This window comes from Helicoverpa zea, chromosome 29, assembly GCF_022581195.2.
Source record: "Helicoverpa zea isolate HzStark_Cry1AcR chromosome 29, ilHelZeax1.1, whole genome shotgun sequence".
In the NCBI taxonomy this organism is placed as follows: Eukaryota; Metazoa; Arthropoda; class Insecta; order Lepidoptera; family Noctuidae; genus Helicoverpa; species Helicoverpa zea.
The window spans coordinates 7,029,459-7,101,209 of NC_061480.1; the positions used below are offsets into that span (position 1 = coordinate 7,029,459).

The 71,751-nt window shown below is 37.0% G+C and overlaps 7 protein-coding genes, 1 long non-coding RNA gene and 1 pseudogene across 9 annotated transcripts; 1 reads left to right on the top strand and 8 right to left on the bottom strand.

Moving 5' to 3' along the window:
* Nucleotides 1-1,602: 1,602 nt before the first annotated feature.
* Nucleotides 1,603-2,766, bottom strand: LOC124644024. The gene is made up of 3 exons (XM_047183199.1): nt 2,424-2,766; nt 2,167-2,292; nt 1,603-1,960 (listed from the first exon to the last, which is right to left on the bottom strand). Coding segments are annotated over exons 1-3 (474 nt in total). The 5' UTR covers nt 2,426-2,766; the 3' UTR covers nt 1,603-1,614.
* A 17,176-nt stretch (nt 2,767-19,942) lies between these two features.
* LOC124644150 (myb/SANT-like DNA-binding domain-containing protein 3) lies at nt 19,943-22,305 on the top strand. 2 transcript variants are annotated; one of them, XM_047183387.1, is made up of 7 exons: nt 19,943-20,265; nt 20,580-20,805; nt 20,911-21,084; nt 21,157-21,210; nt 21,445-21,507; nt 21,583-21,718; nt 21,930-22,305. In XM_047183387.1, exons 1-7 carry the CDS (start codon nt 20,246-20,248, stop codon nt 22,169-22,171), a joined length of 915 nt encoding a protein of 304 aa, XP_047039343.1. In that variant the 5' UTR covers nt 19,943-20,245; the 3' UTR covers nt 22,172-22,305. The 2 variants fall into 2 exon arrangements, with proteins under 2 accessions (XP_047039343.1, XP_047039344.1); XM_047183388.1 differs by lacking the exon at nt 21,157-21,210.
* Nucleotides 22,292-23,790, bottom strand: LOC124644148 (putative nuclease HARBI1). The gene is made up of 2 exons (XM_047183384.1): nt 23,313-23,790; nt 22,292-23,205 (listed from the first exon to the last, which is right to left on the bottom strand). The coding sequence occupies exons 1-2, from the start codon at nt 23,531-23,533 to the stop codon at nt 22,341-22,343; spliced, it is 1,086 nt and encodes a 361-aa protein (XP_047039340.1). The 5' UTR covers nt 23,534-23,790; the 3' UTR covers nt 22,292-22,340.
* Nucleotides 23,791-26,672: 2,882 nt separating this feature from the next.
* Nucleotides 26,673-28,006, bottom strand: LOC124643940 (annotated as a pseudogene).
* A 4,523-nt stretch (nt 28,007-32,529) lies between these two features.
* Nucleotides 32,530-33,032, bottom strand: LOC124643941 (the record flags this gene model as incomplete). The annotated part of the gene is made up of 3 exons (XM_047183059.1): nt 32,530-32,564; nt 32,644-32,772; nt 32,846-33,032. Coding segments are annotated over 3 exons (351 nt in total), but the record flags the coding sequence as incomplete, so codon positions are not given.
* Nucleotides 33,033-38,676: 5,644 nt separating this feature from the next.
* LOC124644151 lies at nt 38,677-40,437 on the bottom strand. Its single transcript, XR_006986013.1, has 3 exons — nt 39,993-40,437; nt 39,718-39,828; nt 38,677-39,346 (listed from the first exon to the last, which is right to left on the bottom strand). It is a non-coding gene; the product is annotated as an uncharacterized LOC124644151 (long non-coding RNA).
* A 1,936-nt stretch (nt 40,438-42,373) lies between these two features.
* Nucleotides 42,374-46,622, bottom strand: LOC124644146. Its single transcript, XM_047183382.1, has 2 exons — nt 46,444-46,622; nt 42,374-45,283 (listed from the first exon to the last, which is right to left on the bottom strand). Exons 1-2 carry the CDS (start codon nt 46,586-46,588, stop codon nt 42,522-42,524), a joined length of 2,907 nt encoding a protein of 968 aa, XP_047039338.1. The 5' UTR covers nt 46,589-46,622; the 3' UTR covers nt 42,374-42,521.
* Nucleotides 46,623-50,643: 4,021 nt separating this feature from the next.
* LOC124644147 lies at nt 50,644-53,359 on the bottom strand. The gene has a single exon (XM_047183383.1). The coding sequence runs from the start codon at nt 52,780-52,782 to the stop codon at nt 50,932-50,934; it is 1,851 nt and encodes a 616-aa protein (XP_047039339.1). The 5' UTR covers nt 52,783-53,359; the 3' UTR covers nt 50,644-50,931.
* A 6,731-nt stretch (nt 53,360-60,090) lies between these two features.
* On the bottom strand, nt 60,091-61,144 carry LOC124643943. Its single transcript, XM_047183060.1, has one exon. It carries the CDS (start codon nt 61,060-61,062, stop codon nt 60,091-60,093), a length of 972 nt encoding a protein of 323 aa, XP_047039016.1. The 5' UTR covers nt 61,063-61,144.
* Between the last annotated feature and the right edge of the window lie 10,607 nt (nt 61,145-71,751).

Below are 71,751 nucleotides of genomic sequence, written 5' to 3' on the forward strand. Positions count from 1 at the left end.
GTGGCCTAGTGGGTAAAGAACCAACCTCTCGAGTATGAGTGGGTTCGATTCCACGTCAGACAAGTACCAATGCAACTTTTCAAAGTTTGTATGTACTTTCTAAGCATATTTTGGACACCAACGACTGTTTCTGATGGCACGTTAAACTGTAGGTTCTGGATGTCATTGAACATCCTTGGCAGTCGTAATGGGTAGTTAGAAGCCAGTAAGTCTAACACCAGTCTAACCAAGCGGTATTGGGTTGCCCGGGTAACTGGGTTGAAGGGGTCAGATAGGGCAGTCGCTCCTTGTAAAGGACTGGTACTTAGCTACATCCGGTTAAACTAGAAGCCGACTCCAACATAGTTGGGAAAAGGGCTCGGAGGACGATTTGATACTACAATATTTTTTGCAATTGCAAAAAATTATGTCAGGAGTTTTCCTGGAGCAGGTGGGAGTAAAGTTTTAATAGGTTCCAGATATTATGTATCAATTTCCAACCCCAGTCTTCTGGATAAAAATGGAAATGTCGAAGGAAAATAAGCGTGCGATAATTTTCTACAACTTTAAAAGCGGATTGTCGCGACTTCAGCGCTTTAAAAAAAATTGTTCTGTGTTTAGTGATCCAGAACATGCCTTAGGACTGCAGTACGCTGATATTTAGGATTTAAAAGTGGGCAATCTAGCCTGAGAGACAAGCCACGTGAAGGTAGTTCAAAACCCGATATGACCCAAGATAATATCGAGGCTATGCGGCAGTTAATTGTCGCAGACCAACATGTAACATACCGTGACATAGATCCGTGGGCATAACGATTGTTTTACATTCCACAAAATTAAGTAGTCTTCATGGTAAACGTTTCAGCACACCTGAAAAAGCTGTTGACTCATACAAATCGGCCAATTTGACTACCCCCACTTTAGAATGGAATAAATGTTTCAAGAACTGGGTTTAATGCGTGCAAAAGTGCATTAAATATCGCAGAGAATTCTTTGAAAAACAATAAATGGTATTAACCTATTAGATTGCCTGTACTTATTGCAAACGATACAACTTAAAGGCAGCCCTCGTATGTACGTGGCTTATATGTGCATATCATGTACAGTGTGACTCTTTGAATCGCGATATCTCAGGAATGGTAAGATTTAGGAGAAAACTGTTCATGCCATTTTTGTAGAAAATTTAAAGATCTACAATTTTGGTCGATGTCTTTTTTTGATAAAACTTACCGTTTTCGAAAAAAAATCAAAAAACCTAAAATTTTGACATTTGACCTCGAATAACTTTTGACGCACACATGGGATCGATGGGGACTTTTAGTATTTTATTTATAATGATCAAATCTAGCTCTCCACCAAAAATCAGCTCTGTGGGAATTTTTGTTATTTGACCACTACTTTTATGTCTATTTTGACCGGGCTAATAAGAGCAACCTTTAAACTAATCGCAAAGATACGAACTGTATCAAAGTGGAAAAAAGTGGAAAAAAGAAAAAGTTTTCTGACGTACCTATAGACTGCTTTAACTTATGATGAAAGAAATATATAAAGAAAAACATTTAATAGGGGTACTCCAATATAAAAAAATATAAAAAATAATAAATCTTAAAATAAAAAATTAAATTAAATATAATCTTATTTTATATTGTCACTATAAAATACGGGCTCCGAGCTATCGAATAGCTCATGAGCCCGGTGCATAAATGTTTGCAAAGCCTCCCACGGCGGAGAATCTTTATTAAGTTGCACTTTAAGAGCAACGGCCGCCTTCTTCCACCGCTCCTCTCTCCGCGTCGAGGCTGCTTCTCCCTTGTGGTAGACTTTTACGTCTACGTAAAAGTCTCCTGTTAAGTCAGCCGTCCGCCGCACTTTCCCGTTGGCGACTCGACTGACAAGGGACGATCCAAGGTCCCCGCACGATGTTGGGAGAAGCTCGCCGTCCTCTAACCCGAAGAGGTCTGAGATGCGCTGCTTGTAGTTACTGAAACAAAATAAAACATATTATTTATAATATTTACGATAATAATACCTTGAAAGGAAACATAGGCTAGGTAACAGTAAACTTCCCTAAATATAACCAACTAAACGTGTTATATGAAAAACATATCGTATACAAACTCTAATGGACATAGCATACACGACAAGTAGTAGTAGTAGTATAAAGACCAAGCAGTTTTAGTAAATTACCTTGATTTTGGTTCCGAAGGCGTGCAGCTCCCGGAAGCTTTGCGCTTCGATGTCTTCTTCTTAGGAGGCTGCACGTTTTTTTCGATTACAGCTGCTGGGCGCTGGTATTCAACTTCGGAGTCAGACCTGAAATCAAACATACAAAGATTAATTTTATATTAACACAATTACAATTAAGAAGGCTAGAGAAAAAAAAAAAAAAAAAAAAAAAAAAAAAAAAAAAATAGAAAAAAAATAAGTAGTAGGTAATTACTTACATTTTATGAAGAGAGATTCACGTAGATTCACGTAGAACAGAAGGTAAGCGATGATGATCACTTGAATACTGGAGCGAATGTGATTTTTTGATAAAATCTATTGGTTTATATACATAAAAAATGCCATTTCAGCAAGATTTTGTTAATCACAAAATAAAACCTTAAGTAATATGTATTACAGTTGTATGATCAATTTATGTCGCTTACGTGAAAATAAATCGTATTGGTTGCCCGATCAATACAGTCAAATTGCAATTTTATCGTGAGAAATGAAATATAAAACCAGCATCGTGTCGGTACCAACAAAGGTGAAACCGACAGGTATCTGCTTATGATTGATAAAATACGTATTATAATAAAAGTATGTAAGTTCGTTTGTTTATTAAACTCTAATATACAAATTAACATGAAAAAATATATGTTTATTTAAAGACACGAATTAAGGCATGGTAAAGAATCCTGAAACATTTTTGCGCATAACTAACCATGCAAACGAATTGAAATAAAATAAAAATACTTTAAAACAATGCAACAGTTATACTCAAAATTGATAGAACTTTTTTATAAAATATTTCATACAACGAAAGTCGCATCAAAAATTTAGTTTTCAACGATGCCTCATGCTGCTGGTGAACTCAAAATTAAAACTAAAAACCAAATGACTAGAACATTTTTTATAAAACATTTTATGTAACGGAAGTCGGATCAAAGAAAAAAAGACAATTAAATTCAGCACTTATATTAAGAATCGTCTTAAAGCAATTCTTAAACTAGAACTAACAACTGGTTATGAAAAAACATGATACCACAAACAAAGTAATGTCAGCAATGTAGGAGTATTTATCGCTAATAGAATCTTGTATCTATTTTAGCAGCATCCTTCTGTTTGAACTATAATACTCGTAGGGAATCATAATAAAAGTCAAATTTTAATTACAGACTGCAACATACAAGGCGGTCCTCTTTCTTGTAATCTGATTGCATTATATGTCCATGGGAATTACTCACACCCCCCAGCATGCAATAAAGTTCTAACACTGCAACTTATTGCATGATGCAATTCTGCAGTTTTGCAAATGTTTAGGGTTCATTTACACTTTCACATCGACTGCTTAGTAAGATCGTTTCCGACTTCATCGTCAGGCGATTTATGTAAGAGTACGCTGCACCGGTTTACCGTTGTCACGCCGGATGGTGCATGCACGGTTTTGACGACGGTAAGTGTAAAAGCACTATAACCTATTCCAACACATCATGTGATTTAATCTTATTTGTTAAAGTATAATGTTAGGTAGGGTCGTCTGTGTGAATAAATTAAGTTAAAATTTGGATGTCCTTGAGCTAATCTAGTCACAGAAAATAGAATGTGTGTGCTTTTGGGTATGCGCTATTTCTTATTCTTGTGGAGAGACATGAGACAATCTGTCCCAAATTTTAGCTTAATATTTATGGTATCCTAAAGTTCAGATATCCTCGAGCCAATCTGACCGCAGAAAACAGAGTAAGTGTGTAATCGTGGTAACACACAATCTCTAATTTTGTGGAGAGATATGAGACAATCTGTCCTGAATTTTAGGCTATCTGTTCCTACAGTGGCCGTCGTTGTTTGTCAATAAAGTATAATGTTAGGTAGGGTCGTCTGTGTGAATGAATTAAGTTAAAATTCGGATGTCCTCGAGCTAATCTGGTCACAGAAAATAGAATGTGTGTGCTTTTGGGTATGCGCTATTTCTTATTCTTGTGGAGAGACATGAGACAATCTGTCCCAAATTTTAGCTTAATATTTATGGTATCCTAAAGTTCAGATATCCTCGAGCCAATCTGGCCGCAGAAAACAGAGTAAGTGTGTAATCGTGGTAACGCACAATCTCTAATTTTGTGGAGAGATATGAGACAATCTGTCCTGAATTTTAGGCTATCTGTTCCTACAGTGACCGTCGTTGTTTGTCAATAAAGTATAATGTTAGGTAGGGTCGTCTGTGTGAATGAATTAAGTTAAAATTCGGATGTCTTCGAGCTAATCTGGTCACAGAAAATAGAATGTGTGTGCTTTTGGGTATGCGCTATTTCTTATTCTTGTGGAGAGACATGCGACAATCTGTCCCAAATTTTAGCTTAATATTTATGGTATCCTAAAGTTCAGATATCCTCGAGCCAATCTGGCCGCAGAAAACAGAGTAAGTGTGTAACCGTGGTAACGCACAATCTCTAATTTTGTGGAGAGATATGAGACAAACTGTCCTGAATTTTAGGCTATCTGTTCCTACAGTGACCGTCGTTGTTTGTTAACTTGCAAGTAAAGTGTATGTGAACTGAAACAGTGAAGTGGCGCCTAATCCGTTTGCTAATCGATAGCTGTTCAAACAGTGACATTTGTTGTTTGTTAACTTGTGTGTATGTGAACTGAAACAGTGGAGTGGCACCTAATCCGTTTGCTGATCGAAACAGGTAATCCATTTATATTATTGGGCATTCTACTCCACCGAGAGTGACTGAGGCGAACGGAGTGAGCCGGAGGAACGGCAGGTGGAGTAGAATGCCCAATAATACCCTACTTTTTATTTACGGTTGATCGTAAGGGCAACACGAAAATTTTGTGTAAAAATCTGTAACACTTAGGACTTTGTTTCATTATAGACAATTTTTTTTTCTTCCTCAGTAAAGCATCGCCCTTTTTTACTTTTTGAGCATAAATTAATTTGCATTTTCATAATTGTTTTTGCAAATGGATTCATTTCCTTGGTTAATTCTTCAAAGGGCTTGTCCTTGCTAAATTTTAAAGCTCTTCGAGCTCTCTTCAGGAAGTTAGCCTCATCTTTGGCTTTCTGGTACTATTTATATACAATTTTACCAGCTCGTGTCAAAACACTTAACACACTTAACACTTAGGATTTGCATAAAAATGCACATCGCCATCTATGTTGACATAATGGAACTAAAATACTTAAACTAACATAGAATATTGCACATACCTATATTAATGTGACGTGTCAAATGTTTCCGTTTTGCATATGTATGGTCAAGTGTCACTTTCGGCAGTAAGTATGATCGGTCTGTGGATTCACATCCTCTGAAAATAAAAGGTAAATATTCATTATGGTCAAAGCACTTGGTTCCAGCAACATTTTTGTTACTCATCAACAATGTTTATCAAATTTTTCTAAATAAAAGTTAAAAGAATAGCTATTTAACATTAAAGAATAAATATACCAACCATTTTGAGTGTTCCTTTTGAAATCTCTGCACTATACGGTAGGAAAAGTCGATCCTACGAGACGAGATTTCTGTGTGACAAACCGCTTTTCAAAGTGTTTTGAACACCGAACAACTTCGAAAGCTGCTCTTGCGTTAGTGTAGAATCTTTAAGCAATTTATCAATCAATTTCCATCGTTTCTTCAAGTTAACTTCTGGTTCTGCTTCGATGTTCTTGGAGCTGAAATTATGCACGACTTGTTATAGTCTCCTTCGTTTGACATATATCTTTGTACTCGTCATAGCGTTTAGGTGAATGTGAGAACCAGTTATATGTTTCTCTAATAAGAAACTATATTCCGCGGCAACGTGTGCTCTGATGCATGTGACACAGCTAGTTGAAGTGAATGGCAAACACATCTAACTAGAATTAAGTTGGGCAAGCCATACTCCGTTTTTCATATAGTATGTACGCTATTATGGATACCCGTCATGACAGAGGCATTATCCACCCCAACTCCAATTATTTTTTTTATAGGCAAACTTTGTTCTTCTAAACAGTTGACTAAGCATAAGCGTTGAACTCGAGCATCCGTGGCTTTATGTGGCTCGCGCGCAAAGTGGCGTGATACACGGCGGGCTAGGGAGCGCGTACCGCGCTTCGCCAGCATTTTGCCCCGCCGCTCGACTGTGTTGCCAGGCGGTGCAGGCCGTAACAAAATATATTTTTTACCTAGCAGATAATACTGTCCAATTCTAGACTCATGTAGCCTGCGCAGTTCGTCTTAAATGACAGAACTATTGAATATGAATTGATCGTGCACTCTACCAGGATAATTTGCATTCACATTTAGTATTTTGCACTCGGCATCTGCAATCTAAAACTGAAGTTATAACTAATTGTATATATTTTAAAAGTTAAATGATGGTTGAGTGTCACTATAAAAATTCAAAATTTGTCTCTTACTTTTTAATTTACTCTGCAGTAAGGAACCAATTTAATGGTAGTTTTTTTTTTACCAACTGAACATTGATGGATGTTATGCCATGTCTATTTTTGAATTGGGCTTGATGTGGCTTTGGAGGTGGAAATAGCTTCACATGGGTGCAGTCAATTGCTCCCAATACATCAGGAAGGCCAAACTTTGTAAGGTAGCCAGATGTTACCGTCTGCCTTCCTGTTTGGGAACACTATCCACTGTGGTTTCAATCTGGAATAAATAACACATTCAATATTCACTCAAATTGTTGACACACCCCTATTTATAACATGCCACTCAGACTATACATATATTATATTGGTATTATTACCTTGTATTTGCAACAACAAATTGTTTTAAAAATTTGCTGACGGTGGTTTGGCCAATCGAGAAATTTTGCTCGTTACCAGTGCCTCGTTGGTAATGTCCTGAAAGCAGGACTTTAACCTAACAAAGAACCTGCAATAATTGGGCATTGTTAATCTTTAATAATCTTAGAAGCATATCTTTCTATAATTTAACCTGAGGACGAAAGCTTTGTCATATTTTTAGTCGATAAAAATTGGAAAGCATAACGTAGTAGGTACTTACTTTGATCAGAACAGGCAGACTCTGAGATGTCCTAGCAGACAGATCCTCACCCAATTCCTGGCACAAATACTGCACCATCTCCTTCGACATTTTATAATTCTGAACAAACTCGTTGTCCGGAAGGTCGAGAGCCCCGCTTAACGCTCGTATAGCGTTTCTCTCTGCTTTACGCTCATTTTTATCAGCATAAAAGCTGATCATATGACGACGGTAGGACCCCGGCATACTTTTTACTTTTTACTCCCAAATGTCAAAAGTAGAAAAAATATAGTCGTCATGTTCAACGCGACAATTTCGTCTGTTTGTATTGGTGTCCATTAGTTTATTTTCCACAATGAGTGCGTACTCCTGCATTATTTCGAGGAACAGATGCTTAAAATGAGAAGCAGGTGTATTAATCTTCCCGGCATTATCCACCAAACATTTCGGCAACGAATTACGTATAATAGATGTTGTCGTGTCATTAGCCCGTAAACTGTGGCTCTTCGATGCCAAGGGAAAATGCACTATGCAGAGTTTTCCCGTCCATAAGCCGCGCTGCAACTCCTGTAGGTGCAGTGATTTCTACAAAACTTGCATGCAATCATTGTCGACTGTGATCCATTTTACAAGATCAATGTCCCATCGATCTTTAAACGATTTCATAACCGAAATGTCTAGCGTAATATATGGCTTGTATGTACCTGGAAATGCATCAGGGTAAGTCCATTCCTCCCACATATGAATTTTCCTTTGAAGACTGAGGGGAGGTTTTTTTCCTCCAATCGCACTTGCAATACGACGGTGTTCTAGTAACACCCTAGTGTTATCCGTCGTATTATCTCCCCGAGGTGTTGCTATAACTCTCATTGCTGCGTGCCCTTTAAGATCTACAATTTTGGTTTTCGAAGGGTCTTTTGAAAAACTGCTCTCATCTAAGTTCCAGATTACATTACGCTTGTCTGCTAAACCTAATTCCATTATAGTTGTTTTGAGTAAATCAAAGTACCTACTCATAAACCACAATTGGATCAACCGCTGTTAAAGAGCATAAACTGTAGAATTGATGTATGTGTGTCTGACGATGCGTATGCACATGCATCTTTCCATTGTATATGTTATAGGCAATGTGTATAATGTAGGCATTCTATGCATTTCCTAGGCATTGTATAGAATGTCGGGATCGCGGACGTCTATGCAATGTGTGAAATGATATTGAATGTTCAAACTATTTTACACTTTACCTAGGAAATGGTGGCACGGTTCATAAAGCTCAATATCATGTCGGGTTATATTCTTGTATATTAAAACATGAATAATATGAAATTTAACGCCAATGTTTTGATTAATTCCTCATTTTGAATCTTCAATTCTGAGAACTTAGGATAATCAGCTTGAAACATGCAATTAAACTCATTAAACTCATTCCAAGAGCGTCGTCTACAAAATGCATTTGACTTTTTATCAAAGGGTTTTCTAAGGTTTGGAGAGTGTGGCGGTTTGCATGTGTTGAATCTTCGAAGTTTAATAATCTCCAGTAGCTCTTCAATGGAAAATTTTGTCGGGACATTTTCTATTAAAACAGCTAGTTTTTCTTCTGGCACGTACGTCCGAGGTTTAGTAAGTGTATATTCACCACAACATCGACGTTCTTCAAGTGTAGATTATAGTAAAGACAAAGCATTTAAATATTTCTAAGTTCATGTTTGTGGTTGCTGTGAAATGTTGGTGGGGCAGAAGTAAGCGGCAAAAATATAGTTTGTGTTGTAGGTCCTTCAACAATCTGTGCACATGTATGTTGCCCAGTCGATATTATCTCTTGTTGGATGATCTGTGGCTTTTTTCTTGCTGAAGAAGTAGCCGGCACCAGTGTTGAAATTGGTGACTGCATCGGTAAGGTTGTAGATGAAGAAGAGGAATATGTATAATATGATTGCGGAGATGGCCTAGGCGTAAATGACATATTATGCGACCTTGATCCAGAATAATAAATTGGTGTTTCGGATGGACAAAAAGATTTGTCTTTCTGCAAAATATTCATAATTTCTATCCTAGCAAAATGTTTTTGATCATCATTAAGTTTGCGTAAAATGTTACCATGATGTACCAATGGGTACAATCATTTGTGAAGTTTGTCTTCATCATATTCGCATGTATTCTGATGTGTATTAAAAAAAAATTGTTCATAATCATCATTACATTTTGGGTTTTGGAAGCCTAACAGATGGGTCAAATTCGGGAATCATATTTTGATTAGAATTAGGTTTAACAACTGATTGTAACAATTGAGAAAAGTCTTTTAAAAGACATTGACCATCCATGTATGGGAGTTGGGCCAAGTGCTGCCCAGAATGAACACTTAGTGCATTATGTACTTTAGGCTAACACTAGTCTGTAAACGAAAGCTCATCAAAATCTATTCCAGGAGATATGAGAAAAAAATATTTTTGTTAAGATTTTTTATTGGTGAAGAATAACATCCAATGGTACGTACCGCAGAAATTATTTTAAACAATAACTCACATTATTATTAAAATCAAGTATTTCATGATTTCTGACATTCAGAATTGATTTACATTAATAATATTCACAGTTATCTACTTGACATTTGGTGGTGCAGTGCTGGTACACCACCGGTGGGCCACGAAAGACCGTAGCGGGTGCGGGAAAATAACTTGGGTCGGTGATTAGGGGAACCGAGGCACAGTATAAGTGAAGCTAAAAGGTTTTGGTGTAAGGAAAGGGGACTTACATGTGCTGGATGGCGGACGCGCACGTTGTCGCAGGTCTGCGATGCTGTTTCCTCTACGCGTAGGTTAGATACACTGTCACTCGTTCTTGAGTGCCGGCTACACTAACACTGATTTATGCGGTTTTGAGATGAAGCGGTGCGGTTAGAATTTTATTTTCACATAAAAATGCGGAGCGGTGTTGCGGTGATTTGAAAAGTTTTTGGAACACAACGGCGGGAGCGTTGCGGCGCTAGACGCGCCGAGAGTTGGTGCGCGCGGCGCATCTTCCTTCTCTTTCTGGTATATTGTAGCGGGATAGGAGGGAAAGGGAAGGAAAGCCAACTCATACTGTGCGGTTGCGGAAGTATAAAATGTTAGAAAAGATGCGTTCGGAAATTGATTCAGAAATAAAATAGTTCAGTGAGCCATGGCGATGGCAGATGCCTAACTCTAACAGCTCGTATGGGAGCGTGAACGTCATACAGCGCAATTAAATTTTGCGAAAACAGTTCCACTTTTTCATCCATAGACTCAGAAACAAAAAGCATACACCAGTCAATGTTAGCAGCATCCTCAAGGAGATTTTCAAGATCCATGCCACCAAAATTACACTGCAGAAGGACTCTTGACTTTGCCTTCGGGGGACGAATTTTATAAGAAAGGAAAATTAGATCATGATAAGAGAAGGCATCAGATGAACACTGCCCATGTTTGGTAACATGGTCAGGAGAAGAAACGAAAATTAGGTCAAGAAGTGAAGGAGTAGAATGTGGAAAGTGATGTGTTGCATTCAAAGGAAGTATAGAATCCAATCTTATTGCGCGAACGGGCCCTAGCCAGTCTAGTGCGAAGGGTGTAGAGATACCCAACCGAAACTAGGTGTAGCTGTGAAAGCAAACCAGATGCAAGGCACAACTAGGAGATCCCCCAAGGCCGTAATCTGAGCTCTCGTCCAATTGACTGCCTTGCCCTGAAGGGGTTCGGCGGGTGTGATTGGGTCAATACCCTCTCGGCTTCGTTGGCACCGTAAGGTTTCAACCGAGAACCACGAAACTGTGGCTTTTACCCAGAAGGGGTCAAGTGAATTTACTTGACACAAACGTTTAGAGAAACGGGATAATCGTCCGCCGCTTTGAAAAAAGCAGCTTTGGATTGGTATATTTGTAGTCGTAAACGAGCGAGCGCAGAGCGACACGTCCGTGCACCGCTGTAGGCTACGGTGTGTCCAGTCTATAGTATAAAGCGGGGTGATGCGGTGATCGCCGTCTAACACAGGCGGGCTCTTCACGCTTTTAGCGACTTTGTCGACAGCAACTATCTGGAGCCGGCTATCATTAGCGACTGTTTTGTTGCTCTCGACACTGACTGTTTCTTGAGTGAATGCTTGTTGTTGCACGACACGAACGAGCAGCTTCTCTGCTTTACAAAATGTATATAGCGTCCAGTGCTATATACTCGCGGGCGTCTTTCTGAGCGCGCGCGGTTATGCCAGGCGTGCGTGTTGCTCGCACCGCCTTCGACCAATCAGGATCGTTTTCTTGATTTTTCCTTGTTCGCTTGTAGAACGTTTTTTCTGTACGTTGTGTTCTACACCACGATATGAACTGTAGTACTCTCGCTGTGGCACGCAGTAATCGTTCCCATTTTGAAAATCGAACGGGGTCGGGGACGATGTCTATTATGTTTGCTGCGCCTGCGTGTATTAGCGTGACTGTTTTTTCTTCGCCTGTTTGTTGACTATCAGCTGGTAGCTCTGTCGGCCATGTTGCTGTACCACTCGTGCTTCGTGTGAAAGTGCGTTGGCACGTCGCGGGTTGCGGTGTCTGCTATGTTACTCTTGGTAGGCACGTAACGCCACTCTTCGACTTTACTATTCTTTTCTATGGCGGCCAGACGATGTGCGACGAATGGTTTGCACGATCGAGCTTTCAGAGCGGGATTCTTGTCTATTTTCTTCTATATAGATACAAGTCTATTCATCGCAGTCGCGTAGCTGTCTGTATCTGTATATCGTCGCTTTTCCATAACAACGCAGTCTGGAGACGTCCGTCTTGTAACTGTACTATGCTGCGTTGTAGTATGTCTTCTGCCCTCTTCTCTGGGTCAGAAGCTGGTCGACACGGGTTGATTATGAGCGACTCGAGTGCGAAGTATTCACGAAGCTGCTTGTCTATATTTTCCTCGCCGTTATTCAATTGGTTGACGTAGTGTTCTTGCTCTCCCAGCGTTCCAGTGCGAGCGCCGTGCAGCACCCCGCCCAGTGGAGTTAACGATACTATCGGCTGATGCTGTGGCCCTCTTCTTATGTCTGTAACTAGGAGCAGATGCCAGTTGTCTTGCCCGATGATAATCTTCGGCGTCCCTGCGTTGTACGTCAGCTGATCCGCCAGATCGAACAAGTGTTTGCAGTCGGCGATGTCATCTGTACTGATTGACTGCGGCGACAAATGCAGGCGTGGTGTAGTGCGCGCCCTGAACGGTATTTTCTTACTATGGCAGGTCGACAGTGTGAGGTCGACTCTCTTCGATGTGGGCGTTGACGAATGAACATGATGGTATGTTAATGGATGAAGTTGATGATAAATTCATAAATGAAGTTGATGGCACGTTATTAGATGAAGTCAGCGGCGTGACGATGAGCGAAGTCGAGGGTATGTTAATAGATGAAGTTGAAGGCGTGTTGATGGAGGCAGGAAATGCGTTTTCTGTGATAATGTTTGCATTCTTTAAAAAATAATGGCTCTTCCGAGTTACACAATCTAAGTGGTTCAGTAGACTCATTTGTCTTGAAATTAATAGGTTCGTTAGGCAAATCAAATATTTCTAAATTAGTTTGTTCAGAAATCTCAAGTAAGCTTGGAGAAATAGGACTGCGAGTAACTTCATCTTGACGAAGAGCTTGGCAGAAAATCTTCGTCTGAAAATACGTGCCTGTCAAAGGGATAAATTCCACACTTTGCAAAGGAATTTACAATATTTCTTGGCGTCATTGCTTTCTGAAATGCAGTTCCTACTATTTCACCTAAGTCATAAATAAGTGACTGGCCCTGCCAGGATTTCTCATCAGCCACGAATCAATAGCAGCATTATAAAATGTCTTAAAAGGACCGTATATGCCGACATCAAGAGGCTGTAGTTTTGTTGTTGTTGATGTATGGGGATGTAAGGTTAATACATTCACCCCTGCATTTTTTGCTAAGTCTAAAGCTTCCAGACACAAATGTGACTCGTGGTTATCCATAACTAAAATAGAAGGATTTTCCTTTGATGCATTTGTGTGTTTGATAAAATGCTTTATGACTTCTGGGAAAAACGAGGAATTCATCCATCCTGTCGGTAAGTGGTGATAAGCGAGCGATAGGTATCGTCCTCGCTGTCTCTGACCACCATTCTCAAACAAAGCCATTTCTACTCTTATAGTAGTGGTGTCGATGCCATTAGATGTCGATTCAAGAGCAGAAGAAGTAGCTGGACTTATTTCCTTATTCAGTTCTTCTTCATTTGTTAAAGAAGATACTTGTAAGTCATCATCATCATGTCTCCTGAAATCAGGCGTACAATCAAGAGGTACACTTTGTTTTGTGCGTTGAATGAGGTTTACATCATTCGTATCAATAGCGTTCTCTTTATTATTTATACAACTACTATTTGAACTGCTGATGGAACTCGAACTGCTGCTAGAACTCGAACTACTGGATGAAGATGACAGGGAGCGAGTTCGTGGCATTGATGACGATGATGGAGTAGGCAGCATAGGCAAAGGAGAGAAAATTATTTTTCTGTTACGTGTAAGTTTTAAGTAGTGTGGATCTGCATCGGAATCATCAAACTCGCTTTCATCTTTGCTTTGGGACGTTGCATCAGCAGATGAGACAACATGCTGACGTTTCCGAAATCTTCGTAGTCTGTCAGGAGTATGTTGTTCAGGTTGCATTGTAGACTGCAAATCAACATTTAGCGAAGATTTTAAAAGGTTTGGTGATAAATTTATTACCATACCCGGGGATAAACTTCTTACAGCCACTTCCGATGCTGCTGGCGAAATTTCTCCAATGCTGGCTGGATCCTCTTTTCCAGAGTTCAGCATCTCCAACATTAGTTTGAAGCATAATCGCAAAATGATTTAGTAGGCCTTTGTCAATTTTGGTTATTTCGGCAGATTTCTCATAATCTGTAAAAAACCTTCTGGCTGTGTTTCCGTCGTTTGTGGTTCCGAAGCCTTGCTTCACAAAATCCACAAGTATTCCCATTTGCTGTTTGAATTCTTCTTGTGTCAAATGTTTTTTCGCAGCTTTTAGTTGCTCGTTAGCACCTCGTGCAGTCCTCAACTCAAAGTCCATGTTGTAAGATATGTGTAGAATACACTCCATGCAACGAATCCACATATGAAGAGTAGAAAGTCCATATTTATAAACATCTTCTCGAACAAGTCTTGAAAATATTTCTGACAGCTTGTTCATCTCGGTCGGCTTAGCAAGGCAAATATTGCAGGCACTTTTCCGTCGATCATTGTCATATGAGGCTCGTGACTAATCTCTAGCCCTGCCCATTTTGTAGAATCGATGTTTTTTATTTCTTCCTTCAATGCAGCTTCTTCTTGCTTGATGTATTCTGCTGTCTCTTTACAAAACTTGTGTGTAAAACTTGAATTTAAGAGGGACAAGACATGAAAACCGATGAATCACTGAAGTCTACATCTTCACTCCTTTGCATGTAAGTTTGTTTGTAACCTTTGCAGCTTTGTGAAGAAGCTCCATCGAAACATCATTTGCTGATTAACTTCAATCCTTCAGTTGACGAATCAATCTGGATACCGGTAATTTGAAGAATCTTCTGGACTATCAGATCCAATAGGGCTTGAAGCTTCACTCTGGCTCCTCTCTCACTATTTTCTAAATCATGTTGATAGCATCTCTTTTTAGCTTGAAGGAGTTCGTGTTACGATGGTAACACTGGAACTTCACAATCTAACAGCACTTTCCTTAAACACAAGTTTTTCCATTTTGACAGTTCAATGATGTATAAAGACCAAGAGCATGATCTTCGTCAAAAGTTCTTTTCCTATTTTTCTTAAACAATGTGGCTTGAAAAATAGCAACACTATCAGGGTTCTTCGTTATATGGTCAATAACACAAGCTAAGTCATTCTTCTGGTCTATTGTAAGTCTTTCGACTAATGCAAAAGTAAGTTCTTCCGGCGAATAGTCAAAGTTTGTTGCTGAGGCCAACAAAAGGCTTCCTTATCTGAACTACGGCAGATGTGCCCACAGTAGTACTAGATGTCGACGAAATCGTAGCTGCAGTAGTATCGATGTCAACTGAAGTGTTGTCTGACGAAATGGTTTCGATAACTTTGTCTTGGGCTTGAAAAATCTTGGATAAATTAACAGTAGTGCAATTTGGCCAACTAATATTTGATTGTAACCACGCAGCATGTCTATTTATGAAAGTCTTCTGATTTCTAGAAGCGCTTGCCCATCTGCGATTGATATTGCTGATGTAGTTCTTCAAAAAAGTCTTGATTATTTCTAATCTTCTGAACATGTTTCAACTGGGATATGTAGAATAATAGCTTCATAGAGTCGTTCCCCATTTTTCAAGTCTCCTTCAACACGACCATGACGAAACTCACTAAAATTTCATGCACAGATATTTATAACAAACACACGCGCGCAAGTAGTGACTGACAAAATTAGTACCTCATCTTGTGTAGTTATTTCTGGAAGTATATGCCCAGTGAGCGGTAAGGTCAAGCTTAGGGCTTTTCCAATAGCTGCAATGTAGCTAGCCATTTGGTTTTGTTTGGGCTCGCCGTAGGTGTCCCTTTTAACATTTATATCGGAGATGGCAGATTTAATTTCCGGGTTCAACATTGGGACCTTCTTCTGCTCGCAATTTTCTGGTGGCAAATATATCTGCAACATGTCATTTTAAAGCGTATGGCGCCACCTAGTTGCCAAGTCGTTATGGAGGTTGTACCCATATACTTCGTTGTTTGACGGGTCTGAGCCGAGTTGGTTTAAGACTTCTACATCCATTGCTATTTTGGTTGTCATCTCTTCAGTAGAACCTTCGGTGCTTGAACAACAATGATCCCCTTACTGCATGGATTATGAAAGAGATGAAATAAAAATATTTTTTAGCAAACATGTGTCTATTTTGAGATCAAATTAACAAAAAAAAATTTTTACTTATAATTCAAAAGTTATTAATTAACGCCAAATTTGGCTTCGTATGCATTTAGGACCAAAGAAACTATGAAAATTTTTATTCTTGGTGAAATTCTTTGAAACAATTACGTTTATCATTATAACACAGATAAATATTACATTTTTCACTTAGTGTGAAAGAACGAAATTTAGATCAATTTTGACATATTTGACGGGCGTTCTTCATCCAAATTGGAAAATGGCCAATCCCATCGGTTCCCACGGACTTCAAAGGTAAGTCTTGATGTCGAGCAGGCTTTTTTCGTGCCTTTTTTGCGGGAACCGGAGATTCAGGAAAATAGGAGGGGGTACCACCCCGGCTGGATGTCGGAGTTCCAAGAATGCTCGATGGACGACCACGTTTCTTTTTCATAACAGTTTTTCCAGCCTTTCGCATATGTTCGGTAACGGCCAATTTGAAATCATATAGTGGCATATAAGAGTCAGAATTAATTCGGCGCCATAACAACCAAGCATTGACAAGTTGTCATGTCCACCATGTGAGAAAAAATCCTCTTGTACCATTGACGAGACCGCAAATGGATTCTATAATAACCCAGCATAGAATCAAGTAGGTCTATACCTCCCATATGCTGGTTATAAACATCCACAGCTTGAGGTGAAGGTATGAAAACATATTTTTTATCTTGGCGAACATAACGCCGCTTTGTTGTTGTGGGTTCACTTCCAACATAGGCCGAAAGAAGATTCACATTCTTGTTATCGAACCAGGAAACTATATGGTACTGTTAGCTGCCAGTAGTTACAAAGAGGGCAGCAGAGACGAGCGACCATAGACATCTCGCCATTCAGCCGTTCATCTATGCTTGGGGGATTCTTTTTTCGAACGTCATTGTGACAAGACATGTTATCGTTTGACAGAATAAGATTTTGCCGCGTTCTTGACTAATCTTAGTTGATTTTCATGTTTAAACTATTTCTTGTAATTTCCTCGTTAAACAAACCTGCTTCTGGTTTTTAAGATCAGAAGTGGGATAGTCTCACTCCCACTATAAAGTTTTTGATTTCAGTTTAGATTCATTGGCACTTTTACTAAGTACGACGCGGTGTAAGGATATCCGCCATTACCGAAGTTTTTGCCGTTCTATTTTAATTTTGTAATGGATTGCAGTGCGTTGCAATCTACGCAACGGTATATTCAAGATGCTATGCAGGCAGCGTAAGTAATACCAATAAATATGTCTTGTTGTGGAACAAGGACATTCAATTCTGGTCTATTCCATTCTGAAGAGTTCAGCGGCATCAAGTGCCCAAATAACTTTAAGAATACATCCTATTATCCTTCAGGATAGCATTAATGTGGATTGCATTATTGGAAAAATCGAAAAAGGAATATTGGTTTTTATTATTCTTATGGAAACGACAGGTCTGGTAACTATGATCATTGGTTAACAAAATTTATTGTCATAGTAACATGTTAAGGTAATATCAAAATGTTTGTGTTATAACCGAATTAACGATTGCTTTGGTTTTCATATGTATATGACGGTGTAATGAGTCGAGAATTGCTCGAGCTTAGTACGCTGATGCTGTTCTTGTGTGTTTCGGGTGGAATGAGTTTCTGCCTATGTACAGTCACGAGCAATAATATATATACATTGTCACATTTTCTAAAATATCTCAAATTCCACCATTCAAAAAGTATGTGTTCTATATTTTTTTCTAAATGTAATACTGTATCAAAACTGGGTATACATTGGTTTCATAGTAATATAAACGATACAAAATCACTAAAAAGTTTACACTTAAAATGTAATTTTGAATTATCCATGACAATTTCTATAACATATACACATGAAATGCCAGTTGCATACATATTATAGGAATTGTTATGGATACATTAAAATGATATTGAAAGTGTATACCTACTTTTTTCTGTAATAATTACAGTTTTATAAATAAATAAGGGTTGGTTACTACAATAAAACAAAGGTATACAAAATCAGTCTTGTAATTCGTTACCAAACGGAATGATTATTATTAATTAAGCCAATCAAATATAATCGGTGAAAATGGGCCTTAAATTAACTAAAATCTTGTGTAGCCCCCTTCAGCGTTTATAACATCTTGCAGCCTTTCCTGCATTGACGAAACCATATTGCAACATACATTATTGCCTCTAAAACTATCCCATATCTCATGGACGTGTCTGACCAAAGCTTCTCTGGTTCTCGCTTGGTTGCTGTCCCACTCTTGGACCATCAGCCCCCACAAATTCTCTATAGGGTTGAGGTCAGGGCTTTTAGGTGGCCACGGCAACGAATTCACGAAATTCCGGTTGCGACTGAACCAGGCTTGAGTGAATCGGGAATTATGGACACCTGAATTATCCTGCACAAAATCAATAGGCATCAGTTCAGGAAAGTAAACGTTCAGGCTAGGAAGTAAAACTTCGTCTAAAATACTGGTATAGTGCTCGCTATTCATTCGTCCACTAATCTCTGCCAATTCACCAGGTCCACTGGCTGACATCCAGCCCCAAACGCCGAAGCTTATCCGGCCACTTCTTCTAGATGGCAATATGTTCCTTTCTAAATAACGAGTGTTATTAGGCCGCCATAAAGATAAACGTCCATCAGCAGATGAAACAAACACTTTTTCATCAGAAAAAATGGCTCTGCTGAAGTCGTAGTTTAGGTATTCTCGAGCAAATTGTAGTCTCTGTTCCTTGTGTCGTGCAGATAATAGTGGTTTTCGCGCCGGAACTCTGTGACGTAGGCCAGCTGTGCGTAGGCGACGTCGAATTGTCGAAGTTGATACGCAATGCGAAGATGAAATGTCCTGAATTCTCACAAATCCGTTACTGACCACACTGTTGACGATCTGCCTGTCCTGCGCCGCGGAAGTTTTTCGTGGACGACCACTACTTTTAAAACTAACAACGTCGCCGTTATCTTCCCACCGCTTGATTCACAAATACACGGTTTTTCGCTGAAAAAAAAAGGCATCTAAGTAAATTGTTCTAATGGCTGCGCAACGCGTGGCACCCTATACATAGATGAATACATAGTTTAAATTTTAAGAGATATTATCACTAGCTTTCGCCAGCGGTATCACTTGCGTCTCGTGGGAACTACTTCCCGTACCGGGATAAAAAGCACCCTATAGATATCTTCGATGAATAAGCTAACAAACACATTTTTCAAATTTTTGCAGTAGTTCCTTAAATTAGCGCGTTAACGCAAACAAACAAACGCTTCAAATTTATAATGTTAAAATATCGATTTAAACTTTTGTTAATTAAAAATCGTTTAAAACACAACAACAATAAATGCAAACTCACCGTAATTCCCAATTCATTTGCAATGTCTGTTACCGAAAGTCCCTGTTCTTTAAGAACAATAATTTTGTGTTTGTCATATGTAGAAATACGATAAGGCACGTTGTTACTGTTCATTTTAAATTTATATATTACAATTAATATATCTAGCTGTACAGCCTCTTTCACACGGGGGCAGAACAGTGAGGCAGAACAGTGGACATACACTAATTATGCAATACATACTATTGAGAGAAATTTGACAAGTCAAGTGACATATGAAAATATTTGAAATATAAAAATAAATACTGTAACAGCCAGTACGATTAGATATTAGAACTCCTTCAACATCGAAGTCACTGGCAAACTGGTTTACTGTAAACATGTTATTGAAATTTCCTTGGGTTCATTATTTTGTAACTAAAACTTAATATTTTTTTTAGAAATCTGTTGTTAACGTAAATTTGATAAAAATGTGTAGTTAATTTTGATACAATTTAACGTTTACATATTTTTTGGACACAGTTAGAGTGAGTTGCACCACAGGCGTAGTTAATGCTATAGTTAAGATTAATTTTAGCAGTAACTATAACGATGACCACAGAACTTTACAAATGTTTGTTGCACCATGATTTTTTTGTTAACAGTTAACGCTAATGGGGTTGACAGTATAAAAAGATAAATTATCCCTAAAAACTGACGGGGAAAATTATTTGTTATGACAACACTGTGAGCCTTATGTCAAATTTATTTTCACGAATCTCGTTTCGTGAGGTTAGGTTTGTGTTATTATAATTGTTGTGTTTTTGTTGTGTCCGTCTGTTTGCCGAATCAAGCACGGATATTGTAATAGTAATAATGGATGACTTCAAGACAAAGTGAGTTTAATTTTATGTTAAATTTATTATACCTGATAAAAAGTGCGCCACTACATTAGTACATTATAACTTTTAGCCTATGCAAGTTAAATCAAGCGTGTTTTACTTAGGTCCTATATAAAATAATATCTCAGTCCACACTTTTTATTCATACAACATTGTTTAGAAAATGTTTTATTTAATTGTTCATACAATAAATAAAAAAAAACTATGTGAAATAACATAATTAAACATCCATATGAAAAATTCATGGTATATTCCTTACTGCCTATTGTTATTTACCACATTGAATAAAGTATTTGTTATTTTTACAGGGAAAGAAGTGTCAATTTTACTAAGGAAGAGATTAGTCGATTGCAGATACTTGTAGACAAATATAAAAATGTACTTATGTGTAAAAAAACTGATGGGAGTAGTACAAAACAAAAAGACCATGCATGGCACTGCATCGCAAAGGAATTTAATGCTGTTGGTCAAGTACCTAGAAACATGAAGCAGCTAAAATATAAATTTGAAAATATGAAAAGATCTGCAAAGAAGGTAATTCTACCTACTTTCCGCTGCTTGGAAGTGAACTAATCTCACCTTCTAAAAACATGAATCAATTTATGTCTAATGTTATAACAAAGAAATTATATTTTGCAGGTAGCAAGTAGAGAACGTCAGGAAATGAGACGCACAGGTGGAGGAAATCCTCCCTCACTTCCTCCAGATTCAGAAGATGCTACTGATTGGTTAAGATCCATTATGTCTGGATCTATTGATGGAAATGAGGCTATATATGATGATGACATTATTTCCCCAAATTCCATTGTTACAGTGAGTAAATTATTGCAGATTATAAATAAGGTGTAAAGGAGATACTATAAAATATATTCTTTTTTTTTTCAGATTCCCATAATTCACAAAGATAAGGATTTTGATGAAATTCCTCCTATACAAAAAGTAATGAGGGTTTGAATTGTTAAAGATAATTTGATTATTTTTAGACCCTGTTATCTACATATCATCACAAATATTTAGTGATTGTGATAAAACTTATAAGTACTAAGCTTGTAGGTTTAAAAATTTAAAAAATAAATAAATTGCACTATTTATTCAAAACTATTTGCCACCAATCTGCTGTTTAGATTTAGTAATAAATTGAAAAGATTAATAATAAAAGCAATGTTTTTACAGAAAGTGAAACTAGACACAAATACTGATAGTGAAATTCAACATGACATGCCCAATATACTCAAGGTATTTATGTATTCCAAATTATTTAATATGTATTTGGATTAGATGCATTAATTAATTATATTAACTTGTTTGCAGGATGTTGTAGTCAACACAATTATTACAGATCAAGACAAAAGTTTTGATAATGTTGAAAATATTGTCCCAGATGAAGTTTTTGATGCTAGTGCCCCACATTCATCACTAAAGAGACCAGTAGCACCACAACTAAGTCGTAAGTATTTTTAAATGACAATCTATAGCCAAACTTTGTACTTACATACATAGATAAATATATAACAAAAACACCAGAGTTCACCACAAGTGTTTTTCCTTGGTGGTGATCGAACCCACACCATCTAGTACATCAGCAGGGTTACCACCGACTGCGCTAATAGGCCATTTAATTATTGAGTGTGTAGCCTAATATTTTATTTCAATTTTAGGTATCATAAAGAAAAAACAAGGGAAGAGTGAAAATATCATAAAACAAGCACTAAGGGAAAAGAAACTGACAGTTTTAGATGGCCTTCATGAGTTGGAGATGGAAAAGATAAAGTTATCTATTAGTCACCAAAATGAATTACACAGCCAGTTACTGAGGCACAATGAAGAAAAACATAAGCTTGAAGTGGATAAACTTAAACTTGAAATAGATATTTTAAGGGAGAAAAAAATAAATTTTTAAGATACATTTTTACTTTTTGTATAGGAGAAATTTCATCAAAATCCTTATCTTTCTGAATTATGGGAATCTGAAAATGCCATGCACTTTTTGTTTTCTACTGAGAAAAAAAATAAAAATGCATTTTTATTTTTGAAGTTTTTTTATTTATTCATTTAAAACATAGTCTATCTTAATGTAATCTATCAAAATAAGTATTTATTAGCATATTCCTATTATGCTCGTCATGCTGGCTAACATATGCAGAGGTCAGGTCATTGTCATCAGAATCTGATGATTCATTATCAGAGTCGTAACATGTTGGCATCGGGTCTCTCAATTTCTTGCAAATATTATATAGGACAGCCATTGCCACTATAGCACATTGGGCTCTTGCTGTATTTGTTCTGAGTTTCCATGACACTGCAGGAAACCTTTTTTTCCAACAACCAAAACTGCGTTCTACAATATTTCTAGTACGAATATGACTTTCATTGTACAGTTTTTCAGCTTCTGTAACAGGATTACGTAGAGGTGTTAGCAAATATGGTTTATTGGCATAACCTTTGTCTCCTAGTAACCAAAAACCATCAAATTCTCCATCTTCTAGGCGTCCCTTAATGACACTGCTGTTGAAAATATGGCTGTCGTGACAGCTTCCAGGCCATCTAGCAACTATATTTGTAATGTACATCTCAGCATTTGTGATTACTTGCACATTAAGAGAAAATACCTGTTTTCTATTTCTATATGTTTCTGCATCTGCACCACCTGGCGATTTGATTGGTATATGTGTGCAGTCTATAGTTCCTATTACTTTAGGAAATGCACATATTTCATAAAATTTTTTGGCCTCAGTTTCCATTTCCTCAATATTTTTAGGCATTGCAATCCAGTCTGTTCTTAGTCCGGCTATAGCTCTGCTCACTCGATGAATTATTCGACAAACAGTAGATTTGTGAACACCTGCAGCATCCCCAATGCAGCGTTGAAAAGAACCACATGCGTAAAATTCCAATGCCATTATTATTTGCTGCTCTGGAGTAACTGCAAAGTTTCTGAAAAGAAAAACAATATTGTTTATGTAGTTATACCTTAGTCATACATAGGACGACTCAAATATTCCCACTATAGTTTTTAAAGCCTTTATTAAACAGGCACTTACTTCATGGTTCTGGTTTGGAGCAATGGTGCTAAATGAGAAGCCAGGGCTCGTGCTAAACCTTTGGAAATCCGAAATCTATCCAAGAACTCCTGCTCATTCCATTTTAGGAATCGATTAACACGTGGTTGATACACTTTTTTCTTTCGAGAATTAGGTAAATCATTATAATTTTCGTCGTCAGAAGAACTAGATTCCCATAAAATATCACGTACTAAAGACATTTTTAATTTTTTTATACTTAAATATGATAAAACAACAGAAAACAACGGACTAGGTTATTATTTTGACAAGATTTTGACATTTGTTAACTTAGCAATAACGATAACCGGCCAAAATTGACTGGTTACGGTTATCGTTAAATATGACGTCATTTTAACCATTGTTAAAATGGTGCAATCCATTATTGACTTAACCAGAGATTTGACCGTTGGTTCGAGTTTTGTTATCGTTAAAGTAAGTTGGTGCAACTCACTCTTAGTATACTTATTTTTGCGATTTTATGTCACTACATGAATTTAAATTTTAAGGGCGTTTCCATGTTATTGCTCGTGACTGTACCTATTGCTGTGGTGTCCGTGAACAACATGCCTTGCTCCTACTATGCTCCAGATGTTACGGGAAGAATCCTGTAATGTACCTACCTGTATGTAAATGGTGAGATCAATCCGGTTTTATTTAGCCTTTATGTAATACATGACTTGTAATCCATCTTGGTGGGTTATTAGTTAAAGACATACTGAAAGTGTATGAGAACTTGAGTTAGATAACTAATAGGCTTACTATGTAAATGAGCTCAATAATATTTATTTCTAATCTTTCTGCTCATGAGAGTTTCAACAAGTACCTACACAGAAATATAAGTTTACTGCTTTTGTGATATAAATGCACACTGATTTGATATTGACTTACTCAATTTGTTTTCATTGAAATGGGATAGTTAAAATTGTGCATCAGGCTCTAGATTTTTGGTGCCATTTTACAATTTACAAATTGAAAGTTTGTTTACAGACCTTAGTTTTTATTTTCTTTTACTGATTATGTAATTTGGTTGCATTAATTTTTGATGTTAACTAATGTTCAAATCTGTAACATGACAATGCTTGAGAGTCTGTCAATTGAACGTTTGGTTACCTTAGCCAGATGCTTGCTTGCTTGTCTTTTGACTACAGGTATTAAGGATAAGCCTAAGCCATGTGAGGTGATGGTGTAAGCGCTCCAGGTGCTGTGTCATTTGACATAGTAAGCTGTGACACTTCATGCTCCCCGGGTGCTGTGCTGCTGTACAAGCTTTGCATGCTGTACGGAGTGCTGACGGCCAGTATCTCGTTTGGCATACTCCGGTAATGAAAGCCAGTGGATAGTAGACCTGGCATATCATGCTTTGAGGTCAGGTGATCTGTTCTATTGTTTAGATTACACATCGGAAGTAATTATGCTCTTAGCTGTATTTAGTGGAAAAATGTGTAATAATGTACCAACCATTGGTATTGTCACCTATAAGTATTCTGTGTAGCAAAAGCTGAAGTGAAGTTAACTACGCGTAACTTATCAAACCGCAATGGTAGTTGTGTTTTCAGCGTTGCTGACACATGATTAGTAATAGTTAGTTTCAAAGTTATGCCTTGAATTTATTTCTTTGAGAGCGAAAAGCTTTCCAGATTTGACGAAAGATTTTGAAGGTCAGAAGTGGCCGAACGAAATGTATGTCGTAAGTGCTTGTTCGCAGACTTATACACGAGAATGTGTAACGGCCGTGTCGTGGCCCAAGCGCTTCTGTGCTGGTGCTGCTGATTGCGGCACGAGCGCTGCTCTGCCGGTGCTCTTGGTCGCGGCACGAGCGCTGCTGTGCTGGTGCTCCTGCTGGTTCTGTTGGCTTATGCCTTCCGAATAGTCTGAGCCTCTGGCTTATGGCTTCTGTATGGTCTGAGCCCATGGCTTATGGCTTTCGAATAGTCTGAGCCTCTGGCTTATGGCTTCCGTATAGTCTGAGCCTCTGGCTTATGGCTTCCGTATAGTCTGAGCCCCTGGCTTATGGCTTCCGTATAGTCTGAGCCCCTGGCTTATGGCTTCCGTATAGTCTGAGCCCCTGGCTTATGGCTTCCGTATAGTCTGAACAACTGGCTTGACTATGACTTGCCTTGACCATGACTTCCGTATATTTTGAGCCCCTGGCTTGACTATGACTTGATTTGAATATGACTTCTATATAGTTCGAGTATTTGTTCTTGATAACATATTTCTTGCGCTTGAGTGCACGCTTGCACCCACGGTTTAACTAATAAGTAAAAGTAATCGTATTTATTTTTACAACTAATATGTTTCAGCTTTACACTCCAAACCAGGTTAATAATTTACATGATTTCTTTGTATGTTGTGTGTTTATATGTGTACAACTAATATGTTTCAGCCTTACACTCGACACACTTACACTGGGTGGTATACCAGTGTTCTGTTATTAATTTTGTACCTGTTATTTGATTTAAAGTTGATGTTATTTATTTTTCTTTCTTTAAATGGATTAGTACTTTGTTTGAGGTTTGTAAGTCCTCGAATAATTTTTATTCTGAAAGTGTCATTGTTCAGAAAAACGATGACGAGCACGATAACCAATCGAGATTTAAATATGACGAAATTGAGCCAGGTCCAACTCGCTTATTGCATGTGCAGGTGTTCCGAGACTCAACCAGGCTCACCCAGATCCTGCCGAGGACATCAGGGTGTCAGGAGAGGCCGTGTTAGCTGCCAGTAGTTACAAAGAGGGCAGCAGAGACGAGCGACCATAGACATCTCGCCATTCAGCCGTTCATCTATGCTTGGAGGATTCTTTTTTCGAACGTCATTGTGACAAGACATGTTATCGTTTGACAGAATAAGATTTTGCCGCGTTCTTGACTAATCTTAGTTGATTTTCATGTTTAAACTATTTCTTGTAATTTCCTCGTTAAACAAACCTGCTTCTGGTTTTTAAGAGTACCTATATGGTATCGTATGCGGTAAGGGGATTCAACATAATTGAAAGATAAATAATTAAAAAAAGAAAGTTGAAATTTTAAACTTTGAAGCATAGTAGACGTCAAGGCCGCAGGGGATACGCAAGCAATTTATATGTTGTCGTATTAAGAACAATAGGTACTTACCAGAATATAAGATTTGGTTGCTATTCTTTGATAATAAACGGAGAAAGAAAGTAAAATAGATTTTCTCTCATACATTTTTATTTTCGATTATTTTTTTTTACGTGAAGGAGCAGTTTTTTCGAAAAGTTGTAGTAATAAGTATTAATCAGTGTTAAATTTCCTATACGAAACAATTTTTACTTGAGTTAAATATGCATTTTCGATCCTATGTCCACCTTTTTGTCTAAATCCGGACCACTGTGCGGTGCACGGATGTGTCTGTCGCGAACATATAGCTTTTGATGACTAGCTGCTCAGAAAGGTCAGCGCCGAAGAGGCAATTATTTATCTTAGTATTCTTTAAAATACCTCTCTTTTGTTTACTCAGCACATTCACAATGGCAAATCTGCGTGAGACAGACTCCCTGTAGTGAGTGTCATATAACAACCTGCCTGCATCGCTCAAGGTTTTTATATTATTTCTGGAGGTATGTGCCCAGTGAGCGGCAAGGTCAAGCTAAGGGCTTTTCCAATAGCTGCAATGTAGCTAGCCATTTGGCTTTGTTTGGGCTCGCCGTAGGTGTCCCTTTTAACATTTATATCAGAGATGGCAGATTTAATTTCCGGGTTCAACATTGGGGCCTTCTTTTGCTCGCAATTTTCTGGTGGCAAATATATCTGCAACATGTCATTTTAAAGCGTATGGCGCCACCTAGTTGCCAAGTCGTTATGGAGGTTGTACCCATATACTTCGTTGTTTGACGGGTCTGAGCCGAGTTGGTTTAAGACTTCTAGATCCATTGCTATTTCGGTTGACATCTCTTCAGTAGAACCTTCAGTGCTTGAAGCCACAAGATTTACTTCACGTGCTTGCTATGCATTGCGTAATTCATCGCCAGCATTTGGTCGTGAAAAATCTGAAAGAACGCCTTCATGTATCACTGCAATATGTCATCAGGTCAGTTTATTTGCACTGCCCATGATTAAGATTTCAACCGATTGCTGCTTCAGACAGAGGTGCGCTGTCTGAAAAGGTGCTTGAATCGATTTTACAACCTGTTTGACGTTTGTATTTGTGATAGAGTTCCTAGAAAACGAAGACCCAGAATACTGTCGTTATATTATCGCGAAGAATCCTCTTCAAAGTAGGTGCTTGTAGTCGTTTTTGCATCCAAGGTGTCGTCAGATCTGTTTTAAATAAATCGTTCTGTAATACGCCTTCTTTGAAAGAGTTGACTTTACCTGTAATTTAAATGCATTATTTGGGTGTTGAAGGCTCAATTGTTTTAGGCAATCAAAAACACAAGATCCTATTTCGTTTACTCCTCTTTGAGCCTGTGTTTCATCCTGAAAATTGCAGTAAACATCACCGTAACAAAAACAACGTAAAAAAAGAAAATAAATAAAATTGACTAGCTATGTAATTGAAATATAGTGAAATTAAAAGCAATTTTCAATAAAAAGATCTCTAGATATATTTGTTACATTATTGTCCTGTTCGACGTACTCAGTATGTCTCCATGATCATTCGCCACATAAGCTGTAACGGTTTCGTTACAGTTTACCTGTCTGCGACATGCTTAGGCATCTTGTGTGTGTCATACATACCATGGTCCAAAGGATCATTAAATTTAATTGCCAAATTGTGCAACACTGCACATGCGACATTGTTGTTTTTATTTTGTCTAGTGATCCTTGCATTACTTCCTGTAATATGCAGAATCTCTGTTTAAGTAAGCAAAAACATCTCTCTATGACATTCCTTGTTTGGATATGGCTGTAGTTGTATCAATTCTCAGCTTCACTCCTTGGTCGATGGGTGTTCGCAAGTAAGAGGTACATACATATCCACTGTCACCGAGGAGTATTCCCTTAAATTCATGATTCTCAAACCTCTGTCTGACAGAACTTTCACGAAAAATTCGTGCATCGTGAGCAGTGTTGCCAGATGCCTTGAACCGTTTATCTGTAGTAGAAACTGATAAAATCTGTATTAAATCTGTATACTATTTTAACTTAAACTCTGTACAATAAAATAAAACAAAAAATAGAATTATTAATCATGTATTAAATAAGCAACAACAAATTAATAAAATTGACTTTTTATGTACTGAAGTACTTACATATGTACTATAAAATTTAAATATTAATTTAAACAAACAACTCTAACTCACACATTTGCAATAATCACACTAAAAATTACTTTATTATTTTCAATCATACATATTTTTGTTAAATTTTAACAGTAATTTATTATCAACCTCGAGGCTATAGCAAGGTTTTGCACCAATCAGTTGCTTTGTATGTAAAAGACCTTCGATAGTAGTGGTATTAAGTCTATTGCGTTGTTTGGATTTTATCAAATTTATAGAACAGAAGATCCTCTCTACGGCGGCACTGGAATGAGGTAGACTTAGTATCGCAGAAACAAATTTTGACAGAGTAGGGTACAATTGATTGCTGTAGTTAGCAGGGTCACGGGCTGCAGTGACTTTACACCAGTAGGTTTCGACGTCTTCTGATTCATCAGGGGCTAGGTCTTTATTATTACGCAAAAACCGCCACTCTGTGTCAAGTTGTTGTAGTTCATTGACTGAGATCAAATTTGGGAACTTTACAGCCAAAGCGACCAATGAATTTATTTTACGAGACTTGACGACATGTGGGTCAAGAAACTGCATTTCTTTAATGACATCATTGCTGAAATCATATCTTTTTTTGATCTGCTTTGCCCCTTCTATAAAGAAGTCAAGACATTTGAGTTTAAATGCTTTAATATCATCTTGGTTTAAAGTGTTTGAATTCGTGGAGGCAAGGGAGGCTGATACCTTCGCTCCTAGGTAAAGGTTATCTATTGGTTTATAATGACGTGGATTGTCAATCTGAATTAATCCGGCTTCTGTTCGCGAAACATATTCGTCGTCCATGTAACATTCCAATAAAGATTTATAAACCGTTACCATATTGTTATGCAATTTATGAATTTGCGGCTGTTCTGACTGCATCAGCTTATTCATATTATTAAATAACTCTAATGAAAATTCCAAAAACTCTAAATACAGCTTATTATATGGATTGTTTAATCTAAACAAGATGGAATCAGCATTCAAGTGGTCCGTAAGAGCGGCTTCGGTGAAATATAATTTGAGTGCGGCATACTGTTCTAGAATACGGCAAACTGCTGCTCTTAGCGAAAGCCATCGAGTTTGAGCAGGATGAAGTATTTTATGGGGCTTTAGATCTAAGAACTGCTGAAACTCTTTTAGAATTCCAGTTCTTTTGGGGCTGTTATTAAAATAACTATAAATGTCTCTTATGAGAGTTTCGGGCTCTCTTGACAATTTTAAACACGCATACGATGCACAAAGATGGAATGAGTGACATACACACTTCAATACAAACAGATGAGGGTTTTCGGCAACTAGACGGGATGATAATGAATTGTGCTGTCCCATCATGGCATTCGCACCATCAGCTGCAAATCCGATAAAATTGTCCATTGGGATTTTATTGTCACTAAAAACTTTTTTAATATGTTGGTACAGCTTTTCGCCAGTAGCCTCTTCAAGGGGTATTAGACAAACAAATGCATCCTCCACTTTGCTTTCAAAAAATCGTGCTAATATGCATAAATGCTTAACACATCCCCTATCAGTGCTTTCATCGACGATCAAAGAAAATTTAAGGTTTCGTAACTTTTCCATTAACATCTGTTTTGCAGTTATGCCAGTCACATTCTTTAGAATAGCTGAAGTTTTTGTTCTGTCACAACTAATACTTTTTGCAATTTGTGAATCGGGACACACGTTTTTTAGCAATTGAGGCAAGTGTTCCATAACGTTCATGGGAATATTATGTTCAGCTATAAACGCTGCGAGCAAAATCTCTCCTCTTTTGACTGGTTCAATGTTTTTGTTTGAAAATAAATCTGTCAATAATGTTTGCGAGCTAGATCCACCAGGACTTGAATTTATGTGTTTGTTTGTTTTTGTGTGTCTAAAGAGATCATTCTTCCCAGCACTTCCAATTGAAAGATCTGTGTTACAAAATGTACAAAAAGCAAAGTAATCACCTTTATTACTAGGTCTCAACCACGCCTTGTAGGAAGAATACTCCATCCAGTTCCGATTAAACTTTTGCATCACTCTGGGTTTTTTAGATGCCATAATGGTTAACAAAAACACAATAATAAGCACTGAGTTCTTTCGCGACTCGCTCACTCGGCTCACTCTACACGCATTCGTTCTCGCAACGAGAGCAAAGTATCATAAACAGCACGCAAAGACCTCCGGGGACTTTCCCAAGTATAGCGAGTGACACTTGTAATGCTGCCATACTAAAAATATACGTTGTTAGTGAAAGTTGACCATAAATAATAGAATTATGCAATGATGTGTGTACTAAACATGATTGTATATTTTTTGCTTCGTTCTATTTTGAGTTGAATAATTTTATGGTAATTTCATCAATCGAGTTAGAAAACTCTGTATAGAAATCTGTATCCAGTGCTAATCCGTATTACACATCAAAAATCTGTATAAATACGGAGAAATCTGTATATATGGCAACGCTGATCGTGAGTAACCTAACCTAACCAGTGTTGCCAGTCAGGTCTAGTCAAAAATTACCTCAAATATAAAAAAAATAACCCTTTTGTATAAAAAAATAACCTTTTTGTATAAAAAAATAACCTTTTTGTATAAAAAATAACCTTTTTCATAAAAAATAACTTTTCAATTTTTTTATTCAAGAAGTATAAAAATTTTTGTAAACTCATTATTTAGACTGGTAAGTATTTCTTCAGTTATTTTGCTTGGATCTTCGAATACTTCCAATTTGAAGTATTCACCGAGTACCTGATATTGTTCCAAGGATCTATTGACACATGCCTCTTATGATAGCCACCTTGTTGTTGCCGGGCTTAATATCTTATGAATGTCGACTTAAAAAAAAACCTGGAACTCTTTTAATTTGTTTTGCCTCTTTGAGCTTTATTAATTAATTAGATTAAAGGAATTTGCTGGTCTTAAAGCCAGGTAAATAAACTATTACAATGATCTTCAGCCTTTCCAGAATTGACTTCATATATGTCGAGAAACTGTGTGCGAACACAATCTACTTCGTCATAATATATTACTGTGAGTGCACATTGTTATTTAACACTGATGTCAATTGTCTCATCCATTATAATACTGAATGGAGTTTTCTTTTACTTGTCGACAAGTTCTTGGGTTAAAACGTTTTTTTTTTTTTGGTATGGCATCTCGCAGTTTAGCCTAGGAGGCCGTGTACTGCTTAACCGGACTTTTCCCTGTGGATGCCTAGAATTTAAGGCCAACCAGCCAGGGGCGAGTTAAAACGGGGCCAAGGATAGTTTTTATAGTATTTGTTGCTTTCCTCCTGCCTAAATTAATAGATTTTATTGTATTAGTGAGTAGTTGTCTTTGCATTGCAAATGATAGCGCCCATACGCATTACCGCACGTAGAATTACCTACTTAATTTACTGAGTGGCTTTGATTGAAACTAAACTTATCGTTAGCCATACAAAGTTTTCAGGTAAGTACTATATTTAAGGCTTTGTCAGACAGGACGCGTACTTTAGCGCTGCGTAGTAGCGTTATAGCGTCCCGTTTTAACGTCGGGCGAGGCTTCGTCAAACAGAACGCTTTAGGGCGCGTTGAACGCTGACTCGACGACGCCGCGCCACCATTTCGCCATTCGCCAAAGCGTAGTGCAGATTGATAACAGTGTGAAGAGTTTGTTCGTTATAGAGAAGTCGAGTGATTCAGATGTGGAAGAATTATTAGAGAAAAAGAGTATGGGTGCACGACATCAATCAAAAGAGAAAAGATTTAGGAGAATATCATCGTTTGTGTCGTGAGCTCGCATCGCATGAAGATCGGTTTTTTACATACTTTCGTATGTCTCAAGATTTATTCGAAGAACTACATGAACTGCTCATCCCAAAAATAAGCAAATGTACCACAAACTGGAGGATGCCTATTTCTACAAGAGAAAGACTTGTAATCTGTCTAACGTAAGAAATATTTTTTTTTTTATATACATGTTCAAAATCAATCAAAATCAGCTGAGTTGTAATCAGATAAATGCTCCAAAATTAGTTACATGTAGAAATATCGATTTCGCGTAGTGGTTGACGTAGCTGCTCAGGCTGTTGCAATGATGAAGTACTGGAATCGTCGGGCACAGAATTGGGTACTGCATAGCAGACGGAGTCTTCGGAACTAATAATGGAATAATGTGGTGAATTCAATATCTGGACGTTTCCTTGCAGTTCCTCTGTTTCTATGCTTGCAAATAACTTTAAATGTTTGGGCGTAACTTTGGAATGCGTGATCTATTGCATCATACTCTTGTTTTGTTTTTATTTATTTTGAAGAAAATGTATAACTCTATCCCATTTTGCTGTCAGCAGTTATTTTCTTAGCTCGTGAACTATTTGTGTCATTTGTTTGGGGCGTCTCTAGCGGAAGTGTTTCAGATGGGGGTGCGCTTTGTGTTCTTGGTGGAGGCGCCTCTGGAGATTGAGTTTCTATATCTGACGATGTTTCTGGTGTAGGTTCTGGAAGATAGGGTAAAGAAACCAAAGAGTGCGCAAGTTACAAACTTTTTTTTTTTTAATAAACTTTCACCTTAATAGTTTTGAATTTTAATTATATTTAGGCATTGGTTATTTAGGAACATTTCTTTTATTATTAAATACAATCACATAATACAGACTAATTAATAAATCACATTTTTGGGGACGTATATCATACGCACTCTTAAGGTACCTTGTAGCTAAGAGGACGCACACGTGATGCTCTACATAAGCTAAGAGTGCGCATGAACACGATTATGAGATCTTCAGCCTTGACAAATTTCGCACTTAAAGACTCCAAATCCTAAGTAATCTGTACATTCGTCATGCCACCAAGCTTCGCATCTGCTGCACTGGATCCAATCTTTCTCTGGAGGATCTACGTAAATTTCTGAGCAAAGAGGACACCTTATTGCCTCAGAACCCGTGCTTGTGGTCAACAATATAGGTCTCTTTGATGTTTCAGGATTTTTTATTCCTTTATTTTTTACTGTTTTTTTGATCATCTTTGCCTTCACTTCTTTTTGTTTCATATCTTCTTCTACCTGAGTTTTGTAGAGAGAACTTGTAAGAATTTCAGATTTTTTACGTTTGATATTTCTTTTTTTATTAAAATTACATTTTGGTAATGGGTGGATATCGGACGGCTTAAAGTAGAAGTGGAACTTCCCTAATTGTGTTGGTAGTATTGACGGGAAACCTGTCTCTATAAAGTGTCCCAAAAAAAGTGGATCAGAATATTTTTGCTACAAGAATATTTTCTGCAATGCTTCTTGGAATGCGTTCATAAGAAAAAAACTACCATCGGCGGTGCAAGCTGACCGGCCGCGTTAGCAGTCAAAAGGACTGTGAGATTTTCTTTCTCGTTTCCAGATGTTGAGTAAATGTTTTTGTCTCCTCGTTTAACTAGCACGCGACCTGGCTGTGGGTTTAGGTAGAACGCACTTTCGTCAGTATTAAATACTCTCGACGGGTCTCTTATGGCTTCTGACAGCTGACTGTCCTCTATATATTTTGCAACTTCTGAAAACCACTCTAATATTTTTTGTTCTGTTACAGCTTCCCTTGATGTGATTAAGTTTCGAGATACACGTTGTGATAGTTCTGGATGTCTTTTTAAAAATAAATCAACCACTTTCTACCAGGAACGAATGGATTTTCTCTTTTATCAGCTTTAATGATGTGTTGAACTGAGTCTAGTAATTGCTTTACTTCTTTACTACTTTTTGGGGTGTTTCTGTTTGTTTTCTGTGGGTGTTTTCATTACACGCCATTCAGACTGTTCTTTAAATCTAAGGATGGCATAGCATACACATGGTGTGTGCTTACAAACTGCCTTTGGTCCCTTACCAGCAGCACACTCGCATATGGACTGGATGATTTTGCCATTTGATTCAATAGCAATATACACAAAATAGGATAAGGCTTTAGTAACCTCTGATCTGACTTGTCCTTTGTAAAAAAACAAATTGTTTTGTGTACATGACACTAAAGTAAAGCTACTATATATTCACTTGCCATCATATTATAGCCTTTCCTGTGAACGGCAGCATACTCTGTCATTCCTGTATTGTCTTTGTAGACCTCTAAAAAGTATGTTGATATATTAACTATATCCAAGTCAGGTGATAGAGTTTTCGAAGTGACACTGCTGTATGAACTATCTGAAGGCCACTCAACACTTAGCACCAAATCGTCTTGTAGATAAACTACATTATCGGTTCTATCAAAATTGTTGTTCCTGTCATAGTCAGGAAGTATGTAAATGAAAAAAAAATCGACGTAAAATTGGCAAATATGCATACTTTTGTCAATAAATTGTTTCAAAACAGTAAACAAACTAACCTCTTAACAAGTTGCTCTTTCGTCCCGCTTATTTTTGCATTTCTTCTCCTTAATTTAGGGATGGCGATTCTTTCCAAAAAAGATCGATTTTTAAATCGATTCGAATCAAGGTCTAATAAATCGATCCACAAAAAAATCGAGGTGAAAAGAATCGATTTTGCAAAAATCGATCTTTTTCGATTCGCATATTGAGTCTATGTAACTATTGAAGAGTTTTACTACTAAATCAAAGTAACAGGTAATAAAAAAGATATTTATTTCAGTTAGGTAGGTAGGTACATTAAAAAGTTATATATTTTTTTATATTTCCCAGTGCTTAATATCCAAGCTTTTTAAGAATAACAATCTGTCTAATCTACTAGGATCCAAACGATTACGCTCATCAGTTGCGATGTTGCCGGCAATCGAAAATAGACGCTCGCAAGGAACAGATGACCCCACAATACACATATACTTCATGGCTATTGAGTGAACGTGATGATAAATTGAATTCTTTTGTTCTTGCCAGTAAAGTATAGGATCATATTTTAGGTGCACAACTGCTTGCGATAAATAGTGTTTAAATTCTTCGTCTAATAAACCCTGAGTTTCGTGTGCAAGTGTATTACAAGTGGAGAGCTGCTTCTTCATTAGTAAGTTGTGGAAATTCCATATTCCTTTTTCATCATTTTCTTCTGCTTAGCTGCTTAGAGGGTGAAATATCGATTCAATGGATCGATTCAGTACACAAGATCGATTTAAAAAATCGATTTTTTTGGTCTAAAAAATCGATTCTTCGATTAATCGATCTCAGATCGCCATCTCTACCTTAATTCCGCCTTCAAATTATTAACAGTCATTGAGATGTAATCCATTGCGTAATTTTGTTTTGAACCTAATTATTTATTAATAAATAACTCAAAAATCGTACAGGAGAACTCGGTAACTCGAACAAAAACTGAATTTTGACGTTTCGTTGAGAGGCGCTAGCGTCGCGGCAGGCGCTAGCGCCTCTAGTGGCGATTTCATACGCGGTAGCCCTCATTAGTTATGTTCGGGGTCCGTTTTAAGAAATCATGCACTTTTTTGTGTATTTACAATATTGTTATTTGTGTTAATACACAAAAAAGTGCAATTCGCAAAATTTGTTAGTTGACTCAGTATACTTAGGAGCCGTCGATATGTTGACCCAAACAAAGTAAGAAGTTACATAGCTATTTTTTTTAGTTCTGGATATTTATTACCACACACAAATTTTATCCAGAACTCTTCACAGGAAACTTCTGCATGTTTGTGTTTTAAAACTGTGTTTTCTTGGAAATCGATCATTTCTATCTGCAGAGTAGCTTTATCACTCCCGAAAACATTTGCAGCTTCGTTGCTCCATTCACCATCAGGATGCAGAGAGTAAATGCTGCTGAGGATTTCTACAACATTCTCAATTTTCTTAAAATCTGCGAACCTGTTTTCAAATTCCGATTTCAGATCTGTAATGAACGTCTTGTATTGGCCGACATCAATCTCGCTGTCACTGCTAATTATTTTATTTAAATTAGGGAAGTGTAAGCGTTCACTACCAACATCATTAATAAAGAGATCAAGTTTTCTCTATGGTTTGTTGTTGAATGTTGCCATTTTCTCTACAACATGTGTGATTCTTATTAAAAAGGTTTTTTTTTTCCAATTGACCATTACCGGAACACTTACCATTACTGGTGCAGTTACAGTTTTAAAATTTTCTCTCCACTTTTTTCTTTGTTCTCTTTGTTCGCGAGACGATTTTTCTTTATGTTGTAGATATCGTTCTCTTCGCTTTCTTCTTTCTATTTCTAGTAATTCTGGGTCGTTTTTTATTTCAATATACCGCCGTCTTTTGCACATTTTTTGAGCCAGCCTTCTTCTAAACAGAGCTTCTTTTTCTTCTTTTTTTGATTTAGGGGGCATTTTCGGTTGTAGGGCTTAATTTATTTTAACATCTGTAAAGAAAATAAAACTCACTAAATTCGTTTTGAGATATGTAAAGACGTCACGCATTTGTTGAAATGTTTTGCAATTTCTATTGATCAGCAATGTACTCGTAGATACTGTCAGACAGTCGAAGGGCTCAAATCGATCTACACACGATTCTATTGTCAAGACAATTAGAACGGGTGTAGATAATTTGACCTTTTCGACTGCTCGTCTACTTCTACTGCTGACTGTACCTACCTAATTATGTCATAATCAACATGATCTCAGCCGAAAGACGTCCACTGCCTAACGAAAGATCTCCATGAGGACATGAGAACATTTTGGAAAAGGAACATAATGAAACGATAAAAATTCTACTTGCAAATTACTCTACAAAAACTACGATTTACTACTATTCGATACTTTCTTTCGTATTTAAAACTTACTGAGTCAGCAGTACCTACTTATAAATTTGTCATTCCATTTATCAACTATTATCGTCCCACTATCCTTCACGTACTGGTACGGTAGACAATAAGTACGATTTTCCTATAAAACTGTTACCACTGACCTGAAGTTGACTGTACATATTTTGTATCTGCTCCGGACTGCTACCCTCTATAGTTCGGCCATTCAGAGAATGCGTTCCTGACACGTCGCGATTGAACTGACTGAATTATAACATTCATTGATTATTGATATAATAATGTTGTTTTAATGCTCCTCAATTGTTAAAACGGTAAACAACCAGCAAAAATATTTTTATCGTAACTGCAACGCCATTGCAAAGTTACGTCGTCAGTTCAATCGCGACGTGTCAGGAACGCATTCTCTGAATGGCCGAACTATAGTTCAATTTGAATACTTTCGTATCTAAACTCATTGTTTATATTGTAGCTACTATAGAATTTCAAATTTTGCTGAACTTCACAGAGTGCCTTACACACACCACCTTGATATGTTCCAATTATACATACATGCGAATTCTTCTAAAATATTGGTGAACTTATTAACGTTCATACTATATCTATTGGTGTCTATTACTAAGACATAATACGTCAGCCAAAAATAAAAGAAAAAGTGTATTTTTCCGAAATTGCCAAAAGAATATATTTTGTACAAAGCTTTATGCCGAAATAGGGCGAATGAGCTAAAGCCCGCCCTTGCCAGACAGCAGACGAAATTTAAGAAACCGATAGAACCACAACAACGATTAGCAGTGTGTCTTAGGTATATAATAATACAAAATTATTATTTTTAAGATATAAATTACATTCATTCATTTTTAATATTACAAGGGATGAGTAGGGATTATTCACGTCTGTATCTATACGTCTTAGAAGTGCTTCATAAATAATTACTAGGTATGTTAGAAATCAACAAAATATTTATTAAACTTTTTCATGAAGGTAAATAATCACTTTTACGAAATTCAGGGCATTCACAAAAACATGTTCATGACATTTATAATATTTAATGATTCTTCAACCCGTGAAGTCGGATCCTGGGGCGGTGCTACTGGAGGGGTTAAATTGGATAAAAAAATCTTCTTGTTGTTGTGTGGTGATGGCGGTCACCGGAGGTGGCGGCGGCGGCGGCGGAGGAGTTGGTGTAGATGGTGATGGCAATAGTGATGATGAAGGCGAAGGCGACATATAGCAGTCAGGATTAGAGCTCAACTATTCCCATTCTAATTCCTGAACAACCTGGAATATTCTTCCCTTTGCTAAATGTTGATGATAAGGCGAAAATCTTTTTAGTGTCGGAATCAATCCCTTAAAAAAAGCGTCGATGTGATCATCTTCCTCCGTCTTTTTTTTCATTTTCAATAGTGTATTTCATTAATGAAGCCGAAGCCGAAGGTTGTGACGATGCTTGCCTTTGCGTACGAGTACGAGCTTGCATTTTTTTTAATGTACTTGTATTTTGAGATGAATTACGTGAACTTGTATTTTGGGGCACATTTTTTTGTAATTTCAGTCAGTGCAGCTCTTGGAATATCAGTACTATCTTGAAGCGTCTCTTCCGATTCATGGTCGTTTGAAATATTTTCAATCACTTCTCTGTAATGTAAATAAACGACCAAAAATTGGAGCAAATCGTCGTATTAATATTTTTTACTTTGACTGCTGCTTGACCACTTTTCAGTTGTTTTTTGTTGAGGGTTTTTTTAAATTGGTTTCTTATATTTGTCCATCTTGATTTGATTATCACTTTAAAAGATGGTCTCCGAGTTATCAAATAGCTCATGAGCCCGTCTCAAGAATATTTGCAAGGCCTCCCACGGCGAGGAGTCTCTATTAATTTGCACTTTCAGTGCAACCGACGCCTTCTTCCATCGATCCTCTCTAGGAGTGGAAGCGGCTTCAGCCTTAGATATACCTTCACCTCTACATAGAAGTCCCCCGTTAGGTCGGCTGTCCGCCGTACTTTCCCGTTGGCGACGCGGCTCACGAGGGACGATCCAAGGTCCACTATGTCGCTGGGAGAAGCTCGCCGTTCTCTAAGCCGAAGAGGTCCGAGCTATGATGTTTGTATTTCCTGAAACAAAATAAAACATTTTATTTATAATTATTACGATAATAATACCTTCAAAGTTGACGGCACGGTTGGCGCAGTGGTCGAGCGATCGACTGCTGCATTGCGTGTCGCGGTTCGATTCCCGCACGGAACAAATATTTGTATAATCTACAGATAGTTGTTCGGGGTCTAGGTGTGTGTGCATGAGAGATTTATGTCTGTAAACGCACCCACGATACAGCAGAAATTCCTAAATATGACCAACTAAACGTGATGTATAATAAGATGATAGTGCTCTCTGCGTTACTGAACTAGAGTTTAGTTTCGATTTGTGAATACAACTCTAGTGGACATAACATACACGACAAGTAAGTAATAAACTCAAAAATTACCTCGATGTTGATTTCGAAGGCGATGCCTTTTTCTTCGGCTGCACGTTTTTCGTAACCTCGGTTACTGCTGAGCGCCCCGGCTGCGACTGGTATTCAACTTCGGAGTCAGACCTGCAATCGAATACAAAGATAAAGTTAATAATAAATTATTAACGCTACCGTGCATCTATATACTCGAGGTATCAGTGTTTGTTAAAAACAATATCCACATGTTTGACTACTACACGCGTATACGGCGCAAGGATAAACTATGCACAACAGCTAGTAAAACTCACCTATTGCATGAGAGCATCTTTTGTCCAGCTTCTCGAGGATAGAGGGGGTCGACTTATTCTGGCAACAAACAGTCTGTTTAAAATGATGTAAGTTTTACTTTTCATTTTCTCCTTCCAAATGTATCATCTCTATCGATGTAGTCCGTTTTTTAGCGGAGAGTCGTCATTTGACCAAACTGCAAATAAGTACTTTGATCTTTTAGTAACATGTAGTTGCCCTTGCACTTGATAGTACCAATGGTGGTTTTTATTGATTTCCAGCCCTTTTTTTGTTACTTTCCAAAACGTTACTTTCCTTTTTTTATGGCTTCTTCTAACCCCAATTTGAATGCCGTTATTGGGCATTTAATTTCAATGATTGTGTCATCGCTACATAAACCATCCGGAGTGGCTCCTAAAAATGGAAACTCGTCAATAAATAAACCACAAGGATCAGTTTTTATATGTTCTTAACCCTAGATCACTAACCTTCGTCAAAACGACGACGAGGATTTAAAAAAAGTGGTATAATTTTTGAGTGCGTTGTCGCACGCATTTCAAATTCCAGCTTCCAGATATCTCAGTCGAACCAACGCTCGCGCGGCACACCGGTGTATTTTTTGTGTAGTGGCCCTGTGCTCGCCGTTCCAGCCACCATGAGTCGTCGAATCGACGAAGGTTAGTATTAACGCAGCAACATTATTATTCAGGATTTTATTTATTTTTAATTTTTTCGAGTATAATTATTTATTTTTCTTATATTAGTGTTTTGTAAACTTTGTACTTAATTTGCCTACATTGAAATAAGTACCCACACTATTTTTATTTGAATATATTTTTATTTTAGATACGATTCGTCACCTGTTATGTGATGATAATAGTGACGAAGAAACTTCTACTTCTATACATGAGCCTGATCAAAGAGAAGATGCCGATAATCTTCCTATCGCTAAAAAAAGAAAACTTTGTGCAATTTGCCCCTCCGCAAGACGAAGAATGACAAAGAGTTGTTGCACTAAGTGCAACAAATCCTTGTGTGGCGAACACAAACTTGACATTTGTCACAAATGTATTAATTGATAGTTTTTTTATAAAATGTTGTTTTCTTTTGTTGATTTTATTTCTTAATTCTAATATTTTAATGTTTTTTTGAGTCTTTGTTTGGTTAGTTATAAAGATTTTTAGCATTTAAAAAACTAAAATTTTGATATGAGTAACATTTTCGGGTCTCAATTAAAAGACTGTCAAAGTAATTAAAATGTGATTTTAGTGAGTAAAAAACTGATAACTATGTTAACAAATGATTATTGTAATAAATAAATAAAACACAAAAAAAGAATATTTCATTAAACCTAACCAGCTCCCCCTTTTACATGGCGTAGTCGAAACGGCGAAGGTTAGTAATAAGCGTTGTAAAATAAGGTTAGTAATCTAGGGTTAAATTTCCAATTGCCTGATGGCAATTTTTTCATTATCCTTGCCATATTTTATTGACGATACATGGTCAATGTTGTCTTGTACAACAAGTCTCAAACTAAATTATGATAACTTGAGTCATTTCGTCGCGTGACAACTTTTCCGAAGTTCGAAGTGGTTAATAATGACCTACGCAACTCTAGCCACTCACTGCATTCACTTTGTAGAATGGTTGTTCTTTCGATTATATTTCGTTTTTCATCAGTTTTTTTCAAATGTGCAATAAAATTTTCTTTAAGGTTATTAAAAACATCTATTGGCATGTCTGGTTTAGTGCAATCTTGACCATAATTCGGTATAAAGTCGATCTAGTTCAGATTCTTGTCCATGTTAGGCAATGTGATACCAGATGTGATACGTTTGATCCCATGTCTAAAGGCCAAACTATTGAGATGTGGCTTAATAAAGTGGAAGAATGTGCTCAATTGTATAAATGGGGAGACGATCAAATAATTCATTATGCTTCTCCTAAACTTAGTGGTGTATCCCGGACAAGGTATCAGAGTCTCCCATCGATGTCGTTTTCGTGGACCGAATGGAAATACAAATTAAGGGAGTCATTCCCGTCCACTGATGGTTATGCAGAACTCCTTAACGAAATGTTATCAAAAAGGGTTCAATTTAATGAATCTTTAGAATTATATTTCTATAAATAAATCAACCTTAATAGATGTGACGTAAAAGGTAAAAAAGGGCAGTTGATTGCCTACTATATGGAATAGAAGACGGCAGTATAAGATTAGGTGCTAAAGCAACAAAATGTGAAGAACCGGAACAAGTATTGAAATATTTCCAATCAATAAAACAGCAATCTCGAGAATTAAAGTATAAAACATCGAACAACTATGATAAAAGGAACAATACAAGTTTTAACATACTAAATAAAACACCTAATGCAGGCCCGGTCTGGCTCCATTGGAGGCCCTCGGCTAGATGGTGATTTGAGCCCCCCCCCCCCCCCCAATAACATAAATAATTATTACATAAAGAAGTTAAAAAAAAATTGTGTTAACCGTAGAAAGACGACAAAAATTCCTACCATAGTGATAGTAGCCTTATTAACGATTGCCTAGCCTATCCCATCAGTTTTCTTTTAAGTTCGTCACTACTACTGGCCACGACATTAATGATTTCTTCTCTGTCGATGTCAGAAAACAAGTCTCTCTCTATGTTCATAAAAATAAGGCTAGACATAAGGTCTTGGCCTAAACTAGCCCTAAGACGATTCTTAATTATTTTTAACTTCGAAAAAACCCGTTCACATGTAACCTGTGTACAGGGTATCGTTAGGATAAATTTATAAACTACATATAAGTTAGTGAACAATCCTGATCCAGAGAGTTCAAAAATAACTGAGAAGGCGCATGACAAACACTTGAAACATTTTTTACTGTCATTGCAGAAACCACGAAAATTGTCTTCTTCTGATTCAGGTTCCGAATCGAGTTCACGGTCTTTTAAAATTTCTTCTGCTTTGTTTGATTCTTCGTCTGGGATCTGTTCATCTTGAGTTTTTACAACTTTTATGAAACTTTTGTACTGATCTGCAAATTGTTTAAGTTCTATTAATAATATACTTCTTTCAACATTGCAAAGTTTTGAGATACAAGAGAGGACTCCAGCCGGAAAGTCTTTTGTCGTCATTATGTCATTAAATTTTCTTGGATTTAACCAAGAAAGGTCCTCTAAAATTTCTCTGTTGGGGCAAAATCTTTCTTCTATGCTTATTCTAGCACAGTCTAACATATTGAAAAATACATGCTTGAAATGTTGAGCTGCTGATATTTCAGGAGCATCATCACTGGATTGTTCCCCAGGCATTCGTTTTTTCTTTGAAATTCTTCTTTCCGTAAAGTCCAATTGTAATTCCAAATCAATATTGCTATCTTCCAATTTACTGTTAACAGCAGTCGCATACTCTTTTGTTTTCGTGTACAAAAATTCAAAATGTTTGTCATTTCTTTTTTCATTGATCTGTTTAAGTAGTGTTTGAACCAAATCCCAAGCAATAGCGTAGTCCAATGTTTTAGTTTGCAAATATTTCGAAACAGGCGTTATAACAAGAAACATATCTAGTAAAACGAATGAAATAAATAGGTTTTCAAATTTCGCCCATTGACTTGCCAAATTTCTGGCCATATATCTGGATTTGCAATCAAAATTACCATCAGATATTTCTTTGAATACGGTAATGACGTTAGTTAATTTGTCCGTGGCAATTTCCCCGCTCCTTAAAACACTTTCATCAATTATCGATGACAGAGCCTTATGTTTACTCCACCTAGTGGCTCCTATTTTTTGCAGTCTATAAAGTTTGTCGTGGGCGGTATGTTGTTTTTTTGTTTCTTTCTCCCACACTGCCATTCGTTTGTAAGATGTACTCAGAAAAACTGCAGATTCCTCTACCAATCCAAATACGTTTTCTGCTTGAAGAAACTTTACTGTCGAGTCAGCTACTACTAAGTTTAAGACGTGAGCCATACAGTGAGTATAAATCATATTTTCATTTGCCTTTTTGAAGTGAGCCTGTAAGCCATTGTAACACCCTTTCATATTACTTGCCCCGTCGAATGAACACGCAACTATATTTGATGCTTGAATTCCGTACTTTGCTAATTCCGATGTTATTCGCTCGTACAATGCTTGTCCACTAGAGTCATCAATAACAGTCATCTCTAGTAGCCTTTCATAAACCTTTCCTTGGACAACGTAGCGTACGCATATAGCTAATTGGTCCATCACTGCCACATCTTGGGTAGAGTCTACCATCACGCTGTAAATAATACTATCTTTGAGGTCTTTCAATATGATATTACGTCCAATTGTAGCAATCGTTTTAATTAACTTGTTTATAAACGATTTGGACAAAAATGTGATCAAAGAGCCTCGCCCGTACTGTCTTTTGGTTGACTTTCCGACAAGTTTTCTTTTCTCAATTGTTTTTTGTTTATGTTTCTTACTCTCCTCAATGCACTGTTTCACATGGTTTTGTAAAATGACGTCATAGTTTGCAACCATCATGACAAGTTCGAGAAAATTACCATGATTTTCTACAGAGTCAAGTGAGTAGGCCCCTTCTGCTTTGTCCCCTCTGTAAGCAATGCCTTGTCTACCCAGAAATAAAACTATGTCAATCAAACGATGAACAACTAATCTTCTTGTGTGAACTTCTCTTTCCCGTTGTTTAGATTGGTGTCCCGCTAGAAGACTCTCAATATCACGACCTTTTAGGCATTGAAAAGCTGTCTTGGCCGCAAGTTCATGATAATGGGAGTTTTCATGAGTTTCCAGCGATTTATAAATGTGTTTTGGTGTAACATCATGTCCAGTAATAAATGTGGAATCTCTGTTATCCTTGCCTCCGAAAGCCATACAACAAGAACAATATACTTTGTTGAGCTCAATGGAATAAGATAACCATTTTCTGTGTATTTTTTCTCCATTCGGCAAAAGACGATAGTAGAGTTTGGATGGATCAAACGGAAGTTTAACTCCTTTTCCCTCATGAACTTGGATTGGATGTTTTTCCATAAAAGCTTTTTTTATTCCAATGTGATCACTTTCATTTGGACATATGAAACAACCAAGGTTTTTCTTAGAAGCATCAAGCGTGTCTTGTTTAGATTCTTCATCGCTGATTTCTGAATCAGAGTCAGAGCTTATTGACGAATCCCTGTCGAAATGCGTCAACGACGGTTTGGGGTGGTCTAGATTTAGGTCTAGAAAATTTTGATTGCTAGTAGTAGTTTCTTCCCTCTTATTTTCACTCCCACCCGACGATGTAGCTACAGTAGCCTCTGCTTGGATTGAAGGAGGCTCAATTTGATCTTCGTTTCCTGAAAATAAGTAATAACATCGTGGGTGCAAAATAATACGAAATACAGTAGTCTTATACAAAACATCTTAAACAATTATTCTGTTTACATTAGCCTTTTAAAATAATTTAATCTTACAATCGTAGGCGTGGCAAATGTCCCCAAAACAATATAGAAAACTAAGTATTATTAAAATTATTCATAATAAACTTTAATAACGGTCATGGAAATTCGGAAAGTTAAGCATTATAATAAGACTAGCTTCTGCCCCTAGCTTCGCCCGGGTGGATTTCGGTTATATCGGACTCCTTCAGGAACATATAATTTTTCCTGAATAAAAAGTATCCTATGTGTTAGTCCCGGTAATAATCTACCTATGTGCCAAATTTCATTGAAATCGGTTCAGTAGTTTTTGCGTGAAAGAGTAACAAACATCCATACATCCATACTTACAAACTTTCGCCTTTATAATAGTAGTAGGATTGGCTCTCTTATAGAGTTGAAAATGACGTCGGGTAAATATCAAATAAATGAACACATCTTCAGGCTTAAATGAATGAAAGAGAGCACTAACAACGGCAAAAACTGGAGGAAACTATTTCAGAGTGCATTTGGGTAAAGTTGAGAGGGGTGAGGGGTAGAGGGGTGGGTAGAACTGGGAACAATCCGAGTCCGAAATTCACTGATAAGATGCGATGGCGTCCGCGTCGGTGGCGATGCGTAAACATCCTGTCAACTAAACGGAAGGTCATTCACCTGATTATGGATCTGTTGCAAAGTATATTTATGAAAATTACAATCAATTTAATTTTTTTTACAGTATTTATGATTCTACACTAAGGTATCAATAAGTTTTAATTTGTATTTAACTTATAGCTGCAATAATATGTAAAGGCCTATTCTTAAAATTGCTTTAAGTCTTAAATTTAAAAAATATGACCAATAGTACCTAGTTTTTATACAACAACAATAGTTAATGATTTAAGGGAGTTTTTGCCATACCCAGTAAAAAAGAACGTCCGATTTTTTTATATTTTGAATACATCTATATATGAATCACATTTACTGTTTATCACACATTTTACTCCAAAAATTTACTTTAGCAACAAATACAAACAATCAAAAGTATTTTAAGTTAAGGGCTTATATGCTCATAAAAATCTTCTGATATTTCCGCCTACCTGTTTGCGTTTTTTCAATGTTTTCAGGATTGGAACTGGAACCAGCTAACCATAAATTCAAACTTTGTGAACTTTGTTTTATTTCGAAAGATTTCCTCTCCTTCTTTTTTCTTTTACTTGCACCACTTGGGTGCACACGTTTCATTTTATAAACTGAAAAATTCACCTTTAAATTTCAAACAAACTCCAACGCACATCAACTCACCGACAGCAGGTCAATTCAACTGACAGCAAACAGCTACGACGCGACATGCAGGTGCGCGCGGGGGGGTGACCGAGTACTTCGAGCACCGAGCGACTTACTATTACTTTTTTAATATACCTAGGTTAACCTTAGCTGTAATTTAATAAAAAGTAGGTTACTGTTTATTTAAAATTGTTTTTGCTGTATTACGTCGCTGTGGAACAGTAAAACAAAATAATTTTTTATAATGAAAAAACTTTTGTATACTTGAATTTTTTGGCTTTTGGAGGCCCCCTTGAGCCGGAGGCCCTCGGCGATCGCCGACCAGCCGCCCTGGCCAGACCGGGCCTGACCTAATGAGACAAAATTTCTGAGAGAACCAAATCTGTCACATGTTTCAATTGTAATGAAACCGGCCACTACAAACGGCGAAGAATCGTGCCTACCGAACATGCACGAGCGAGGCAACGGCGGCGGCGGGCGGGCGGCGCGAGAAAATAATAAGCAACATGGTGAAATATTTATGCAGAAGGCGAATAATAATAAAAACATACATACATACATTCATTGCAAGTTAAATAAAAGCTTGTAAAATAAGAAGACTTGAAAACTTGAAACAATCTAATCATTATCTCCTGCATTAACATTTTTTATGTAAGTAGAGCATACATATTTTCATAAATAATGTAACTGGGTGTTCAATTTACAATAGATGTTAAAACAGATTTATTTAATTCGTCGTACTTAAAATACCATTTTATATTTATTTATTTGAATTTACTCCAACACTTTTCTATGCGACCGACTGCGAATGGAGCCAACACATTTCGCTTTAAAATAATGTTGTTTTTTTTTAGATTTTTGTGTAAATAAGTACGTGAAAAGTGGTTGTGCGGTTGTTAAACTTTGTAATTAATTTTATTTATAGGTGAGTGTACACCTACATTCGACTGTGTGAGAGTATTATAATTTAAAAAAATATTTTGATCATGTATTTATGAAATATATATGAAAAGGATTAAAGAAAATCTTACCGTAATAAGAGAAGAGCTAAATTGGAAAACGTTTAACCAAATGAGTGCGCTTTACTTAATTTGCGCATTTGAGGCGCTTGCCGCGCATGGCATTCATTAGATGGCGATCAGCATTGGGATGATGCTTAAGCCGAACATGCGTCGGCGATAGTCCACATCGTTTGCGTCATTCGTTTGCCATTTTGTTATATTTTGTGACTTATCGGACGCTGGGCAGTTGTAGCAAAAATATAAAGACGCGTTTGCCGAAGATTTTTACAAACAGGAAAATAGGAACAGATAAACTTCTGAACAAGTACGGGGAAACTGTCATAATAGGTCTTTGCTAGCTATACAAGATATAGTTATAAGTGTAGGAGGGAATCCCCTCAGTCAATACGGCTTGCCAACACCGACAATGGGTGGGGAACCAATTAATAGGGAGTATGTAGCTGAAATAAATTACAACCCTGAGGAGTTAGCAGAAATATTGCGAAACGGCTGTTCAAATGTGACCTCAGAACAGCGTCAAATCTTTGATAGACTATACTGTAGTGTATAAAATTCTAAAGGAAAAATACTGTTTATATGCACCTGGTGGAACAGGTAAAACTTTCCTAACCAGAGTTATCTTGGCTTAAATACGGAGCCAAAACAAAATCGCCCTTGCCGTGATCTCCTCAGGAATAGCAGCCACTTTATTACAAGGGGGAAAAACTGCACATACGGACGGATTAAATGCAGTATTAAATGCTAATGGTGGCTACACCAATTACAAGTGTTTGATATTGTATTTTAAATGTTTCTCATTTGCGCATTCCTCGCATTGACTGGAAAAAAAAAACAAAAAGAAAACAGGAAATTTCTTCTGTCGACAAGTTTTAAAAAATTGGAGGTTCAGTTGTCTCGTTTTGCCAATTTATCATCTCGATATAATTCGATGCATCAAAATTAATTTTTGGTACAGCAAAAAGCCTTGGAGCTTGTACCGCACTACTACGAGCCTTCAAAATACGCCGGGCAGCCAATTTTCCTGGAGACTTGTGTCCTAAATCGTCAGGAAAAGGTACTTCTGGTCTGTACTTAGATCGTTGGGCATTTCAGGTAGCATATCTCCTTCAATTGAATCAAATGAATCAATGCAGCGGAAACAAAATAAATCAAAACACTGTCTCTTTATAATAGTAACTTAATACATATAATCATTTGGGATATTATAAATTGCATATCAAATAAATAATCGCCTATCAATAAATACTCATCATTTATATTCTTTTTTACATCAAATATCTTACTTCACTACAAATAAACTAAATGTTTAACAAAACTCAAACTGCAGATAATTCGAAATTATACATCAATATGACATTACTTTTTTCTTATAATGCAATACAGTTAAATTTATTCTTGTACAAAAATACTACATGCAAGCATTAAATACTGACTGCACAGCAAATTTTCCATATTTCATAGCAAAATAACTATCTCAGTCGCATATTAACCAGTAAGTACAACAAAACCTGTTCATCATATTTGTCTTAATTTTCAAGAAGAAGAAGAAGAAGAAGAGGCAAATTTAATGATTATTATAACAAAAAAATCCTGTCACATTGCATTATTTCTAAAAGCAGATTAAATTAACTGAAAAATTGAAGCTAGTAACGAAAACGAATCGCTGCAAAACCGACTCCACGTAGTCTTGTTTGCCCTACCCCTAGAGTGCAATTCAAAACCGCGTAGGCGCGGAGGGGCGAGGCGGCCTGCGAGCTGAGGCGCATGTAGTTTTAACGCTCGCCGACGCGGCTGAGGCTGGCCGGCTCTGCCGGCCAGTATGGCGAAGCTGCGGTGGTGAGCGTGAAAACCATCTGCGACGATAAGCTCGCATGGGACCGCCGGAGCCACGAAGCGCCGGAGCCGTGACAGAAGCCATGCTTGCTGCATGTTGCATGCTTAGTTCCATGTTGCATGCTTAGTTCCATGTTGCATGCCTGCATGCATGCTTCAGGCTTGTTTGCATGCTTCTTACAGGAAAATAAAAATTCCAAAACTATGCCAAAAGATGATTCTGACTATAAACATTCCGAAATATGATAGTTCTGCCTTTTAATGACTACTTATATGAAATGTATGCCAAAAGGAAGTACTGACAATGACTAAAAAGTGCCTATTGGCAAACAAGGAAGCGTGGATGCTTATTAATAATTCAATAAATGACAATTTTGTATTTAATTTTATATTTTTTTGCTGATCTCATTATGTGGTAATTAATAAATAATAAGATGACTGTAACTAATAAAATGCTGTTTTATTCAGAAAAACTGCTGTAAGTAATATAAAAATAGAAGCTATATTTAAAAGAAAAAGAGTTAACATGTATAATGTGCATTAAGATTATTAGCTGTGCATTGATGAAAAAGCTTTTGCTTAAGGAAAAATCGCTGTACGTTGCGAAAATAAATTGTAGTGTGTTTAGTGATATTTTGAGTTGAATATTTTGCTGTGCAATCAGTAATTTTGATGGGAATTCAGAATCTTATTGCATGGAAAAAGGATATTTTTTGATTTGCGTTTAAATACTACCCTAATCATTTTACGAAAAATCTTACACTCTAAAACATCTTATTTTAGATTATTATATTATTTCGACGGGCGCACAGTAGATCGACGCCATACAAGCGTTGGGACATAGGATATTTAAATATCCAAATGTCAATTTTTGAAAAACGAGTTATGCCATCGTATTTGTCTTCTTATTAGCTGTTAAAAATGTTACTAGCATTTTCTGATTGGACTCTTACATCGAGAGCTATAGCGCAAAATGTGATTTAAATGTATGGGAAGTGACTTAAAAACTGATGTATCTCGAGATTCCCTTCGCCTTTCGACTTGATTTTTTTATATGGTAATAAGACATATATTTGGCACATTTTCTTCAAACAAACATGGTGCTGTTATACGGGATCCTCGAACACGGTTTTTAAAAAAACTAATTTTACACACAAAAATTATTATATTGGTTTTTCACCACAATTGACAGTATTTAAGGATATTTGGACACTTAGAAATAGTAGAACTAGAAATAGGAATAGTAACGAATTGGTAATTGGAAATAGTACCGATATGTGTCGAGAATGACAACAGACTGCCCGCGCGGGCGAATCCGACGTATATTTATATTATTATAATTTGCTGACATAGCACCCTCTACATGGGGTTGCAGTATTAAAATAGGGTATAACAACCCCCCGCATAAGACCGAAATTTGGGGTTAATTACCGAAATTCGGAAAGGTTATACTACTTCCCTAAGTCGCGGTAATGGGATAGAAGCGATAGAATGCAGCGAAGCGTTGTCGTTCTCGACGTGAGTATCGTTATCAATGTTTACATTGTTTCTATTGATAACAAATGCATTCTTATATTTTAATATAATTTTAATTAAGATGTATATTATAAAAGAAATTACAATTAACAAAATTATAAAGGTAAGTATTGAATAATGCGTCCCGTATTTAATAATAAATGGTTTGTCATCTATGATCTTATCTAATTCCGCGAATATTTCTTTATGTTTGTTTACATTAGATGTTAAATCGTCTAAATCGATATTTTGGAAAAGAATAGGGGACGTATTATTATTAATCGAGTTATAATTGATTTGACAACATGAGTCATTGATAATATTAAAATCTAGTATAGGGCTAGGTATACTTATATTATAAGAGTCATCTGAAGTTATCAGTCTTACACTTTTTGTATAGATTGTGCACTGTTTTGGGGTATCTAAAATACCCGTACCGGACACTATAATCTCACGCATTTCTGAAACACCACACTCGATAGACACTTTATTCGGACGAGACTGCACGAAAATCCACCGATTGTTTATTAGTGGTTGCCAAATGTCTAGCTCGCCGAATATGGTTTTGGTAACACACCGTTTAGGAATAGCATTAACAGTTTTCGTTAATAGTTCACTTTCGCATATCGGGTTATCACTTGTCGTCGAGATTACCGGTACTTCGCATAAAAAGAACTCAGAGTATATGGTCTTACACTTACGTAAACTGTCTAAATTACAATATAATTGTTTACTATTAGAAATAGCAATATACGAATTAGTAGGAGAGATTAAACTATAACTATTTGGGTTATCCACTCTATGAGGAGTAGGCAGAGCCAAAGTATGATATAAATTGAATTCCTCATTGGTAACGAGGGGCACTTGCAAAACAAATACAAGTTTATTCTTAAAATAATAACATGCAACATTAGATATACTTAAAATTAAATGAATATTATCTAGGCTTAATGATATAGGAATCCCAGTGTCCCGTGGTAGGTGCCTATCGTTATCGGCGAGTTCACGGTATAGTTGGGCAGGCGTTACAATGTTAGGATGTAGGATGTTTTGACTACTGAGTATAATTGCGTTTATCAAGTCTTCGAGTTGAAACGATAATGTAAGCAAAGAGCTTTCAAGGTTGGTAAGTATGGAATGGACTTTTGTTTCTATGATTAAATTGTTTGTAATTTCTGTGATATTTGTTATTTGTTTAAGGAATGATATTAATGATTCATTAATGATTTCTTGATTGGTTTTTAATTTGTTTATAATATTTTTATAGGACTCTAAGGTAGAAGTAGTAACTAAGATATTTTCTTTTATTAATGTTGCCATTTTCTTTTGATTATTTTGTATAGATTCTATAGCAGAATCGTATTTAAGAGCGTCGTCTTCATCAAGCGTGCCGAAAACGTGCTTAAATACTGTACCTATACCGCCAAACCATGCATTACGTTTGTATCGCTTTGAAATAAGATGATAAATAGAATCATATTCTCGTTGAACGTCTGTAAAACGAGCTGTTAAAGGAGATAGCGTGTTTTCACAAGAAGTTAAGTTAAATTTTTGACAGTTAAACCTTAATGTACCTATGATTTCGTTCAAATTAGTAAGATGAGGTTTTATGAAAGATATATCTACATAACTAATTACGTTTAAATTACTCTTAATTATTTTAAGTTTTCCCAGGCTATCGAAGTAGATACCAGCGTTTGAAGGATAAGGCTTGACAAAGTCCGATCGTGCATCGATTGGAATGCTGAAAGATAGAATGAAATATGAATTAGTGTTGCTCATCGGATGAAACTTCAGCAGGTTTTATTTCATCGAAATGGTGTGTCACATGACGTCGATTTATAAGAAGAGTGACAGTGTTATTATTATGAACCGATATGATTTTATATGGTCCTTTCCAAATGGGAGATAAGGCTTTCCTTAGTCGTAAATGATTCTTAAGATAAACTAGGTCGCCAACCTTGTAATTGGGCGGCGGTTTAGTGTGATTGTCGTAGTAAGCTTTTGAATGTTCCTTAGATTTTAGAATATTTTCTACTGCCTTTTCTCTAGTAAATTTGAATTTGTGTTGTAACATTCTTATGTAATCCGAATATGTTGTATTAGGTGTAGTTTCGTATATCGAGTTTGGAATGAATGGTTTATGGCCAAAGACTAGTTCGTAAGGTGTAAATTTCGTGGTGGAATGAATTGTCGTATTGTAGGTAAGCATAGCGGTATATACGTAGGTAGGCCAATTGTCTTGATTATTATTAATGAATGATTTTAAGTACTCTTTAAGTGTAGAGTGGCTGCGTTCGAGAGCTCCTTGCGTTTGTGGATGATAGGGTGATGCCCAGAGTAGTTTTATCTTTAAGAATTGGCAAGTGGTTTTAAAAAGGTCAGAGGTAAAATTAGTACCTTGATCGGTAAGTATTGATTTAGGAATACCGAAGAGAGAGACGAAATGGATTAAACAATCAGCTGATTCTTCAGCTGTTGTGCTGCGTAGCGGATAAGCGACAGAATATTTTGATAAATCATCCTGTATGGTGAGTATATATTTCAGCTTTGCTGTACCAGATTCAGGTAGGGGTCCTACTATGTCTAATGCTATTCTTTGAAATGGTGCAGTGGAAGTAGTGGTTATTTCCATAGGGGCGCGATTAAGTTTCCTAAGGGCTTTATTTTCTTGACAGGATTTGCATTTCTTGATATAGTTTTCTATGTCACTTCTCATTCCCTTCCAATAAAATTGTTCTTTAATCCTAGAATACATTCGTGATGAGCCTAAGTGCCCGGCGATTGGAATATCGTGGTTTTCCCTTAGTATTTTGGGTATTTCACTCAATGTAGGATAAATTATTTTATTTACGTAAACGTGTATGCGGATTGGAGTGTCGTGAAACAGGTAAGTCAAAATATTGTAGATTTTAGTGTAGGAATGTCGGTCGAAAGGGTTTTTGAAGTCAGAGGTAGCTATATCTGTGATCGATGAGTCTAGTATGATGTCATTTCTCGCTCGTTTCAGGGTGTTGTATATATCAGGATAAGATGATTCGTCGAAATGGTGAACTTTAGTAAAAATTAGGTAAATATCTTTATTTTCTAAGTTTATTTTCAGGAAGGAATGGAGCTGTTTTTCAGCGTTAAGAATTTCGTCTTTGTCTTTATCACTAGAGAGTATTTCAGAGATGTACGGGTTTGATTCGTCTAAGTCGATTGAAGTGGGTATTAATATAGTTTTATAAGGGCATTTGAGTAAGTTTTCGTTATGTTCAGTTATAATGGTATTTGTTTTAAATTCTTTACGCGATATTGATTTCAAAAATTTGGAATAGTCTTCGTCGTTTGCTTCTGATTTAGTGTTAGATTCTGTTGGCGAAGGTATTTCGATGTTATCAAAATTGGGGTTTATATCAATACTCTGTGGGCTAAGGTCAAGTGGTCCTAGGTCTATAAGTTCTGGTAAACTGTCTTCGGTATGAGTAGGGATAGCGTCATGAGCAGTATCAGACTCGGGAATAGTATCCTGTTTACGATTAGTGTCGTTGTTTAATAATTCATTATCATCGAATGTGAACGGTATATAAGAGGGTAGATCTAAGAGGGGGTCTTCCAAAGGGTTATCGATTAAATCATTAGGGCTTGTAGGTAAAGAGTCGGGAGATGGTACATCTATTGGATTAATTGGGAATCGGGACAGAGCGTCAGCATTGGTATTAATTTTTCCTTTCTTATGGATTATATTATAATCGAATTCCTCTAGTTTTAGGCGCCAACGAACTAGTCTAGATCCCGGGTCTTTACAGTTAAAAAGCCATTGAAGTGGTTTGTGGTCTGTTACGATAGTGAATTTACGGCCATAGAGATATGGTCGAAAGGCTTTCGTGCCGAAAATAATAGCGAGACATTCTTTTTCTGTGACGCTATAATTGCATTCAGCTTTGTTAAGAGTGCGGGAAGCAAAAGCAATAGGCCGATCCTTACCGATCTGACCCTGAGAAAGGATTGCGGATATGGCGAAGTTAGAGGCGTCACATGTTAATAGAAAGGGCTGTGAAAAATCGGGATATGCTAATATCGGTGAAGTGGTTAATTTGTTTTGTAATGTTTCAAAAGCGAGTTGTTGTTCGTTATGCCATTTGAAAGATGCGTCCTTTTTTAGAAGGGATGTTAAGGGTTTCGCGAGTTTGGAAAAATCTGGAATAAATCGTCTATAATAAGATACAAGACCCAGAAATGATTTTATGTCTTTGGGGGACTTCGGTATTGGGAATTCAGTGATAGCTTTTATTTTTTCGGGGTTCGGTTGCACTCCATCGTTATTTATTAAGTGACCTAGGTATGCAACCTCCTTGCATAAGAATTCGCATTTGTCTGGTTGAAGCTTAAGATTATAAGTTCTAAGTTTTTCGAATACAGCGGATAAGTTCTGAATGTGACTAGCTAAATCAGGGGAATAAACGACAATATCGTCGAGATACACGAAGCAGCGAGAGCCTTGAAGTCCAGACAGGCAAGTGTTCATAAGTTTTTGGAATGTCGAAGGAGCATTTTTAAGGCCAAATGGCATTCTCGTAAATTCAAAATGTCCTTGGGGTACGGAAAATGCGGTTTTGGGTGCGTCTTCAGCAGCAATAGGAATTTGATGAAATCCTGAAGCCAGGTCTAATGTTGTAAAGTACTGACTCTTGCCTAATTGATCTAGTATTTCAGTTATTTGTGGAATGGGGTAAGTTTCCCCTATTGTTATGTCATTTAATTTTCTGTAATCGATAACGACTCTCCATTTGCGTTGCCCCGAAGCATCTAGTTTTTTGGGGACTACCCAAATAGGCGAAGACCAGGGTGAGTTTGACGGTATAATTATTTTTTGATCTAGCATTTTATTTATTTGGTTTTCTACTTCCTTTTTATGACATTCGGGAAAACGATATGATTTAGTTTGGATAGGTATATCGGAGTTTGTTCTAATTTTATGTTCAGTGGATGTAGTATATGTTAATTGTTCGTTTGGGAGATGGAAAATGTCAGAGTATTGTGAGCATACTTGTAGTAGAGCATCCCTTTCTTCGTCATTAAGATGGGAGGTCCTTAATTGATTTAGGACTTCTTTAGTTCTAGTATAAGTGTTAGAGGGAATTGCTGATGTGAGAACTGGTATAGATTGTTCGTCTAGAGCTTGCAAGGTAATATTTAGATTGGGATGGAGTACAACTGTTTCTTCGGATGTATTAACAACTGTGATATTGATTCGTCTATTTGGTTTTACTTTGACTATACAATTTGCAATGAGTAGTGAATCAGATAAGTGTTGGTCTAATATAACGCCTTCTTTAATAAGAGGGTTGCTAACTGTACATTCAATGACTGCTTCTGTACGAGGTGGTATTTTATATATAGGTTCAGAGAAATGCAGTGTGATGGAGTTTTCATCGAAACGTAGTATGTTCTTGTAATAATCGATTTGGCATTTAAATTTTTGCATTAGGTCATTTCCTATTATACCATCATGGCTAAGACTTATGTTCTTTACTACATGAAATTCGTGCGTGCAAGGTTTTGGAGAATTTGGAAATAGTTGCATTTGAAGGCTTCCCATAGTAGGCGTTACCGCGTCGTTGGGGTCAATACCTTTAAGTGTGATAACCTCATTACTTAGTTTTGGGATTCTGGACATAGAATCGAGTTTTAGGAGACTTACACATGAACCGGAGTCGACTAGAAATGATAGTGGATGATCTGCGAATGGAGTTTGGACAGTGACGTGAGGTAGGTATCTTTTCTCAGTATTATTATTTACTTCATATATTTTAATATTTTTTTTATTTTCCAGGTGCTGCGATGTAGGAGAGGTGGTTTGCCCAATCGTGGGTCGTGAACTAGTAGAATTTGAATGGCTTAGGACTTTTGATACTGAAGAATTAGTAATTTTCTTTGAACCTAATAACGATTTATTTTGAGTGGTTTTGACGGATTCAGCGTAAGTTTTTATTTTTAATATATTGGATTCAGTGGGTTGAGTTTTATTTTTAATAATTGATTTTGTTTGATTCGAAGGACTCGGAGGAGACAGTGAATTTGTTTTTATAAGATTCAATGGATTCGGAGGATTCAGAGGATTCAGAGGATTCAGAGGATTCAGAGGATTCAGAGGATTCAGAGGATTCAGAGGATTCAGAGGATTCAGAGGATTCAGAGGATTCGATTTAGTAGATGAGCCAGAAGGTATGGCATCGATTTTGATTCGGTGAGGGTAATTTCCCGAACGATACCTCTCGGGAAATCTTATTCGTTTAAATCGGTCGAGTCTACCGTATCATAACCGCCGTCGTTATCTTGGACTAAATGCACGGATCGGGGCTGTCCTTCATTATTGAAATTTGTCTGGCGACCGGATGTTGACGGTTGGAAATTATTAGCAAATCTATTGTTATTATATTGTCGTTTGCGACAATTTTCTAAAGTATGACCTACGTTTTTGCAGTAACGACACACGAGGTCACTTGTGTGAACTTTCTTTGAAGTATCCGATACGCGGTATTGATTTGGCATCTGAGGACGATAGTATTGGGGTTGTTCTCGTTTTGGAACAAATTTAGATTTGTCTGTATTAGGAAAATATGTTGGCTTTTTCATAAACGCATTCGACAGTATCTTTTCTTCCGCGACTGCGAAGTTTACTGCAGCATTGAGCGAGTCGGGATCACGACATCTAACTATTTGTGATAGTCGTGGGTGAAGGCCGATAATAAATGTATGGAGAGCTAGATCTTCCATGGCTGCTACGCGTCCAGCTATTTCCGACTTTTTCTTAGTAGGTATAGATACTTGTATTTCGGTAAGTAATTTTGCTAAGCAGGTTTCAATTTTAAGGGCGAACTGATTAACCGTTTCGTTTTGACCTTGTTTACAATCTTGGAGTTCGGAGAGTAAGTGTGCATAGTGTTTTCGTTCTCCGAACTGTTGTTTTAAGAACTCTACAAGCTGTTCAAAAGATTCAAATTCTTTAATACTACATATTGTCTCCGCCCTATCTATGAGTTGACTTAATATGTATCTGAATAGAATTGGTTTTTGAGTTTTATTGGCTATATTATAAGCACTTTGGCAATTGGATATAAAAGGGTTTAATTTGTCTCGGGACCCATCGAATGGTTTGATAAACTTTAGTAAGACATTTAGTTCGACCTTTTCTTCAACCTTTTCAGAACGGAGTTGTGCACCTCTAGAGCCACTGGGAACCTCTTCTTTTAAATCGTCTTTAGACATTTTGAAATAATTGAATATAGAAATATAACGCTAAAATATTAAAGTTAAGCCTAGAAAGTACACAAAAGATTATAAAATACAAGTACAAGTATAATAGTACAAGGAGCTGTTTCCACACCGTGTTCGCCGGCTCGAGATTCAGAGCTTATCAGTGATGTCTGGTATGCATTACAATAACAATCACTCGCTGTTGCAAGGATTACAATTTTGTGTAGCGACTTAATATTATGTAAAACAGATAGTAAGTTAAGAATTTATTAATTATCAAGATGTCAATTAGGGAATTGGAAGACTCTGAGTTCTATGCGAGACAAGTGTATATAGTATATCGTCACTCACTGTAGTATTGTCACGACAATGAAGATCTGCCACAGCATGATGATGAGGCCTGATTATAATCAAGGCTCAGGAACAACTCCACACAGCACTTATTTTATATTCCACAGGATTCACTAGCACACAATACACACGCGCACTAGGATGTTGAAGGCATATTTGGGTGAACGTTGTTTATTATTGCCTTTGATTATTGAAGAAAACGTAGCACTGGCACTTTAATTTGTAAGGTTTGTCCTTTGGAGACGTATTCGGGATATATCTGTGTATATATTGAACTTTCGGTATCCCACCGCTGCCACCAAATGTTATACGGGATCCTCGAACACGGTTTTTAAAAAAAACTAATTTTACACACAAAAATGATTATATTGGTTTTTCACCACAATTGACAGTATTTAAGGATATTTGGACACTTAGAAATAGTAGAACTAGAAATAGGAATAGTAACGAATTGGTAATTGGAAATAGTACCGATATGTGTCGAGAATGACAACAGACTGCCCGCGCGGGCGAATCCGACGTATATTTATATTATTATAATTTGCTGACATAGCACCCTCTACATGGGGTTGCAGTATTAAAATAGGGTATAACAGTGCGATAAATGTGTCCGTTTTAAGATACAAGTATAGACCGATTTTTGCAATATCATCTACATATTTATTTATAAGTTTCACATATTTTATCTCTGAATCTCACTTCAGTGGTGACTCACTGATATGGTCAGGCCATAACTCATTGGTGCACCGATAATATAATCTCTGGAAATAATTATATACTACTAATGAGGTAATTTGTTAATTTTTGGTAATTTGTTATTACCTAAATTTTAATGAGGTGATTAGCTATTTTTTTGGAAAATTAGCTAATTACTTATAAAAGACCTTTTTATTGTTTACAATAAGAACTCGAATCGATTTTTAACATACCTACCCTCATAAGTGCCAATTTTGGAAACCATATAAATAGGCGCATGGTTGACTGAAATTAAATTAAATAAAAGCAGTCGTTTTTTATGAAAAACAAAAAAATATTTTATTGTCACGCTTAGTTACTAAAAAAATAATAAATTACAAATAATAAAATATGTAAAAACATCAAAATATACCTACAATTCTATTACTAAGATATTTATTGAAGTACTTAACTACAATTTACTAATAACTAATTTCATAATGATAAAGTAAGGACAAAATTTTAAATTGGTTGACACTAATATTTAGACATGATAAAAACAGTAAAAACAAATATTCAATATAACAAACAAAACGAAGAACAGCATCATAAAGCATCATAAAAATCAATAGTCTAAAAGAAAGTGTTAGTCACAGAAAATATCATCATCAGATTCTATTTCAGATTCTTCAGAATCGCTATCAGATATTAAATTCATAACGTCACAAAATTCTACTTGATTTTCTTCTGTGACTATCATTTCATAAACTTCTTTAAACATATTTCTCTTTACGTTACGATCCAATTTTGGTCGTATGGTTGTCAAAAAAGGATCTGAAGCAGGTTATGAAGTACATCTTCATTACAATTAATACTACTACTTTTTCTCGAGTGAGACTCTCTAAATTTACGAAAATCTTTGTTTCTCGCTTCAGATGCTTCTTCTGTCAAAAAACCGATTGGCACTATAGACAAATGCTCAATTATATGAGCTCCATGAATAAGCAACTTATGAATACTCACAGGCATATAATACCATGGATAAAGATTGGTAAACATTTTTGCAGTATCTATACAGAATTCATTAAATTTGTTTACAATAATTTTTTCACCAGAAGAAATACATTGTAGGATCACACCAAGTCTTTGCACTAAAGCAACGTCTAGTCCAGTTATATCAGCAGTTTTGGCTGGATCTTGAAAGAACCTTCTAGCTGAGTTTCCGTTGTTTGTCGTCCCACTGCCTTGTTTTACAACGTCTAATAATAAACCAGTTTCTTTTCTGAATCTGTCTTGAATGTTCTTTTTTCTTTCATCTACAGATTTTTTGGCATCGTCTCCTCTTGATTGCCAAGATTTAATGTCTAATCTATATGCTATATGAAGCAAACATTCCATGGCACGGATCCATGCATGAAGACTGCTTAATCCATATTTATACATATCTTCGTCCACTGGTTTTTTCTGAACCAATTCTATATTGTTCATTTCCTTCGGACGCGCCTTACACAAATCGCAAACTGCTGTAGAAGTGCCAGAGATATAGGATGCCACTTTTCCATCTATCATTGTCAAGAGCAATTTATGCTTGATAGTTGCATTTTCACATTTCGTTGGATTTAAACTTTCTATTTCTGTTTCTATATTAGTCATTTCGTTTTTAACATTAAACTCCGTTTCTTTCATGAACTTACACATAATGGGTCGGCAGAAAGACGTTGATGAAGGCCGTTGGTTTTGCCAAATAATACATCCATCTTGAGTTGTGAGCTTCAATGGCACAAGACTCGCCATGAACACGCTTTGTAGTTCTTGATTTGAACAATCCGACTTTTGTTGATGTACACTTTGATTTGAGGCTCCATCAAACCCCCATTTGCTTATTTCATTACTCTTAGCAGGAGTTCATCTTTGTCAAGACTTATGTCCAAACACTGAATAAGTCTATTTACAGTTAAATCTAACAGAGCTTGAAGTTTAATCTTAACAGAAGTTTCTGTTATTGTTACAGCACTGTTGTCAGGGTAGCACTTTTTCTTCTCTTCTTGAAGTTTATAATAACTAGGGTATTTACAAATTCCTTCCTTTTCACTGAAATCTCTTAGTGTTATGTATCGAAACTTTGATAGTCTTAAAGTGACATATAATGCCAAAGCTTTTTGGGATGATATTTCTTTCATTTCTCCAAATTGAATAAACTGCTTTACTTTAGAGACTTGCTCTGGATTTTCTAAAAGGTACTGCAGGATTTCAGCCACATCTTTTTTTCCAGATGATTTGAGGCTCGTTTGAGCAGAGAAGACGATTTCTTCCGTGCTATAGGAGCTGCAACTCGATTCTGTGCGTCTTCTTTTTTGTTTGTTCGATAATTCTTCAAAAGGTTTGCGGCTTTCTATCGAAGTAGATGTAGATGCGTCGGAAACCCGACATTCCGGATTCATCACAACATTTGTGAAAGAATCGGATGTTGTCGCTGTTGGTTCTTCAGATGCCTCGTCTATTTCTTCTTCGGGTATAATAACATTCTCTTTCCAATTTTCTGGCCATTTGATATCTGCTTGCAACCAGGAGGAATACTTCCGCATAAATGCTTCTTGATTTCTTGAAGATTTCATCCATTTAGCATAGATCCGATAACAAAATCTACGACACCATTCTTTAAGTTCTTTTTCAACTGCGTCTCTTAACTGAAAATCACTATTGGTTTTCAGAGACGTAAATAATTGATTATAGTCCCGAATATCACCACCTTCACGTAGAGAAATGTAAAGGTCGAGGTAAGTACCGAAACCGTGAAAAGACATAATGACAACACTCGGATGAGGATGAAATTACAACTAATGCTCTTCAAGTAATGCACCTATTTATATGGTTTCCAAAATTGGCACTAATGAGGGTAGGTATGTTAAAAATCGATTCGAGTTCTTATTGTAAACAATAAAACGGTCTTTTATAAGTAATTAGCTAATTTTTCAAAAAAATAGCTAATCACCTCATTAAAATTTAGGTAATAACAAATTACCAAAAATTAACAAATTATCTCATTAGTAGTATATAATTATTTCCAGAGATTATATTATCGGTGCACCAATGAGTTATGGCCTGACCATATCAGTGAGTCACCACTGAAGTGAGATTCAGAGATAAAATATGTGAAACTTATAAATAAATACGTAGATGATATTGCAAAAATCGGTCTATACTTGTATCTTAAAACGGGCACATTTATCGCACCATGTTTGTTTGAAGAAAATGTGCGAAATATATGTCTTATTACCATATAAAAAAATCAAGTCGAAAGGCGAAGGGAATGTCGAGATACATCAGTTTTTAAGTCACTTCCCATACATTTAAATCACATTTTGCGCTATAGCTCTCGATGTAAGAGTCCAATCAGAAAATGCTAGTAACATTTTTAACAGCTAATAAGAAGACAAATACGATGGCATAACTCGTTTTTCAAAAATTGACATTTGGATATTTAAATATCCTATGTCCCAACGCTTGTATGGCGTCGATCTACTGTGGGGCGGGCCGTCTCATCATCAACAGGGACCTTCTTTTCTCTTGGACACGTGCAACAGCTAAAATCTTAGCATTTACAAGCTGATATATCAAAAAGTAACTTTTTATTTTTCATAAAATTTTCTAAAGTTTGCTGGGAATTCTTTTTCATCGACTTAAGAAGATTTTTCCGCTTCTCGTGGTAAGTTTTTAACATTTGTATAATTCTGGTACTCGTCACTGTTAAATTTCTGAAAATTTGGGCTCCTGTTTGCTCGTTTTCATGCTTTGCCTCGTCTATTCGTAATGTTTCACAACATCTTCGTAGGTAGGTAGAACATTTTTCTTTAACTCACAACATTCACCAAATAGTGGGCATTTAGAAGCACTTCGAGTTTTTTATATATTTAACAAAAACAATGTTTTAATTGCGCGCGAGCGACAATTCACCTCGAAAGACAATAGACAACAGCACTGCCCCGCGCGAATTGTCCGGTTTGCACCCCCCCGCACTCCTTGTTCGTACTTACAGTATCTGGTTTTTATTTTTTATTGTTAAAATACAGTATATTTCCAATTAATTAATATAGTAATACAGAAAGAAAGATCAAGATGTTACAGAAAAAATAAATCACTAACTCCTGCATAAATTCAGAATTTAGTAAAAGTTCAATAACCTTTCGGAGGTAGTTATACACCGTGACATTTTAGTCGTCTTACAACGGCAGCCCACTTCATGTATCCAATGACTAGAACACGTTCATTAAAAAAATATATATATTTATGACATTTGAATAATCCAAAAATAAAAATTAATTCATTATTATGACGCATGACATAGATTATAAAAACACCCTGTAGTGAGCGCGGCCCGAGTCTTGTATCAATGGAGCGGCGCGGCGCTGCGTGGCGCGGCGTCTTTATCAAAGTTCATTCACCCTAGTGCAAAATAAGTTTCTTACTATTGCAATCTTAATGTTCTCATTATGCAGCAGTTTGTAAACTTGCACTCTTACTTAACTTGTAACACTTAATTCCAATTCTTCCTTCATACTTTTACGGGCATTTCATTTCATATCAGGCCTCTGTCACTCGACGTACTTGCGCGCGATAAATGTGTACCGCTCGCTGGGTTACCGGTAGCCCCACGCGGCTCAGGGCGCACAACAGTCACACGCGCCGCGCGCAACACAATTATTTCGTGTGGGTTGATCACTCCTCGGTTCCGTAACATTATTATTATCTTCTTGCTTCCCTTAAATTGTCACCAGCTATTGCGTACACGCGTACCATTTGTAGGTACTCGATATTCGAGCAGCGACGGTTCCTATCACTTATCATGCAAGACGTATACCCTATTCACTCGTAGCGATCGCGAACAACACTTGATTACCGGTAGTGCGCGCACACTTCCACTTCCGGTGTTCGGACGACAACTGAGCCACAGAGTGACCTTTAAAACCTATTTTTAAGTAAAAGGCGGCATTTATCAAAGTCCACGTGGACTCTTTGAAAAGTGCCGTCGTCGTCTTTGGCGGTGCCGTTGTGCCGCTCGTGGAATGAATCTCATTGGATGACAGTCTACGTGGACTGTGCTAGATTGGCTTATGATATTTTGTCTCGTAAAAAATGGAGATGGAACGATCACTCGACTCGAGCGCTGGGAAGTTACCTACTTTCTACCGTTTGATACGTAAACATTATTAACAGGATGTTTCTTATTTCTAATGTATTAATTATTTTTCTTTGCACCTATTATCTTAATTAATGCTGTAAAAATAATAATCGTGCCTAGTGGTATTTTATGTCGGATACATTGAGTGGACCACCTTTGTAAGACGACTAAAAAGTCGCGGTGTATTTATTTTTATCAAATAATATTTTACAGGTATATGTTTGAGCTTAAAAGGCATAAACTTTTTACTCTTAGAAGTTGGCGTCCCGAAGGCAGGGGACTCGGGTAGGGTGGGGCACGGTGACGCATCACTAGTAGTGGCGACGGCAGGCGACGAGTGCAATTTTGATGACTCGGCGCGCTTGACCTGTCCGTGGCGTGTGTTGTTGCTGTTGGCATGCGCGTGTGACTTACATACAGAGTTTCGCAATTCTGCTACCCCACTACGTGAACAAGAGGGGCACAGTTCGTGCTAGCGCGCCGCTTGCAAACTCTGGCAAACCAAGAAGCTGTAAGCAGTTTTCGTCTGGTTTCTTACCAGAGTTGGCTTGCACTCTGCAATATTGGGCCTCTTGAGGAAAATTTCCTTAGCTCTGCAGTATTCCTCGACATCCATATCCGGTTTATGGCATGTGGCACCATAATGTGCAGAAGGATGCTGATGCGCGAATGAGATGCAGCTTTGTTGTGCCTTTTTTTCCTTAATATTTATTCTTTTTTTATTAATTTTATTTCGTCTACTTTCTAATTGTAAAATTTCTGCGTTTGCGTCTGTTTTAAAAATAAATTTGTGTACGGCTGTTTGCAGTGTGCCGGTATTAAATAAAACAGCTGCGCCTGCACATCGTCCACTGTAGGAGCCTTTCATAGCATAATTGATACTCTTTCCTCCTACAAGTTTTGCAACTCTGGCATTAAAACTTTCTGCTTTTTTAGAAGCTAAATCTAATTTTCTGGAATATTCCAAATGCTGTAAGTTCGGGGACAAAGGACAATGCCAGGGTCTGGGCTCTAAGTTTGCCCAGCAGTGGAAGTAGTTCCAGCTGGTTCCATAGTGCACCCTGAACACGAAATCCAAATATTTTTGAAATCGGTCCCAGAGGTCCCGAAAAAAACCGGTTCAAATGTTCTCCATAGATAGTCACTTTATGAAGCCCAAGCCATTTGCCCAGAAGTGGGAATGGTTAGAATAGGTTTTTTACTTCACTGTTTGCACGAAGTCCAAATATTTTGGAAATCGGTCCCAGAGGTCCCGAGAAAAACCGGTTCTAATGTTAAACTTGAACAGTCACTTTCTAAAGCCCAAGCCATTTGCCCATTAGTAGGAATGGTTAGAATAGGTTCTTTACTTCACTGTTAATACGAAATCCAAATATTTTGGAAATCGGTCCTAGAGGTCCCGAGAAAAACCGATTCAAATGTTCTCCATAGATAGTCACTTAACGAAGCCTGAGCCATTTGCCCAGCAGTGAAAGTGGTCGAAATAGGTTCTTTACTGCACTGTTGACACGAAATCCAAATATTTTGGAAATCGGTCCTAGAGGTCCCGAGAAAAACCGGTTCAAATGTTAAACTTGAACAGTCACTTTATAAAGCCCAAGCCATTTGCCCAGTAGTGGGAATGGCTAGAATAGGTTCTTTACTTCACTGTTATCACGAAATCCAAATATTTTGAAAATCGGTCCCAGAGGTCCCGAGAAAAACCGGTTCTAATGTTAAACTTGAACAGTCACTTTATAAAGCCCAAGCCATTTGCCCAGTAGTGGGAATGGTTAAAATAGGTTCTTTACTTCACTCTTAAGACGGAATCCAAATATTTTTGTAAACGGTCCCAGAGGTCCCGAGAAAAACCGGTTCTAATGTTAGCCAGCCATTGTTAGCAAGCCATTTTAAGTAGCCACAAACCTAACAACCTCTTTTCTTGAAATAGCATTCAGATAGTTAGTGGTTTCAATGTTAACAGGATAAAAAAAAAAAAAAAAAAACAGAAATAGACGTTTAAAGGTAACTGTTGTTTCTCTTGCTTTTCAGTCTCTATCTACCACAATCAGTCCTAAGTTCGTGTAGCGCCATGCAACTTATATCCGTAATGGCAATGGAAAAATCTTATCAAGACGAATAAAATAAGCTCGAACACGAGGTAGTAAATAGATGCCGTTGAGGAGTTCCCTCGTCTCGCTGACGTCTCCATCGTCAGGTCTGGTCTTAACCTCCACTGTTTTTTGGTGTCGGAGACATATACCCGAATGACAAGTTTTTATTCGATATGCGCTAACAATTTTTCCGAGAGTTCCCTATTGTTTTAAGGTTTCTATCACCAGACCCTGAACCGAATAACAAAGGAACCATTTGGAAAGTAAATCCTTTCAAACAATAAAATGATTGTTTAAATCGGTTGGTAAACGACGGAGTTATGCACGTACTTACGTAAAAAGAATACAAACGAACTGAAAAACTCCTCCATTTTTTGAAGTCGGTAAAAAAAAAATCTCGTTCAATACCTTGTATTTTCGAATATTTGTCGATTAATATTATAATGCATTTCAATTAAGGTAATAAAAGTGGAAAAGTTAAGAGTTCGTAAGCATATTTTTCGTAATATTGAATAAGAGTCAAACCAGTTTTTCTCAGGACTCCTGGGATAGATTTCGAAATATTTCGGTCTGGGACCTATTATAAGCCTATGGAACAAAATACACTATGCAGTTACTGTGGGCAACTCTTGAGCCCAACTTCCATACAAAGAATAGCATTGTCCTTTTCTGTGATATTTTTTTTTTTACAAATTATGATGGACAATGGCTGTGGTCACCGAATACATGATATGGTCCATTTTGAATGTCACTTTTAATAATTTTAACTTTTTCCTCAAATGGAATATCTTCTTTTGTCAAATACTTTAATGACGCGTCGACTCCCCAACGTATTCTTAAATATTTTTCTTTTTTTAATTTTCTTCCTTTGATGTGTGATAGAAGGTGTTTGAAGAAAGATTTTAACACTCTATTTTTCCCACTGTAAGATTTTCGTAAGGCCGAGCATTTCTTATAGAAGCATAAGTACTCGCGTCTCGATCAGCAATCAAATGGGAATATATGAGACCATGGTCAGACACGGAACATTTGAAACCTTCCGTTATAATAGCTGCTTCCATGGCAGTTGAAGGGCCACTAAAGTTTTTATAGCATGTATGATCTGGCGGCTCAAGTCCTTTGTTTGCTGCTCGGGTACATGTTATACAAAATTTGTTTTTCGTGCCATAGTATAAGACTTTTTTTTGACGCTGCGGCTTTTTTTGTGAAGTAGGTGTTGCTGATACTCAACATTTACCCGCAGGAAAATTGGAGAAGACGGCTGCCCCTTTCGTTGCGATTGCCTAATCCGTGTGGGCCGATAATTCTGCCATCATCATTATGTTGTCGAGCACCGATTTTAGCATTAAAATCACCTAGAACAAAATTGAATGTTCCCCTGTTGTCTTCACAAGCCTGGTTCAGCAGATCGTAAAAGTAAAAATCTTCAACATCCTCATCAGATTATGCAGATGTCGGTGCATATGTCTGGATAAGTATCAAAGTTTTGGTGCTTGTTAGTCTGAACTTAAGAGCGGCAATCCTTTCTGAGTATCCTCTGAATTCTATTATGTTGTTTTTACATTTTTTTTGCAACTAGAAAGCCTACTCCATGAAGACCGTTGTCTACACCAACATGAAGGAAAATATTATCAGCTCTTTCCTCCCCTTCCCTTCGCACTTCTGAAAGGCCTATAATGTCCCAGTGGATAATAATAATAATAGTTCTAATGTTTCCTTAAAGTATGTCTGCCGCTTGCGGGCATCTAATTTTGGTCTTGTGAAAGGATAACCTCGTTTGATGCTTGTCGACTCTTTTTCCTCGAATGGTGTTCTCTGAACCTCCTAAAGTCTTTGTTTCGGGCCTCTGAAGCTTCTTCCGAAAGACTTCCAATTGGATAATAGTATTTTCTGCAATTATTTCCCCTCCGTGAATCAACAATTTGTGGACGGTTGATGATATATAGTACCAATCATACAGTTCCACGTATTTTTCAGCGGTTGTTCTAGCGTATTCTTTAAATTTCGGCACGTCTACAATCTCTCCAGATGTGACAGCTTGCAGAATCACAAAAAATCTGCGTATTAGGTCTTCATCTAACCCAGTGATCGCTGCAGTTTTATCAGAAAATTCAAAAAACCGCCTTGCTGTGTTGCCGTCATTAGTTGTGCCTGATCCTTGCTTAACGATGTCAATCAAAATATTGAGATGATCTTTGAATCGATCTTGAATGAGTTTTTTTCGTGAATGCAATAACTCTTGATGACCTTCTCCTCTTGCAGACCACTTTTTGAAGTCGAGACGATACGCTATGTGTAAAAGACATTCCATCACATTAATGCGGGCATGAAGTGTTGATAATCCGAACTCATACACACCAGAAGGAATGGTTTTTGACGCAATGACATCTAACTTATTCATTTCTGTAGGCTTAGCCAAACACAGGTAGCAGGCCGCATTTGACTTAGCTTCAGACAGATTTTGTGACTAATTTCATGTCCTTGATATTTTGAGGGAACGAGAGCTTCAATTTCATAATCCATTGCAGTTTTTCATTTATAACAACGTCTTTGGTTTCCTTCACAAAACTAAACTTTAATGGAACCAAAGACGTCATAAATATGCTGGAATCATCTCGACCACTCTCTGTTTTGCTTATATCTACTTTGGTTAGATGCACCGTCAAATCCCCACTTTGATATTAATATCAATTGTTTATCTTGTATCGCATCAGGACTACGAATAGTTTCAAAAATTCTGTTCACTGTTAAATCTAGTAACGCTTGTAGTGCAATCTTAGCAGATGAATCCGTTACAGTCACAAATGTCTTCGGAGGGTAGCACTGTAGCTTAGCTTTTTTCACTTTATAGTAAGAAGGATATAATATCTCCTTTGAACCTTCTCGAATAGTCGTTTCCCTTAATGTGATATATTGCCATTTCGATAGTTTTAATGAGCAAACCCAGTGCTTTTTCTGGTGAAAATATTGTTGAAGGAGCTGGTTTGTTCAACATTTCCTTAATTTTTGCTGCTGCTTCTGGATTTTGGAGCATATGTACAATAACAGATGTAATATCCTCACGACCATCTCCTTTCAAAAGTGCTGCAGCTGAATAAGCCACTTCATTAGAGTCATCGCCTATATGTTCTTCAGATCGTCTCTTTTTCTGCTTGTTACTTAGATCTTCAAACGGCTTTCGAGATCTTTTTGTCATCGTTGAAGTTGATTTCATTGTTGAAGTTGATGGTACAGGTTCAGTAGGAATATTTTCACTTGTTGATTCTTGAATGAGCAAATTGGTTTGCACGTAGTTTGGCCAGTTAATATTTGCCTCAAGCCAACTACTGTAATCACGTCTAAAAACTTCACTATTCCTGTGGGATCGTAACCACCTCTTTTGAACTGCCCGTGTAAATCTTCGACAAAATTCTTTCACGGTAACACTGTCTTCGTCTGAAAGGCCCAGTCGAATAACAAGTATGTTGAACAATATTTCGTGATCGAAAGACAAAGCATCCTGATTTCTCAGAATAACAAACAAATCCTTTGAACCAAATCCGTAAATGGTGACTGAAAAAGGAGTGAATTGTATCACATTGAACATTAAAGTTCGAAAAAACGTTATCTATAATTGTATTACTTCGTGTAGTGCTTGTGTTTATTAACGGAAACATGTTTTGGATGAAAAATATGTGGAAAATAAATTCTGGGGATTCATTATAAAATCGATATTGAAGTCTCCCACAACAATCAGACGAGAACATGAATTATACCTATTGTAGTTGCACTCTATTGCAATATTAATTTAACATTGTGGTGTCCTATATACGTTATCACTCTAACATTAAAGATTTCAAAATGCAAGCATTCACGATGGCCGTTTGCAGCTTCTAGGTTATTTAAATAATATCTTACACATGATCCGTCTCTAACGGCATCCTTAAGATTGCGACGTACATACGCGATAGATCCCCAATCTGGATTTGCATTAGATATGGCTGGACCATCTGATCTACACACCTCATTAAAACCATCGAGTTCAAAAGTGTCTCTACGACATGCCCAGGTTTCAACAAACAATGCTGCATGTGAGGAATGAATAATAAGATATGACATCTGCTTCTTGTAAGAGAGTAATTTTGGTTGAAAAAGGCAGGAACTTTGGAGCCGTTTAAGAGACTGAAACGTGCAAAATACTCTCCTGCTTACTTCCGCAATGTGTTTACCCCAAGACAAGTGACAATCCATTAGCACACCCAGGTTTTTGACATGCGAAGAGTAATTTATAATGACATTATCGTACTAGAGTGGTGGAGGAGATTGCAATCTATTTAGAAAATATCTGACACCAACAATGATAGCTTGAGATTTAGAGGGGTTGACTAAAAGTCGTCAAAGCTCTTAGCCCTTGTCAAGATCATTATTGATGGCATCAATTGCCCTAGGAAGCTCCTTAAGGTTACAATGTTGTTAAAGCTGCAAATCGTCTGCATAGAGATGGTAATGTGAAGTAAGTGACTTTCATGTTTATTTCATAAGTAATTTTCTTTTTTAATATTAATTAAGTTCTTCGATGCGTTCTAGGTCTTTTATAGCTTTAGTTTAAACCTAGGGTCCAAAACTGTACTCAAACTTATGGTTTCATTTTTTTTCCTAAATCTCCCAGTCTTTTTATCATACCTTCTTTTAACTTTTTGGCTAGGTTTCTGACTGGGAGGTATAATTCTGGCAGCTTGGTGTAGTTTTCACATGTTTTATGAGGCTGGAACTTAAAACATTTGCCTAGCTCGCGACTAAATAATTTTCGGCACTCATCTCTACGGTAGCTTCATAAAAGGGTTTGAGTATGACACAAATTTGTTCTATACAATTCCACTCTTCAATCGTTATTATTGAAAGATCGGTTCCTAAATCAGGAATGGTAGTTCGCAACCATTCTCCTATCTCTACGAACCTATCCAGCATAAGATAAACCGAGTTCCAACGTAGGGACCGATTTTATAACACTTTTGGGTTGATTTACATTTTGTTGGTTTGTTTGGTATTTTAATAATTTTTCTTTCGATATAGTGCTTTTTCTGAAGTGGTTTACAATTCTTTGCACTTTCTCTACAGTGCCTTTTATTTCGGCAAGTGCGTCTTGAACGACGAGGTTCAATTTATGCGCAAAACATCCAAAATGAACCCAGCCATCTAGCTCAAAATATTTAGCAGCACTCTCCATGTTCG

Excerpts from the sequence above, each read along its gene's own strand:
- LOC124643943 (XM_047183060.1), bottom strand. The coding sequence starts at position 61,062 with ATGGCGAGTCTTGTGCCATTGAAGCTCACAACTCAAGATGGATGTATT.
- LOC124644146 (XM_047183382.1), bottom strand. The coding sequence starts at position 46,588 with ATGAAACGTGTGCACCCAAGTGGTGCAAGTAAAAGAAAAAAGAAGGAG. Across the intron at positions 45,284-46,443 it reads CATTGAAAAAACGCAAACAG|GAAACGAAGATCAAATTGAG; the intron begins GTAGGCGGAAAT and ends ACTTATTTTCAG.
- LOC124644147 (XM_047183383.1), bottom strand. The coding sequence starts at position 52,782 with ATGAGCAACACTAATTCATATTTCATTCTATCTTTCAGCATTCCAATC.
- LOC124644148 (XM_047183384.1), bottom strand. The coding sequence starts at position 23,533 with ATGTCTTTAGTACGTGATATTTTATGGGAATCTAGTTCTTCTGACGAC. Across the intron at positions 23,206-23,312 it reads CTCCAAACCAGAACCATGAA|AAACTTTGCAGTTACTCCAG; the intron begins GTAAGTGCCTGT and ends TTTTCTTTTCAG.
- LOC124644150 (XM_047183387.1), top strand. The coding sequence starts at position 20,246 with ATGGATGACTTCAAGACAAA. Across the intron at positions 21,085-21,156 it reads CCCCAAATTCCATTGTTACA|ATTCCCATAATTCACAAAGA; the intron begins GTGAGTAAATTA and ends TTTTTTTTTCAG. Across the intron at positions 21,508-21,582 it reads ACATGCCCAATATACTCAAG|GATGTTGTAGTCAACACAAT; the intron begins GTATTTATGTAT and ends ACTTGTTTGCAG.
- LOC124644024 (XM_047183199.1), bottom strand. Across the intron at positions 1,961-2,166 it reads CCTTCGGAACCAAAATCAAG|TAACTACAAGCAGCGCATCT; the intron begins GTAATTTACTAA and ends ATTTTGTTTCAG.